The sequence below is a fragment of the Somniosus microcephalus genome, chromosome 15 (genome assembly GCF_052327205.1).
Source record: "Somniosus microcephalus isolate GS21.2 chromosome 15, FLI_Smic_1.0, whole genome shotgun sequence".
Lineage (NCBI taxonomy): Eukaryota > Metazoa > Chordata > Chondrichthyes > Squaliformes > Somniosidae > Somniosus > Somniosus microcephalus.
Genome location: NC_141001.1, coordinates 1,972,957 through 2,045,045, shown reverse-complemented (window position 1 = coordinate 2,045,045; position 72,089 = coordinate 1,972,957). Strand labels below are relative to the sequence as shown.

Genomic DNA, 72,089 nt, shown 5'->3' with positions numbered 1-72,089 from the left:
CCATTCCCCAGTGTTTAAATCAATTTCCATTCCCCAGTGTGTAAATAAATCTCCATTCCCCAGTGTGTAAATGAAACTCCATTCCCCAGTGTGTAAATCAATCCCCATTCCCCAGTGTGTAAATCAATCTCCATTCACCAGTGTGTAAATCAATCCCCATTCCCCAGTGTGTAAATCAATCCATATTCCCCAGTGTGTAAATCAATCTCCATTCCCCAGTGTGTAAATCAATCCCCATTCCCCAGTGTGTAAATCAATCTCCATTCCCCAGTGTGTAAATCAATCTCCATTCCCCAGTGTGTAAATCAATCTCCATTCCCCAGTGTGTAAATCAATCTCCATTCCCCAGTGTGCAAAAAAATCCCCATTCCCCAGTATGCAAATCAATTTCCATTCCCCAGTGTGTAAATCAATCCCCATTCCCCAGTGTGTAAATCAATCCCTATTCCCCAGTGTGTAAATCAATCTCCATTCCCCAGTGTGTAAATCATTCCATATTGCCCAGTGTGTAAATCAATCTCCATTCCCCAGTGTTTAAATCAATCCCCATTCCCCAGTGTGTAAATCAATCCCCATTCCCAAGTGTGTAAATCAATCCCCATTCCCCAGTGTGTAAATCAATCTCCCTTCCCCAGTGTGTAAATTAATCCCCATTCCCAAGTTTGTAAATCAATCTCCATTCCCCAGTTTGTAAATCAATCTCCATTCCCCACTGTGTAAATCAATCCCCATTCCCCAGTGTGTAAATCAATATCCACCCCCCGGTGTGTAAATCAATCCCCATTCCCCAGTGTGTAAATCAATCTCCATTCCCCAGTGTGTAAATCAATCTCGATTCCCCAGTGTGTAAATCAATCTCCATTCCCCAGTGTGTAAATCAATCTCGATTCCCCAGTGTGTAAATCAATCTCCATTCCCCAGTGTGTAAATCAATCCCCATTCCCCAGTGTGTCAATGAATCCCCATTCCCCAGTGTGTAAATCAATCTCCATTCCCCAGTGTTTAAATCAATCTCGATACCACAGTGTGTAAATCAATCTCCATTCCCCAGCGTGTAAATCAATCTCCATTCCCCAGTGTGTAAATCAATCTCCATTCCCCAGTGTGTAAATCAATCCCCATTCCCCAGTGTGTAAATCAATCCCCATTCCCCAGTGCGTAAATCAATCCCCATTCCCCAGTGTGTAAATCATTCCCCATTCCACAGTGTGCAAATGAATCCCCATTCCTGAGTGTGTAAATCAATCTCCATTCCCCGTGTGTAAATCAATCCCCATTCCCCAGTGTATAAATCAATCCCCATTCCTGAGTGTGTAAATCAATCTCCATTCCCCAGTGTGTAAATCCATCCCCATTCCCCGGTGTGTAAATCAATCCCCATTCCCCAGTGTGTAAATCAATCTCCATTCCCCAGTGTGTAAATCAATCTCCGCTCCCCAGTGTGGAAATCAATCCCCATTCCCCAGTGTGTAAATCAATCCCCATTCCTGAGTGTGTAAATCAATCTCCATTCCCCAGTGTGTAAATCCATCCCCATTCCCCGGTGTGTAAATCAATCCCCATTCCCCAGTGTGTAAATCAATCTCCATTCCCCAGTGTGTAAATCAATCTCCATTCCCCAGTGTGTAAATCAATCCCCATTCCCCAGTGTGCAAATGAATCTCCATTCCCCAGTGTGTAAATCAATCCCCATTCCCGAGTGTTTAAATCAATCCCCATTCCCCAGTGTGTAAATCAATCTCCATTCTCGAGTGTGTAAATGAATCTCCATTCCCCAGTGTGTATTTCAATCCCCATTCCCTAGTGTGTAAATCAATCCACACTCCCAAGTGTGTAAATCAATCCCCAGTCCCCAGTGTGCAGATCAATCCCCATTCCACAGTGTGTAAATCAGTCCCCATTCCCCAGTGTGTAAATCAATCCCCATTCCCCATTGTTTAAATCAATCTCCATTCCCCAGTGTGTAAATAAATCTCCATTCCCCAGTGTGTAAATGAATCTCCATTCCCCAGTGTGTAAATCAATCCCCATTCCCCAGTGTGTAAATCAATCTCCATTCCCCAGTGTCCCCAGTGTGTAAATCAATCTCCATTCCCCAGTGTGTAAATCAATCCCCATTCCCCAGTGTTTAAATCAATCCCCATTCCCCAGTGTGTAAAGCAATCTCCATTCCCCAGTGTGTAAATAAATCTCCATTCTCCAGTGTATAAATCAAACTCCATTCCCCAGTGTGTAAATCAATCCCCATTCCCCAGTGTGTAAATCAATCTCCATTCCCCAGTGTGTAAATCAATCCCCATTCCCCAGTGAGTAAATCAATCCCCATTCCCCAGTGTGTAAATCAATCTCCATTCCCCAGTGTGTAAATCAATCTCCATTCCCCAGTGTGTAAATCAATCCATATTCCCCAGAGTTTAAATCAATCTCCATTCCCCAGTGTGTAAATCAATCCCCATTCCCCAGTGTGTAAATCAATCTCCATTCCCCAGTGTGTAAATCAATCCCCATTCCCCAGTGTGTAAATCAATCTCCATTCCCCAGTGTGTAAATCAATCTCCATTCCCCAGTGTGTAAAAAAATCCCCATTCCCCAGTGTGCAAATCAATTTCCATTCCCCAGTGTGTAAATCAATCCCCATTCCCCAGTGTGTAAATCAATCCCTATTCCCCAGTGTGTAAATCAATCTCCATTCCCCAGTGTGTAAATCATTCCATATTCCCCAGTGTGTAAATCAATCTCCATTCCCCAGTGTTTAAATCAATCCCCATTCCCCAGTGTGTAAATCAATCCCCATTCCCCAGTGTGTAAATCAATCCCCATTCCCCAGTGTGTAAATCAATCTCCCTTCCCCAGTGTGTAAATTAATCCCCATTCCCAAGTGTGTAAATCAATCCCCATTCCCCAGTGTGTAAATCAATCCACATTCCCCAGTGTATAAATCAATCTCCATTCCCCAGTTTGTAAATCAATTTCCATTCCCCAGTTTGTAAATCAATCTCCATTCCCCACTGTGTAAATCAATCCCCATTCCCCAGTGTGTAAATCAATATCCACCCCCCCGGTGTGTCAATGAATCCCCATTCCCCAGTGTGTAAATCAATCTCCATTCCCCAGTGTTTAAATCAATCTCGATTCCACAGTGTGTAAATCAATCTCCATTCCCCAGCGTGTAAATCAATCTCCATTCCCCAGTGTGTAAATCAATCTCCATTCCCTAGTGTGTAAATCAATCCCCATTCCCCAGTGTGTAAATCAATCACCATTCCCCAGTGCGTAAATCAATCCCCATTCCCCAATGTGTAAATCATTCCCCATTCCACAGTGAGTAAATCAATCTCCGCTCCCCAGTGTGGAAATCAATCCCCATTCCCCAGTGTGTAAATCAATCCCCATTCCTGAGTGTGTAAATCAATCTCCATTCCCCAGTGTGTAAATCCATCCCCATTCCCCGGTGTGTAAATCAATCCCCATTCCCCAGTGTGTAAATCAATCTCCATTCCCCAGTGTGTAAATCAATCTCCATTCCCCAGTGTGTAAATCAATCCCCATTGCCCAGTGTGCAAATGAATCTCCATTCCCCAGTGTGTAAATCAATCCCCATTCCCGAGTGTTTAAATCAATCCCCATTCCCCAGTGTGTAAATCAATCTCTATTCTCCAGTGTGTAAATGAATTTCCATTCCCCAGTGTGTATTTCAATCCCCGTTCCCTAGTGTGTAAATCAATCCACACTCCCAAGTGTGTAAATCAATCCCCAGTCCCCAGTGTGCAGCTCAATCCACATTCCACAGTGTGTAAATCAGTCCCCATTCCCCAGTGTGTAAATCAATCCCCATTCCCCATTGTGTAAATCAATCTCCATTCCCCAGTGTGTAAATCAATCCCCTTTCCCCAGTGTGTAAATCAATCCCCATTCCCCAGTGTGTAAATCAATCTCCATTCCCCAGTGTCCCCAGTGTGTAAATCAATCTCCATTCCCCAGTGTGTAAATCAATCTCCATTCCCCAGTGTTTAAATCAATCCCCATTCCCCAGTGTGTAAATCAATCCCCATTCCCCAGTGTGTAAATCAATCTCCATTCCCCAGTGTGTAAATCAATCCCCATTCCCCAGTGTGTAAATCAATCCCCATTCCCCAGTGTGTAAATCAATCCCCATTCCCCAGTGTGTAAATCAATCTCCGTTCCCCAGTGTGTAAATCAATCTCCATTCCCCAGTGTGTAAATCAATCTCCATTCCCCAGTGTGTAAATCAATCCCCATTCCCCAGTGTGCAAATCAATCCCCATTCCCCAGTGTGTAAATCAATCTCCCTTCCCCAGTGTGTAAATTAATCCCCATTCCCAAGTGTGTAAATCAATCCCCATTCCCCAGTGTGTAAATCAATCCCCATTCCCCAGTGTATAAATCAATCTCCATTCCCCAGTTTGGAAATCAATTTCCATTCCCCAGTTTGTAAATCAATCTCCATTCCCCACTGTGTAAATCAATCCCCATTCCCCAGTGTGTAAATCAATATCCACCCCCCCGGTGTGTAAATCAATCCCCATTCCCCAGTGTGTAAATCAATCTCCATTCCCCAGTGTGTAAATCAATCTCGATTCCCCAGTGTGTAAATCAATCTCCATTCCCCAGTGTGTAAATCAATCCCCATTCCCCAGTATGTCAATGAATCCCCATTCCCCAGTGTGTAAATCAATCTCCATTCCCCAGTGTTTAAATCAATCTCGATTCCACAGTGTGTAAATCAATCTCCATTCCCCAGCGTGTAAATCAATCTCCATTCCCCAGTGTGTAAATCAATCTCCATTCCCTAGTGTGTAAATCAATCCCCATTCCCCAGTGTGTAAATCAATCCCCATTCCCCAGTGCGTAAATCAATCCCCATTCCCCAGTGTGTAAATCATTCCCCATTCCACAGTGAATAAATCAATCTCCGCTCCCCAGTGTGGAAATCAATCCCCATTCCCCAGTGTGTAAATCAATCCCCATTCCTGAGTGTGTAAATCAATCTCCATTCCCCAGTGTGTAAATCCATCCCCATTCCCCGGTGTGTAAATCAATCCCCATTCCCCAGTGTGTAAATCAATCTCCATTCCCCAGTGTGTAAATCAATCTCCATTCCCCAGTGTGTAAATCAATCCCCATTCCCCAGTGTGCAAATGAATCTCCATTCCCCAGTGTGTAAATCAATCCCCATTCCCGAGTGTTTAAATCAATCCCCATTCCCCAGTGTGTAAATCAATCTCCATTCTCCAGTGTGTAAATGAATCTCCATTCCCCAGTGTGTATTTCAATCCCCATTCCCTAGTGTGTAAATCAATCCACACTCCCAAGTGTGTAAATCAATCCCCAGTCCCCAGTGTGCAGCTCAATCCACATTCCACAGTGTGTAAATCAGTCCCCATTCCCCAGTGTGTAAATCAATCCCCATTCCCCATTGTTTAAATCAATCTCCATTCCCCAGTGTGTAAATCAATCCCCTTTCCCCAGTGTGTAAATCAATCCCCATTCCCCAGTGTGTAAATCAATCTCCATTCCCCAGTGTCCCCAGTGTGTAAATCAATCTCCATTCCCCAGTGTGTAAATCAATCTCCATTCCCCAGTGTTTAAATCAATCCCCATTCCCCAGTGTGTAAATCAATCCCCATTCCCCAGTGTGTAAATCAATCTCCATTCCCCAGTGTGTAAATCAATCCCCATTCCCCAGTGTGTAAATCAATCCCCATTCCCCAGTGTGTAAATCAATCCCCATTCCCCAGTGTGTAAATCAATCTCCGTTCCCCAGTGTGTAAATCAATCTCCATTCCCCAGTGTGTAAATCAATCTCCATTCCCCAGTGTGTAAATCAATCCCCATTCCCCAGTGTGCAAATCAATCCCCATTCCCCAGTGTGTAAATCAATCTCCCTTCCCCAGTGTGTAAATTAATCCCCATTCCCAAGTGTGTAAATCAATCCCCATTCCCCAGTGTGTAAATCAATCCCCATTCCCCAGTGTATAAATCAATCTCCATTCCCCAGTTTGTAAATCAATTTCCATTCCCCAGTTTGTAAATCAATCTCCATTCCCCACTGTGTAAATCAATCCCCATTCCCCAGTGTGTAAATCAATATCCACCCCCCCGGTGTGTAAATCAATCCCCATTCCCCAGTGTGTAAATCAATCTCCATTCCCCAGTGTGTAAATCAATCCCGATTCCCCAGTGTGTAAATCAATCTCCATTCCCCAGTGTGTAAATCAATCCCCATTCCCCAGTGTGTCAATGAATCCCCATTCCCCAGTGTGTAAATCAATCTCCATTCCCCAGTGTTTAAATCAATCTCGATTCCACAGTGTGTAAATCAATCTCCATTCCCCAGCGTGTAAATCAATCTCCATTCCCCAGTGTGTAAATCAATCTCCATTCGCTAGTGTGTAAATCAATCCCCATTCCCCAGTGTGTAAATCAATCCCCATTCCCCAGTGCGTAAATCAATCCCCATTCCCCAGTGTGTAAATCATTCCCCATTCCACAGTGAGTAAATCAATCTCCGCTCCCCAGTGTGGAAATCAATCCCCATTCCCCAGTGTGTAAATCAATCCCCATTCCTGAGTGTGTAAATCAATCTCCATTCCCCAGTGTGTAAATCCATCCCCATTCCCCGGTGTGTAAATCAATCCCCATTCCCCAGTGTGTAAATCAATCTCCATTCCCCAGTGTGTAAATCAATCTCCATTCCCCAGTGTGTAAATCAATCCCCATTCCCCAGTGTGCAAATGAATCTCCATTCCCCAGTGTGTAAATCAATCCCCATTCCCGAGTGTTTAAATCAATCCCCATTCCCCAGTGTGTAAATCAATCTCCATTCTCCAGTGTGTAAATGAATCTCCATTCCCCAGTGTGTATTTCAATCCCCATTCCCTAGTGTGTAAATCAATCCACACTCCCAAGTGTGTAAATCAATCCCCAGTCCCCAGTGTGCAGCTCAATCCACATTCCACAGTGTGTAAATCAGTCCCCATTCCCCAGTGTGTAAATCAATCCCCATTCCCCATTGTTTAAATCAATCTCCATTCCCCAGTGTGTAAATCAATCCCCTTTCCCCAGTGTGTAAATCAATCCCCATTCCCCAGTGTGTAAATCAATCTCCATTCCCCAGTGTCCCCAGTGTGTAAATCAATCTCCATTCCCCAGTGTGTAAATCAATCTCCATTCCCCAGTGTTTAAATCAATCCCCATTCCCCAGTGTGTAAATCAATCCCCATTCCCCAGTGTGTAAATCAATCTCCATTCCCCAGTGTGTAAATCAATCCCCATTCCCCAGTGTGTAAATCAATCCCCATTCCCCAGTGTGTAAATCAATCCCCATTCCCCAGTGTGTAAATCAATCTCCGTTCCCCAGTGTGTAAATCAATCTCCGTTCCCCAGTGTGTAAATCAATCTCCATTCCCCAGTGTGTAAATCAATCTCCATTCCCCAGTGTGTAAATCAATCTCCATTCCCCAGTGTGTAAATCAATCCCCATTCCCCAGTGTGTAAACAAATCCCCATTCCCCAGTGTGTAAATCAATCTCCATTCCCAAGTGTGTAAATCAATCTCCATTCCCCAGTGTTTAAATCAATCCCCATTCCCCAGTGTGTAAATCAATCCCCATTCCCCAGTGTGTAAATCAATCTCCATTCCCCAGTGTGTAAATCAATCCCCATTCCCCAGTGTGTAAATCCATCTCCATTCCCCAGTGTGTAAATCAATCTCCATTCCCCAGTGTGTAAATCAATCTCCATTCCCCAGTGTGTGAATCAATCTCCATTCCCCAGTGTATAAAATCAATCTCCATTCCCCAGTGTGTAAATCAATCCCCATTCCCCAGTTTGTAAACAAATCCCCATTCCCCAGTGTGTAAATCAATCCCCATTCCCCAGTGTGTAAATCCATCTCCATTCCGCAGTGTGTAAATCAATCTCCATTCCCCAGTGTGTAAATCAATCCCCATTCCCCAGTGTGTAAATAAATCTCCATTCCCCAGTGTGTAAATCAATCTCCATTCCCCAATGTGTAAATCAATCCCCATTCCCCAGTGTGTAAATCAATCTCCATTCCCCAGTGTGTAAATCAATCTCCATTCCCCAGTGTGTAAATCAATCCATATTCCCCAGAGTTTAAATCAATCTCCATTCCCCAGTGTGTAAATCAATCCCCATTCCCCAGTGTGTAAATCAATCTCCATTCCCCAGTGTGTAAATCAATCTCCATTCCCCAGTGTGTAAATCAATCTCCATTCCCCAGTGTGTAAATCAATCTCCATTCCCCAGTGTGTAAAAAAATCCCCATTCCCCAGTGTGCAAATCAATTTCCATTCCCCAGTGTGTAAATCAATCCCCATTCCCCAGTGTGTAAATCAATCCCTATTCCCCAGTGTGTAAATCAATCTCCATTCCCCAGTGTGTAAATCATTCCATATTGCCCAGTGTGTAAATCAATCTCCATTCCCCAGTGTTTAAATCAATCCCCATTCCCCAGTGTGTAAATCAATCCCCATTTCCCAGTGTGTAAATCAATCCCCATTCCCCAGTGTGTAAATCAATCTCCCTTCCCCAGTGTGTAAATTAATCCCCATTCCCAAGTGTGTAAATCAATCCCCATTCCCCAGTTTGTAAATCAATCTCCATTCCCCACTGTGTAAATCAATCCCCATTCCCCAGTGTGTAAATCAATATCCACCCCCCGGTGTGTAAATCAATCCCCATTCCCCAGTGTGTAAATCAATCTCCATTCCCCAGTGTGTAAATCAATCTCGATTCCCCAGTGTGTAAATCAATCTCCATTCCCCAGTGTGTAAATCAATCTCGATTCCCCAGTGTGTAAATCAATCTCCATTCCCCAGTGTGTAAATCAATCCCCATTCCCCAGTGTGTCAATGAATCCCCATTCCCCAGTGTGTAAATCAATCTCCATTCCCCAGTGTTTAAATCAATCTCGATTCCACAGTGTATAAATCAATCTCCATTCCCCAGCGTGTAAATCAATCTCCATTCCCCAGTGTGTAAATCAATCTCCATTCCCCAGTGTGTAAATCAATTCCCATTCCCCAGTGTGTAAATCAATCCCCATTCCCCAGTGCATAAATCAATCCCCATTCCCCAGTGTGTAAATCATTCCCCATTCCACAGTGTGCAAATGAATCCCCATTCCTGAGTGTGTAAATCAATCTCCATTCCCCAGTGTGTAAATCAATCCCCATTCCCCAGTGTATAAATCAATCCCCATTCCTGAGTGTGTAAATCAATCTCCATTCCCCAGTGTGGAAATCAATCCCCATTCCCCAGTGTTTAAATCAATCCCCATTCCTGAGTGTGTAAATCAATCTCCATTCCCCAGTGTGTAAATCCATCCCCATTCCCCGGTGTGTAAATCAATCCCCATTCCCCAGTGTGTAAATCAATCTCCATTCCCCAGTGTGTAAATCAATCTCCGCTCCCCAGTGTGGAAATCAATCCCCATTCCTGAGTGTGTAAATCAATCTCCATTCCCCAGTGTGTAAATCCATCCCCATTCCCCGGTGTGTAAATCAATCCCCATTCCCCAGTGTGTAAATCAATCTCCATTCCCCAGTGTGTAAATCAATCTCCATTCCCCAGTGTGTAAATCAATCCCCATTCCCCAGTGTGCAAATGAATCTCCATTCCCCAGTGTGTAAATCAATCCCCATTCCCGAGTGTTTAAATCAATCCCCATTCCCCAGTGTGTAAATCAATCTCCATTCTCCAGTGTGTAAATGAATCTCCATTCCCCAGTGTGTATTTCAATCCCCATTCCCTAGTGTGTAAATCAATCCACACTCCCAAGTGTGTAAATCAATCCCCAGTCCCCAGTGTGCAGATCAATCCCCATTCCACAGTGTGTAAATCAATCCCCATTCCCCATTGTTTAAATCAATCTCCATTCCCCAGTGTGTAAATCAATCCCCATTCCCCAGTGTGTAAATCAATCCCCATTCCCCTGTGTTTAAATCAATCTCCATTCCCCAGTGTGTAAATAAATCTCCATTCCCCAGTGTGTAAATGAATCTCCATTCCCCAGTGTGTAAATCAATCCCCATTCCCCAGTGTGTAAATCAATCTCCATTCCCCAGTGTTTAAATCAATCCCCATTCCCCAGTGTGTAAATCAATCCCCATTCCCAAGTGTGTAAATCAATCCCCATTCCCCAGTGTGTAAATCAATCTCCCTTCCCCAGTGTGTAAATTAATCCCCATTCCCAAGTTTGTAAATCAATCTCCATTCCCCAGTTTGTAAATCAATCTCCATTCCCCACTGTGTAAATCAATCCCCATTCCCCAGTGTGTAAATCAATATCCACCCCCCGGTGTGTAAATCAATCCCCATTCCCCAGTGTGTAAATCAATCTCCATTCCCCAGTGTGTAAATCAATCTCGATTCCCCAGTGTGTAAATCAATCTCCATTCCCCAGTGTGTAAATCAATCTCGATTCCCCAGTGTGTAAATCAATCTCCATTCCCCAGTGTGTAAATCAATCCCCATTCCCCAGTGTGTCAATGAATCCCCATTCCCCAGTGTGTAAATCAATCTCCATTCCCCAGTGTTTAAATCAATCTCGATACCACAGTGTGTAAATCAATCTCCATTCCCCAGCGTGTAAATCAATCTCCATTCCCCAGTGTGTAAATCAATCTCCATTCCCCAGTGTGTAAATCAATCCCCATTCCCCAGTGTGTAAATCAATCCCCATTCCCCAGTGCGTAAATCAATCCCCATTCCCCAGTGTGTAAATCATTCCCCATTCCACAGTGTGCAAATGAATCCCCATTCCTGAGTGTGTAAATCAATCTCCATTCCCCGTGTGTAAATCAATCCCCATTCCCCAGTGTATAAATCAATCCCCATTCCTGAGTGTGTAAATCAATCTCCATTCCCCAGTGTGTAAATCCATCCCCATTCCCCGGTGTGTAAATCAATCCCCATTCCCCAGTGTGTAAATCAATCTCCATTCCCCAGTGTGTAAATCAATCTCCGCTCCCCAGTGTGGAAATCAATCCCCATTCCCCAGTGTGTAAATCAATCCCCATTCCTGAGTGTGTAAATCAATCTCCATTCCCCAGTGTGTAAATCCATCCCCATTCCCCGGTGTGTAAATCAATCCCCATTCCCCAGTGTGTAAATCAATCTCCATTCCCCAGTGTGTAAATCAATCTCCATTCCCCAGTGTGTAAATCAATCCCCATTCCCCAGTGTGCAAATGAATCTCCATTCCCCAGTGTGTAAATCAATCCCCATTCCCGAGTGTTTAAATCAATCCCCATTCCCCAGTGTGTAAATCAATCTCCATTCTCGAGTGTGTAAATGAATCTCCATTCCCCAGTGTGTATTTCAATCCCCATTCCCTAGTGTGTAAATCAATCCACACTCCCAAGTGTGTAAATCAATCCCCAGTCCCCAGTGTGCAGATCAATCCCCATTCCACAGTGTGTAAATCAGTCCCCATTCCCCAGTGTGTAAATCAATCCCCATTCCCCATTGTTTAAATCAATCTCCATTCCCCAGTGTGTAAATAAATCTCCATTCCCCAGTGTGTAAATGAATCTCCATTCCCCAGTGTGTAAATCAATCCCCATTCCCCAGTGTGTAAATCAATCTCCATTCCCCAGTGTCCCCAGTGTGTAAATCAATCTCCATTCCCCAGTGTGTAAATCAATCCCCATTCCCCAGTGTTTAAATCAATCCCCATTCCCCAGTGTGTAAAGCAATCTCCATTCCCCAGTGTGTAAATAAATCTCCATTCTCCAGTGTATAAATCAAACTCCATTCCCCAGTGTGTAAATCAATCCCCATTCCCCAGTGTGTAAATCAATCTCCATTCCCCAGTGTGTAAATCAATCCCCATTCCCCAGTGAGTAAATCAATCCCCATTCCCCAGTGTGTAAATCAATCTCCATTCCCCAGTGTGTAAATCAATCTCCATTCCCCAGTGTGTAAATCAATCCATATTCCCCAGAGTTTAAATCAATCTCCATTCCCCAGTGTGTAAATCAATCCCCATTCCCCAGTGTGTAAATCAATCTCCATTCCCCAGTGTGTAAATCAATCTCCATTCCCCAGTGTGTAAATCAATCTCCATTCCCCAGTGTGTAAATCAATCTCCATTCCCCAGTGTGTAAAAAAATCCCCATTCCCCAGTGTGCAAATCAATTTCCATTCCCCAGTGTGTAAATCAATCCCCATTCCCCAGTGTGTAAATCAATCCCTATTCCCCAGTGTGTAAATCAATCTCCATTCCCCAGTGTGTAAATCATTCCATATTCCCCAGTGTGTAAATCAATCTCCATTCCCCAGTGTTTAAATCAATCCCCATTCCCCAGTGTGTAAATCAATCCCCATTCCCCAGTGTGTAAATCAATCCCCATTCCCCAGTGTGTAAATCAATCTCCCTTCCCCAGTGTGTAAATTAATCCCCATTCCCAAGTGTGTAAATCAATCCCCATTCCCCAGTGTGTAAATCAATCCACATTCCCCAGTGTATAAATCAATCTCCATTCCCCAGTTTGTAAATCAATTTCCATTCCCCAGTTTGTAAATCAATCTCCATTCCCCACTGTGTAAATCAATCCCCATTCCCCAGTGTGTAAATCAATATCCACCCCCCCGGTGTGTCAATGAATCCCCATTCCCCAGTGTGTAAATCAATCTCCATTCCCCAGTGTTTAAATCAATCTCGATTCCACAGTGTGTAAATCAATCTCCATTCCCCAGCGTGTAAATCAATCTCCATTCCCCAGTGTGTAAATCAATCTCCATTCCCTAGTGTGTAAATCAATCCCCATTCCCCAGTGTGTAAATCAATCACCATTCCCCAGTGCGTAAATCAATCCCCATTCCCCAATGTGTAAATCATTCCCCATTCCACAGTGAGTAAATCAATCTCCGCTCCCCAGTGTGGAAATCAATCCCCATTCCCCAGTGTGTAAATCAATCCCCATTCCTGAGTGTGTAAATCAATCTCCATTCCCCAGTGTGTAAATCCATCCCCATTCCCCGGTGTGTAAATCAATCCCCATTCCCCAGTGTGTAAATCAATCTCCATTCCCCAGTGTGTAAATCAATCTCCATTCCCCAGTGTGTAAATCAATCCCCATTGCCCAGTGTGCAAATGAATCTCCATTCCCCAGTGTGTAAATCAATCCCCATTCCCGAGTGTTTAAATCAATCCCCATTCCCCAGTGTGTAAATCAATCTCTATTCTCCAGTGTGTAAATGAATTTCCATTCCCCAGTGTGTATTTCAATCCCCGTTCCCTAGTGTGTAAATCAATCCACACTCCCAAGTGTGTAAATCAATCCCCAGTCCCCAGTGTGCAGCTCAATCCACATTCCACAGTGTGTAAATCAGTCCCCATTCCCCAGTGTGTAAATCAATCCCCATTCCCCATTGTGTAAATCAATCTCCATTCCCCAGTGTGTAAATCAATCCCCTTTCCCCAGTGTGTAAATCAATCCCCATTCCCCAGTGTGTAAATCAATCTCCATTCCCCAGTGTCCCCAGTGTGTAAATCAATCTCCATTCCCCAGTGTGTAAATCAATCTCCATTCCCCAGTGTTTAAATCAATCCCCATTCCCCAGTGTGTAAATCAATCCCCATTCCCCAGTGTGTAAATCAATCTCCATTCCCCAGTGTGTAAATCAATCCCCATTCCCCAGTGTGTAAATCAATCCCCATTCCCCAGTGTGTAAATCAATCCCCATTCCCCAGTGTGTAAATCAATCTCCGTTCCCCAGTGTGTAAATCAATCTCCATTCCCCAGTGTGTAAATCAATCTCCATTCCCCAGTGTGTAAATCAATCCCCATTCCCCAGTGTGCAAATCAATCCCCATTCCCCAGTGTGTAAATCAATCTCCCTTCCCCAGTGTGTAAATTAATCCCCATTCCCAAGTGTGTAAATCAATCCCCATTCCCCAGTGTGTAAATCAATCCCCATTCCCCAGTGTATAAATCAATCTCCATTCCCCAGTTTGGAAATCAATTTCCATTCCCCAGTTTGTAAATCAATCTCCATTCCCCACTGTGTAAATCAATCCCCATTCCCCAGTGTGTAAATCAATATCCACCCCCCCGGTGTGTAAATCAATCCCCATTCCCCAGTGTGTAAATCAATCTCCATTCCCCAGTGTGTAAATCAATCTCGATTCCCCAGTGTGTAAATCAATCTCCATTCCCCAGTGTGTAAATCAATCCCCATTCCCCAGTATGTCAATGAATCCCCATTCCCCAGTGTGTAAATCAATCTCCATTCCCCAGTGTTTAAATCAATCTCGATTCCACAGTGTGTAAATCAATCTCCATTCCCCAGCGTGTAAATCAATCTCCATTCCCCAGTGTGTAAATCAATCTCCATTCCCTAGTGTGTAAATCAATCCCCATTCCCCAGTGTGTAAATCAATCCCCATTCCCCAGTGCGTAAATCAATCCCCATTCCCCAGTGTGTAAATCATTCCCCATTCCACAGTGAATAAATCAATCTCCGCTCCCCAGTGTGGAAATCAATCCCCATTCCCCAGTGTGTAAATCAATCCCCATTCCTGAGTGTGTAAATCAATCTCCATTCCCCAGTGTGTAAATCCATCCCCATTCCCCGGTGTGTAAATCAATCCCCATTCCCCAGTGTGTAAATCAATCTCCATTCCCCAGTGTGTAAATCAATCTCCATTCCCCAGTGTGTAAATCAATCCCCATTCCCCAGTGTGCAAATGAATCTCCATTCCCCAGTGTGTAAATCAATCCCCATTCCCGAGTGTTTAAATCAATCCCCATTCCCCAGTGTGTAAATCAATCTCCATTCTCCAGTGTGTAAATGAATCTCCATTCCCCAGTGTGTATTTCAATCCCCATTCCCTAGTGTGTAAATCAATCCACACTCCCAAGTGTGTAAATCAATCCCCAGTCCCCAGTGTGCAGCTCAATCCACATTCCACAGTGTGTAAATCAGTCCCCATTCCCCAGTGTGTAAATCAATCCCCATTCCCCATTGTTTAAATCAATCTCCATTCCCCAGTGTGTAAATCAATCCCCTTTCCCCAGTGTGTAAATCAATCCCCATTCCCCAGTGTGTAAATCAATCTCCATTCCCCAGTGTCCCCAGTGTGTAAATCAATCTCCATTCCCCAGTGTGTAAATCAATCTCCATTCCCCAGTGTTTAAATCAATCCCCATTCCCCAGTGTGTAAATCAATCCCCATTCCCCAGTGTGTAAATCAATCTCCATTCCCCAGTGTGTAAATCAATCCCCATTCCCCAGTGTGTAAATCAATCCCCATTCCCCAGTGTGTAAATCAATCCCCATTCCCCAGTGTGTAAATCAATCTCCGTTCCCCAGTGTGTAAATCAATCTCCATTCCCCAGTGTGTAAATCAATCTCCATTCCCCAGTGTGTAAATCAATCCCCATTCCCCAGTGTGCAAATCAATCCCCATTCCCCAGTGTGTAAATCAATCTCCCTTCCCCAGTGTGTAAATTAATCCCCATTCCCAAGTGTGTAAATCAATCCCCATTCCCCAGTGTGTAAATCAATCCCCATTCCCCAGTGTATAAATCAATCTCCATTCCCCAGTTTGTAAATCAATTTCCATTCCCCAGTTTGTAAATCAATCTCCATTCCCCACTGTGTAAATCAATCCCCATTCCCCAGTGTGTAAATCAATATCCACCCCCCCGGTGTGTAAATCAATCCCCATTCCCCAGTGTGTAAATCAATCTCCATTCCCCAGTGTGTAAATCAATCCCGATTCCCCAGTGTGTAAATCAATCTCCATTCCCCAGTGTGTAAATCAATCCCCATTCCCCAGTGTGTCAATGAATCCCCATTCCCCAGTGTGTAAATCAATCTCCATTCCCCAGTGTTTAAATCAATCTCGATTCCACAGTGTGTAAATCAATCTCCATTCCCCAGCGTGTAAATCAATCTACATTCCCCAGTGTGTAAATCAATCTCCATTCGCTAGTGTGTAAATCAATCCCCATTCCCCAGTGTGTAAATCAATCCCCATTCCCCAGTGCGTAAATCAATCCCCATTCCCCAGTGTGTAAATCATTCCCCATTCCACAGTGAGTAAATCAATCTCCGCTCCCCAGTGTGGAAATCAATCCCCATTCCCCAGTGTGTAAATCAATCCCCATTCCTGAGTGTGTAAATCAATCTCCATTCCCCAGTGTGTAAATCCATCCCCATTCCCCGGTGTGTAAATCAATCCCCATTCCCCAGTGTGTAAATCAATCTCCATTCCCCAGTGTGTAAATCAATCTCCATTCCCCAGTGTGTAAATCAATCCCCATTCCCCAGTGTGCAAATGAATCTCCATTCCCCAGTGTGTAAATCAATCCCCATTCCCGAGTGTTTAAATCAATCCCCATTCCCCAGTGTGTAAATCAATCTCCATTCTCCAGTGTGTAAATGAATCTCCATTCCCCAGTGTGTATTTCAATCCCCATTCCCTAGTGTGTAAATCAATCCACACTCCCAAGTGTGTAAATCAATCCCCAGTCCCCAGTGTGCAGCTCAATCCACATTCCACAGTGTGTAAATCAGTCCCCATTCCCCAGTGTGTAAATCAATCCCCATTCCCCATTGTTTAAATCAATCTCCATTCCCCAGTGTGTAAATCAATCCCCTTTCCCCAGTGTGTAAATCAATCCCCATTCCCCAGTGTGTAAATCAATCTCCATTCCCCAGTGTCCCCAGTGTGTAAATCAATCTCCATTCCCCAGTGTGTAAATCAATCTCCATTCCCCAGTGTTTAAATCAATCCCCATTCCCCAGTGTGTAAATCAATCCCCATTCCCCAGTGTGTAAATCAATCTCCATTCCCCAGTGTGTAAATCAATCCCCATTCCCCAGTGTGTAAATCAATCCCCATTCCCCAGTGTGTAAATCAATCCCCATTCCCCAGTGTGTAAATCAATCTCCGTTCCCCAGTGTGTAAATCAATCTCCGTTCCCCAGTGTGTAAATCAATCTCCATTCCCCAGTGTGTAAATCAATCTCCATTCCCCAGTGTGTAAATCAATCTCCATTCCCCAGTGTGTAAATCAATCCCCATTCCCCAGTGTGTAAACAAATCCCCATTCCCCAGTGTGTAAATCAATCTCCATTCCCAAGTGTGTAAATCAATCTCCATTCCCCAGTGTTTAAATCAATCCCCATTCCCCAGTGTGTAAATCAATCCCCATTCCCCAGTGTGTAAATCAATCTCCATTCCCCAGTGTGTAAATCAATCCCCATTCCCCAGTGTGTAAATCCATCTCCATTCCCCAGTGTGTAAATCAATCTCCATTCCCCAGTGTGTAAATCAATCTCCATTCCCCAGTGTGTGAATCAATCTCCATTCCCCAGTGTATAAAATCAATCTCCATTCCCCAGTGTGTAAATCAATCCCCATTCCCCAGTTTGTAAACAAATCCCCATTCCCCAGTGTGTAAATCAATCCCCATTCCCCAGTGTGTAAATCCATCTCCATTCCGCAGTGTGTAAATCAATCTCCATTCCCCAGTGTGTAAATCAATCCCCATTCCCCAGTGTGTAAATAAATCTCCATTCCCCAGTGTGTAAATCAATCTCCATTCCCCAATGTGTAAATCAATCCCCATTCCCCAGTGTGTAAATCAATCTCCATTCCCCAGTGTGTAAATCAATCTCCATTCCCCAGTGTGTAAATCAATCCATATTCCCCAGAGTTTAAATCAATCTCCATTCCCCAGTGTGTAAATCAATCCCCATTCCCCAGTGTGTAAATCAATCTCCATTCCCCAGTGTGTAAATCAATCTCCATTCCCCAGTGTGTAAATCAATCTCCATTCCCCAGTGTGTAAATCAATCTCCATTCCCCAGTGTGTAAAAAAATCCCCATTCCCCAGTGTGCAAATCAATTTCCATTCCCCAGTGTGTAAATCAATCCCCATTCCCCAGTGTGTAAATCAATCCCTATTCCCCAGTGTGTAAATCAATCTCCATTCCCCAGTGTGTAAATCATTCCATATTGCCCAGTGTGTAAATCAATCTCCATTCCCCAGTGTTTAAATCAATCCCCATTCCCCAGTGTGTAAATCAATCCCCATTTCCCAGTGTGTAAATCAATCCCCATTCCCCAGTGTGTAAATCAATCTCCCTTCCCCAGTGTGTAAATTAATCCCCATTCCCAAGTGTGTAAATCAATCCCCATTCCCCAGTTTGTAAATCAATCTCCATTCCCCACTGTGTAAATCAATCCCCATTCCCCAGTGTGTAAATCAATATCCACCCCCCGGTGTGTAAATCAATCCCCATTCCCCAGTGTGTAAATCAATCTCCATTCCCCAGTGTGTAAATCAATCTCGATTCCCCAGTGTGTAAATCAATCTCCATTCCCCAGTGTGTAAATCAATCTCGATTCCCCAGTGTGTAAATCAATCTCCATTCCCCAGTGTGTAAATCAATCCCCATTCCCCAGTGTGTCAATGAATCCCCATTCCCCAGTGTGTAAATCAATCTCCATTCCCCAGTGTTTAAATCAATCTCGATTCCACAGTGTATAAATCAATCTCCATTCCCCAGCGTGTAAATCAATCTCCATTCCCCAGTGTGTAAATCAATCTCCATTCCCCAGTGTGTAAATCAATTCCCATTCCCCAGTGTGTAAATCAATCCCCATTCCCCAGTGCATAAATCAATCCCCATTCCCCAGTGTGTAAATCATTCCCCATTCCACAGTGTGCAAATGAATCCCCATTCCTGAGTGTGTAAATCAATCTCCATTCCCCAGTGTGTAAATCAATCCCCATTCCCCAGTGTATAAATCAATCCCCATTCCTGAGTGTGTAAATCAATCTCCATTCCCCAGTGTGGAAATCAATCCCCATTCCCCAGTGTTTAAATCAATCCCCATTCCTGAGTGTGTAAATCAATCTCCATTCCCCAGTGTGTAAATCCATCCCCATTCCCCGGTGTGTAAATCAATCCCCATTCCCCAGTGTGTAAATCAATCTCCATTCCCCAGTGTGTAAATCAATCTCCGCTCCCCAGTGTGGAAATCAATCCCCATTCCCCAGTGTGTAAATCAATCCCCATTCCTGAGTGTGTAAATCAATCTCCATTCCCCAGTGTGTAAATCCATCCCCATTCCCCGGTGTGTAAATCAATCCCCATTCCCCAGTGTGTAAATCAATCTCCATTCCCCAGTGTGTAAATCAATCTCCATTCCCCAGTGTGTAAATCAATCCCCATTCCCCAGTGTGCAAATGAATCTCCATTCCCCAGTGTGTAAATCAATCCCCATTCCCGAGTGTTTAAATCAATCCCCATTCCCCAGTGTGTAAATCAATCTCCATTCTCCAGTGTGTAAATGAATCTCCATTCCCCAGTGTGTATTTCAATCCCCATTCCCTAGTGTGTAAATCAATCCACACTCCCAAGTGTGTAAATCAATCCCCAGTCCCCAGTGTGCAGATCAATCCCCATTCCACAGTGTGTAAATCAATCCCCATTCCCCATTGTTTAAATCAATCTCCATTCCCCAGTGTGTAAATCAATCCCCATTCCCCAGTGTGTAAATCAATCCCCATTCCCCTGTGTTTAAATCAATCTCCATTCCCCAGTGTGTAAATAAATCTCCATTCCCCAGTGTGTAAATGAATCTCCATTCCCCAGTGTGTAAATCAATCCCCATTCCCCAGTGTGAAAATCAATCTCCATTCCCCAGTGTCCCCAGTGTGTAAATCAATCTCCATTCCCCAGTGTGTAAATCAATCCCCATTCCCCAGTGTTTAAATCAATCCCCGTTCCCCAGTGTGTAAATCAATCTCCATTCCCCAGTGTGTAAATCAATCTCCATTCCCCAGTGTGTAAATCAATCCCCATTCCCCAGTGTGCAAATGATTCTCCATTCCCCAGTGTGTAAATCAATCCCCATTCCCGAGTGTTTAAATCAATCCCCATTCCCCAGTGTGTAAATCAATCTCCATTCTCCAGTGTGTAAATGAATCTCCATTCCCCAGTGTGTATTTCAATCCCCATTCCCTAGTGTGTAAATCAATCCACACTCCCAAGTGTGTAAATCAATCCCCAGTCCCCAGTGTGCAGATCAATCCCCATTCCACAGTGTGTAAATCAGTCCCCATTCCCCAGTGTGTAAATCAATCCCCATTCCCCATTGTTTAAATCAATCTCCATTCCCCAGTGTGTAAATCAATCCCCATTCCCCAGTGTGTAAATCAATCCCCATTCCCCTGTGTTTAAATCAATCTCCATTCCCCAGTGTGTAAATAAATCTCCATTCCCCAGTGTGTAAATGAATCTCCATTCCCCAGTGTGTAAATCAATCCCCATTCCCCAGTGTGTAAATCAATCTCCATTCCCCAGTGTCCCCAGTGTGTAAATCAATCTCCATTCCCCAGTGTGTAAATCAATCCCCATTCCCCAGTGTTTAAATCAATCCCCATTCCCCAGTGTGTAAATCAATCTCCATTCCCCAGTGTGTAAATAAATCTCCATTCTCCAGTGTATAAATCAAACTCCATTCCCCAGTGTGTAAATCAATCCCCATTCCCCAGTGTTTAAATCAATCTCCATTCCCCAGTGTGTAAATCAATCCCCATTCCCCAGTGTGTAAATCAATCCCCATTCCCCAGTGTGTAAATCAATCTCCATTCCCCAGTGTGTAAATCAATCTCCATTCCCCAGTGTGTAAATCAATCTCCATTCCCCAGTGTGTAAAAAAATCCCCATTCCCCAGTGTGCAAATCAATTTCCATTCCCCAGTGTGTAAATCAATCCCCATTCCCCAGTGTATAAATCATTCCATATTCCCCAGTGTGTAAATCAATCTCCATTCCCCAGTGTTTAAATCAATCCCCATTCCCCAGTGTGTAAATCAATCCCCATTCCCCAGTGTGTAAATCAATCCCCATTCCCCAGTGTGTAAATCAATCTCCCTTCCCCAGTGTGTAAATTAATCCCCATTCCCAAGTGTGTAAATCAATCCCCATTCCCCAGTGTGTAAATCAATCCCCATTCCCCAGTGTATAAATCAATCTCCATTCCCCAGTTTGTAAATCAATTTCCATTCCCCAGTTTGTAAATCAATCTCCATTCCCCACTGTGTAAATCAATCCCCATTCCCCAGTGTGTAAATCAATATCCACCCCCCGGTGTGTAAATCAATCCCCATTCCCCAGTGTGTAAATCAATCTCCATTCCCCAGTGTGTAAATCAATCTCGATTCCCCAGTGTGTAAATCAATCTCCATTCCCCAGTGTGTAAATCAATCCCCATTCCCCACTGTGTCAATGAATCCCCATTCCCCAGTGTGTAAATCAATCTCCATTCCCCAGTGTTTAAATCAATCTCGATTCCACAGTGTGTAAATCAATCTCCATTCCCCAGCGTGTAAATCAATCTCCATTCCCCAGTGTGTAAATCAATCTCCATTCCCTAGTGTGTAAATCAATCCCCATTCCCCGTGTGTAAATCAATCCCCATTCCCCAGTGCGTAAATCAATCCCCATTCCCCAGTGTGTAAATCATTCCCCATTCCACAGTGAGTAAATCAATCTCCGCTCCCCAGTGTGGAAATCAATCCCCATTCCCCAGTGTGTAAAACAATCCCCATTCCTGAGTGTGTAAATCAATCTCCATTCCCCAGTGTGTAAATCCATCCCCATTCCCCGGTTTGTAAATCAATCCCCATTCCCCAGTGTGTAAATCAATCTCCATTCCCCAGTGTGTAAATCAATCTCCATTCCCCAGTGTGTAAATCAATCCCCATTCCCCAGTGTGCAAATGAATCTCCATTCCCCAGTGTGTAAATCAATCCCCATTCCCGAGTGTTTAAATCAATCCCCATTCCCCAGTGTGTAAATCAATCTCCATTCTCCAGTGTGTAAATGAATCTCCATTCCCCAGTGTGTATTTCAATCCCCATTCCCTAGTGTGTAAATCAATCCACACTCCCAAGTGTGTCAATCAATCCCCAGTCCCCATTGTTTAAATCAATCTCCATTCCCCAGTGTGTAAATCAATCCCCATTCCCCAGTGTGTAAATCAATCCCCATTCCCCATTGTTTAAATCAATCTCCATTCCCCAGTGTGTAAATCAATCCCCATTCCCCAGTGTGTAAATCAATCCCCATTCCCCAGTGTGTAAATCAATCTCCATTCCCCAGTGTCCCCAGTGTGTAAATCAATCTCCATTCCCCAGTGTGTAAATCAATCTCCATTCCCCAGTGTTTAAATCAATCCCCATTCCCCAGTGTGTAAATCAATCCCCATTCCCCAGTGTGTAAATCAATCTCCATTCCCCAGTGTGTAAATCAATCCCCATTCCCCAGTGTGTAAATCAATCCCCATTCCCCAGTGTGTAAATCAATCCCCATTCCCCAGTGTGTAAATCAATCTCCGTTCCCCAGTGTGTAAATCAATCTCCGTTCCCCAGTGTGTAAATCAATCTCCATTCCCCAGTGTGTAAATCAATCTCCATTCCCCAATGTGTAAATCAATCTCCATTCCCCAGTGTGTAAATCAATCCCCATTCCCCAGTGTGTAAACAAATCCCCATTCCCCAGTGTGTAAATCAATCTCCATTCCCAAGTGTGTAAATCAATCTCCATTCCCCAGTGTTTAAATCAATCCCCATTCCCCAGTGTGTAAATCAATCCCCATTCCCCAGTGTGTAAATCAATCTCCATTCCCCAGTGTGTAAATCAATCCCCATTCCCCAGTGTGTAAATCCATCTCCATTCCCCAGTGTGTAAATCAATCTCCATTCCCCAGTGTGTAAATCAATCTCCATTCCCCAGTGTGTGAATCAATCTCCATTCCCCAGTGTATAAAATCAATCTCCATTCCCCAGTGTGTAAATCAATCCCCATTCCCCAGTTTGTAAACAAATCCCCATTCCCCAGTGTGTAAATCAATCCCCATTCCCCAGTGTGTAAATCCATCTCCATTCCCCAGTGTGTAAATCAATCTCCATTCCCCAGTGTGTAAATCAATCCCCATTCCCCAGTGTGTAAATCAATCCCCATTCCCCAGTGTGTAAATCAATCTCCATTCCCCAATGTGTAAATCAATCCCCATTCCCCAGTGTGTAAATCAATTTCCATTCCCCAGTGTGTAAATCAATCTCCATTCCCCAGTGTGTAAATCAATCCCCATTCCCCAGTGTGTAAATCAATCTCCATTCCCCAGTGTGTAAATCGATCCCCATTCCCCAGTGTGTAAATCAATCTCCATTCCCCAGTGTGTAAATCAATCTCCATTCTCCAGTGTGTAAATCAATTCCCATTCCCCAGTGTGTCAAACAATCCCCATTCCCCAGTGTGTAAATCAATCCCCATTCCCCAGTGTGTAAATCAATCCACATTACCCAGTGTGTAAATCGATCTCCATTCCCCAGTGAGTAAATCAATTCGCATTCCCCAGTGTGTAAATCAATCTCCATTCCCCAGTGTGTAAATCAATCTCCATTCCCCAGTGTGTAAATCATTCTCCATTCCCCAGTGTGTAAATCATTCACCATTCCCCAGTGTGTAAATCAATCTCCATTGCCCAGTGTGCAAATCAACCCCTATTCCCCATTGTGTAAATCAATCTCCATTCCCCAGTGTGTAAATCAATCCCCATTCCCCAGTGTGTAAATCAATCCCCATTCCCCGGTGTATAAATCAATCTCCGTTCCCCAGTGTGTAAATTTATCTCCATTCCCCAGTTTGTAAATCAATCTCCATTCCCCAGTGTGTCAATCAATCTCCATTCCCCGGTGTGTATATCAGTCTCCATTCCATAGTGTGTAAATCAATCCCCATTCCCCAGTGTGTAAATCAATCTCCGTTCCCCAGTGTGTAAATCAATCTCCGTTCCCCAGTCTTTAAATAAATCTCCATTCCCCAGTGTGTAAATCAATCGCCATTCCCCAATGTGTAAATCAATCCCCATTCCCCAGTGTATAAATCAATCCCCATTCCCCAGTGCATAAATCAACCCCCATTCCCCAGTGTGTAAATCAATCCCCATTCCCCATTATGTAAATCAATATTAATTCCCATGTGCGTAATTCAATCCCCATTTCCCAATGTGTAAATCAATCTCCGTTCCCCAGTGTGTAAATCAATCTCCGTTCCCCAGTCTGTAGATGAATCTCCATTCCCCAGTGTGTAAATCAATCCCCATTCCCCAGTGTGTAAATCAATCCCCATTCCCCAGTGTTTAAATCAATCTCCATTCCCCAGTGTGTAAATCAATCTCCATTCCCCAGTGTGTAAATCAATCCATATTCCTCAGAGTTTAAATCAATCTCCATTCCCCAGTGTGTAAATCAATCCCCATTCCCCAGTGTGTAAATCAATCTCCATTCCCCAGTGTGTAAATCAATCTCCATTCCCCAGTGTGTAAATCAATCCCCATTCCCCAGTGTGTAAATCAATCTCCATTCCCCAGTGTGTAAATCAATCGCCATTCCCCAGTGTTTAAATCAATCCCCATTCCGCAGTGTGTAAATCAATCTCCATTCCCCAGTGTGTAAATAAATCTCCAGTCCCCAGTGTGTAAATCAAACTCCATTCCCCAGTGTGTAAATCAATCCATATTCCCCAGTGTGTAAATCAATCTCCATTCCCCAGTGTGTAAATCAAGCCCCATTCCCCAGTGTGTAAATCAATCTCCATTCCCCAGTGTGTAAATCAATCCCCATTCCCCAGTGTGTAAATCAATCCCCATTCCCCAGTGTGTAAATCAATCCCCATTCCCCAGCGTGTAAATCAATCCATATTCCCCAGTGTGTAAATCAATCTCCATTCCCCAGTGTGTAAATCAATCTCCATTCCCCAGTGTGTAAAAAAACCCCATTCCCCAGTGTGCAAATCAATTTCCATTCCCCAGTGTGTAAATCAATCCCCATTCCCCAGTGTGTAAATCAATCCCTATTCCCCAGTGTGTAAATCAATCTCCATTCCCCAGTGTCTAAATCAATCCCCATTCCCCAGTGTGTAAATCAATCCCCATTCCCCAGTGTGTAAATCAATCTCCCTTCCCCAGTGTATAAATTAATCCCCATTCCCAAGTGTGTAAATCAATCCCCATTCCCCAGTGTGTAAATCAATCCCCATTCCCCAGTGTATAAATCAATCTCCATTCCCCAGTTTGTAAATCAATTTCCATTCCCCAGTTTGTAAATCAATCTCCATTCCCCAGTGTGTAAATCAATCTCCATTCCCCAGTGTGTAAATCAATCCCCATTCCCCAGTGTATAAACAAATCCCCATTCCCCAGTGTGTAAATCAATCTCCATTCCCAAGTGTGTAAATCAATTTCCATTCCCCAGTGTTTAAATCAATCCCCATTCCCCAGTGTGTAAATCAATCCCCATTCCCCAGTGTGTAAATCAATCTCCATTCCCCAGTGTGTAAATCAATCCCCATTCCCCAGTGTGTAAATCAATCTCCATTCCCAAGTGTGTAAGTCAATCTCCATTCCCCAGTGTGTAAATCAATCCCCATTCCCCAGTGTGTAAACAAATCCCCATTCCCCAGTGTTTAAATCAATCTCCATTCCCAAGTGTGTAAATCAATCTCCACTCCCCAGTGTTTAAATCAATCCCCATTCCCCAGTGTGTAAAACAATCCCCATTCCCCAGTGTGTAAATCAATCTCCATTCCCCAGTGTGTATATCAATCTCCATTCCCCAGTGTGTAAATCAATCCCCATTCCCCAGTGTGTAAATCAATCCCCATTCCCCAGTGTGTAAATCAATCCCCATTCCCCAGTGTGTAAATCGATCTCCATTCCCCAGTGTGTAAATCCATCTCCATTCCCCAGTGTGTAAATCAATCTCCATTCCCCAGTGTGTAAATCAATCTCCATTCCCCAGTGTGTGAATCAATCTCCATTCCCCAGTGTATAAAATCAATCTCCATTCCCCAGGGTGTAAATCAATCCCCATTCCCCAGTTTGTAAACAAATCCCCATTCCCCAGTGTGTAAATCAATCCCCATTCCCCAGTGTGTAAATCCATCTCCATTCCCCAGTGTGTAAATCAATCTCCATTCCCCAGTGTGTAAATCAATCCCCATTCCCCAGTGTGTAAATCAATCCCCATTCCCCAGTGTGTAAATCAATCTCCATTCCCCAATGTGTAAATCAATCCCCATTCCCCAGTGTGTAAATCAATTTCCATTCCCCAGTGTGTAAATCCATCTCCATTCCCCAGTGTGTAAATCAATCTCCATTCCCCAGTGTGTAAATCCATCTCCATTCCCCAGTGTGTAAATCAATCTCCATTCCCCAGTGTGTAAATCAATCCCCATTCCCCAGTGTGTAAATCAATCTCCATTCCCCAGTGTGTAAATCGATCCCCATTCCCCAGTGTGTAAATCAATCTCCATTAACCAGTGTGTAAATCAATCTCCATTCTCCAGTGTGTAAATCAATTCCCATTCCCCAGTGTGTCAAACAATCCCCATTCCCCAGTGTGTAAATCAATCCCCATTCCCCAGTATTTTAATCAATCTCCATTCCCCAGTGTGTAACTCAATCCCCATTCCCCAGTGTGTAAATCAATCCACATTACCCAGTGTGTAAATCGATCTCCATTCCCCAGTGAGTAAATCAATTCGCATTCCCCAGTGTGTAAATCAATCTCCATTCCCCAGTGTGTAAATCAATCTCCATTCCCCAGTGTGTAAATCAATCTCCATTGCCCAGTGTGTAAATCAAACTCCATTCCCCAGTGTGTAAATCAATCCCCATTCCCCAGTGTGTAAATCAATCCCCATTCCCCGGTGTATAAATCAATCTCCGTTCCCCAGTGTGTAAATCAATCTCCATTCCCCATTGTGTAAATCAATCTCCATTCCCCAGTGTGTAAATCAATCTCCGTTCCCCAGTGTGTAAATTTATCTCCATTCCCCGGTTTGTAAATCAATCTCCATTCCCCAGTGTGTCAATCAATCTCCATTCCCCGGTGTGTATATCAGTCTCCATTCCATAGTGTGTAAATCAATCCCCATTCCCCAGTGTGTAAATCAATCTCCGTTCCCCAGTGTGTAAATCAATCTCCGTTCCCCAGTCTTTAAATGAATCTCCATTCCCCAGTGTGTAAATCAATCGCCATTCCCCAGTGTGTAAATCAATCCCCATTCCCCAGTGTGTAAATCAATCCCCATTCCCCAGTGCATAAATCAACCCCCATTCCCCAGTGTGTAAATCAATCCCCATTCCCCAGTGTGTAAATCAATCCCCATTCCCCAGTGTGTAAATCAATCTCCATTCCCCAGTGTGTAAATCAATCCCCATTCCCCAGTGTGCAGATCAATCTCCATTCCCCAGTGTGTAAATCAATCCCCATTCCCCAGTGTGTAAATCAAACTCCATTCCCCAGTGTGTAAATCAATCTCCATTCCCCAGTGTGTAAATCAATCCCCATTCCCCAGTGTGTAGATCAATCTCCATTCCCAGTGTGTAAATCAATCTCCATTCCCCAGTGTGTAAATCAATCCCCATTCCCCAGTGTGTAAATCAATCTCCATTCCCCAGTGTGTAAATCAATCCCCATTCCCCAGTGTGTAAATCAATCCCCATTCCCCAATGTGTAAATCAATCCCCATTCCCCAGTGTGTATATCAATCCCCATTCCCCAGTGTGTAAATCAATCCCCATTCCCCATTATGTAAATCAATATTAATTCCCATGTGCGTAAATCAATCCCCATTTCCCAATGTGTAAATCAATCTCCGTTCCCCAGTGTGTAAATCAATCTCCGTTCCCCAGTCTGTAGATGAATCTCCATTCCCCAGTGTGTAAATCAATCCCCATTCCCCAGTGTGTAAATCAATCCCCATTCCCCAGTGTGTAAATCAATCCCCATTCCCCAGTGTTTAAATCAATCTCCATTCCCCAGTGTGTAAATCAATCTCCATTCCCCAGTGTGTAAATCAATCCATATTCCTCAGAGTTTAAATCAATCTCCATTCCCCAGTGTGTAAATCAATCCCCATTCCCCAGTGTGTAAATCAATCTCCATTCCCCAGTGTGTAAATCAATCTCCATTCCCCAGTGTGTAAATCAATCTCCATTCCCCAGTGTGTAAAAAAATCCCCATTCCCCAGTGTGCAAATCAATTTCCATTCCCCAGTGTGTAAATCAATCCCCATTCCCCAGTGTGTAAATCAATCCCTATTCCCCAGTGTGTAAATCAATCTCCATTCCCCAGTGTCTAAATCAATCCCCATTCCCCAGTGTGTAAATCAATCCCCATTCCCCAGTGTGTAAATCAATCTCCCTTCCCCAGTGTGTAAATTAATCCCCATTCCCAAGTGTGTAAATCAATCCCCATTCCCCAGTGTGTAAATCAATCCCCATTCCCCAGTGTATAAATCAATCTCCATTCCCCAGTTTGTAAATCAATTTCCATTCCCCAGTTTGTAAATCAATCTCCATTCCCCAGTGTGTAAATCAATCTCCATTCCCCAGTGTGTAAATCAATCCCCATTCCCCAGTGTGTAAACAAATCCCCATTCCCCAGTGTGTAAATCAATCTCCATTCCCAAGTGTGTAAATCAATTTCCATTCCCCAGTGTTTAAATCAATCCCCATTCCCCAGTGTGTAAATCAATCCCCATTCCCCAGTGTGTAAATCAATCTCCATTCCCCAGTGTGTAAATCAATCCCCATTCCCCAGTGTGTAAATCAATCTCCATTCCCAAGTGTGTAAGTCAATCTCCATTCCCCAGTGTGTAAATCAATCCCCATTCCCCAGTGTGTAAACAAATCCCCATTCCCCAGTGTTTAAATCAATCTCCATTCCCAAGTGTGTAAATCAATCTCCACTCCCCAGTGTTTAAATCAATCCCCATTCCCCAGTGTGTAAAACAATCCCCATTCCCCAGTGTGTAAATCAATCTCCATTCCACAGTGTGTATATCAATCTCCATTCCCCAGTGTGTAAATCAATCCCCATTCCCCAGTGTGTAAATCAATCCCCATTCCCCAGTGTGTAAATCAATCCCCATTCCCCAGTGTGTTAATCGATCTCCATTCCCCAGTGTGTAAATCAATCTCCATTCCCCAGTGTGTAAATCAATCTCCATTCCCCAGTGTGTAAATCAATCCCCATTCCCCAGTGTGTAAACAAATCCCCATTCCCCAGTGTGTAAATCAATCTCCATTCCCAAGTGTGTAAATCAATCTCCATTCCCAGTGTTTAAATCAATCCCCATTCCCCAGTGTGTAAATCAATCCCCATTCCCCAGTGTGTAAATCAATCTCCATTCCCCAGTGTGTGAATCAATCCCCATTCCCCAGTGTGTAAATCAATCTCCATTCCCCAGTGTGTAAATCAATCTCCATTCCCCAGTGTGTAAATCAATCTCCATTCCCCAGTGTGTAAATCAATCTCCATTCCCCAGTGTGTAAATCAATCTCCATTCCCCAGTGTGTAAATCAATCCCCATTCCCGTGTGTAAACAAATCCCCATTCCCCAGTGTGTAAATCAATCTCCATTCCCAAGTGTGTAAATCAAGCTCCATTCCCCAGTGTTTAAATCAATCCCCATTCCCCAGTGTGTAAATCAATCCCCATTCCCCAGTGTGTAAATCAATCTGCATTCACCAATGTGTAAATCAATCCCCATTCCCCAGTGTGTAAATCAATTACCATTCCCCAGTGTGTAAATCAATCTCCATTCCCCAGTGTGTAAATCAATCCCCATTCCCCAGTGTGTAAATCAATCTCCATTCCCCAGTGTGTAAATCAATCCCCATTCCCCAGTGTGTAAATCAATCTCCATTCCCCAGTGTGTAAATCAATCTCCATTCCCCAGTGTGTAAATCAATCCCCATTCCCCAGTGTGCAAATCAATCCCCATTCCCCAGTGTGTAAATCAATCCCCATTCCCCAGTATGTAAATCAATCTCCATTCCCCAGAGTGTAAATCAATCTCTATTCCCCAGTGTTTAAATCAATCTCCATTCCCCAGTGTGTAAATCAATCCCCATTCCCCAGTGTATAAATCAATCTCCATTCCCCAGTGTTTAAATCAATCTCCATTCCCCAGTGTGTAAATCAATCCCCATTCCCCAGTGTGTAAATCAATCCCCATTCCCCAATGTGTAAATCAATCCCCATTCCCCAGTGTGTATATCAATCCCCATTCCCCAGTGTGTAAATCAATCCCCATTCCCCATTATGTAAATCAATATTAATTCCCATGTGCGTAAATCAATCCCCATTTCCCAATGTGTAAATCAATCTCCGTTCCCCAGTGTGTAAATCAATCTCCGTTCCCCAGTCTGTAGATGAATCTCCATTCCCCAGTGTGTAAATCAATCCCCATTCCCCAGTGTGTAAATCAATCCCCATTCCCCAGTGTGTAAATCAATCCCCATTCCCCAGTGTTTAAATCAATCTCCATTCCCCAGTGTGTAAATCAATCTCCATTCCCCAGTGTGTAAATCAATCCATATTCCTCAGAGTTTAAATCAATCTCCATTCCCCAGTGTGTAAATCAATCCCCATTCCCCAGTGTGTAAATCAATCTCCATTCCCCAGTGTGTAAATCAATCTCCATTCCCCAGTGTGTAAATCAATCTCCATTCCCCAGTGTGTAAAAAAATCCCCATTCCCCAGAGTGCAAATCAATTTCCATTCCCCAGTGTGTAAATCAATCCCCATTCCCCAGTGTGTAAATCAATCCCTATTCCCCAGTGTGTAAATCAATCTCCATTCCCCAGTGTCTAAATCAATCCCCATTCCCCAGTGTGTAAATCAATCCCCATTCCCCAGTGTGTAAATCAATCTCCCTTCCCCAGTGTGTAAATTAATCCCCATTCCCAAGTGTGTAAATCAATCCCCATTCCCCAGTGTGTAAATCAATCCCCATTCCCCAGTGTATAAATCAATCTCCATTCCCCAGTTTGTAAATCAATTTCCATTCCCCAGTTTGTAAATCAATCTCCATTCCCCAGTGTGTAAATCAATCTCCATTCCCCAGTGTGTAAATCAATCCCCATTCCCCAGTGTGTAAACAAATCCCCATTCCCCAGTGTGTAAATCAATCTCCATTCCCAAGTGTGTAAATCAATTTCCATTCCCCAGTGTTTAAATCAATCCCCATTCCCCAGTGTGTAAATCAATCCCCATTCCCCAGTGTGTAAATCAATCTCCATTCCCCAGTGTGTAAATCAATCCCCATTCCCCAGTGTGTAAATCAATCTCCATTCCCAAGTGTGTAAGTCAATCTCCATTCCCCAGTGTGTAAATCAATCCCCATTCCCCAGTGTGTAAACAAATCCCCATTCCCCAGTGTTTAAATCAATCTCCATTCCCAAGTGTGTAAATCAATCTCCACTCCCCAGTGTTTAAATCAATCCCCATTCCCCAGTGTGTAAAACAATCCCCATTCCCCAGTGTGTAAATCAATCTCCATTCCCCAGTGTGTATATCAATCTCCATTCCCCAGTGTGTAAATCAATCCCCATTCCCCAGTGTGTAAATCAATCCCCATTCCCCAGTGTGTAAATCAATCCCCATTCCCCAGTGTGTAAATCGATCTCCATTCCCCAGTGTGTAAATCAATCTCCATTCCCCAGTGTGTAAATCAATCTCCATTCCCCAGTGTGTAAATCAATCCCCATTCCCCAGTGTGTAAACAAATCCCCATTCCCCAGTGTGTAAATCAATCTCCATTCCCAAGTGTGTAAATCAATCTCCATTCCCCAGTGTTTAAATCAATCCCCATTCCCCAGTGTGTAAATCAATCCCCATTCCCCAGTGTGTAAATCAATCTCCATTCCCCAGTGTGTGAATCAATCCCCATTCCCCAGTGTGTAAATCAATCTCCATTCCCCAGTGTGTAAATCAATCTCCATTCCCCAGTGTGTAAATCAATCTCCATTCCCCAGTGTGTAAATCAATCTCCATTCCCCAGTGTGTAAATCAATCTCCATTCCCCAGTGTGTAAATCAATCCCCATTCCCGTGTGTAAACAAATCCCCATTCCCCAGTGTTTAAATCAATCTCCATTCCCAAGTGTGTAAATCAAGCTCCATTCCCCAGTGTTTAAATCAATCCCCATTCCCCAGTGTGTAAATCAATCCCCATTCCCCAGTGTGTAAATCAATCTGCATTCACCAATGTGTAAATCAATCCCCATTCCCCAGTGTGTAAATCAATTACCATTCCCCAGTGTGTAAATCAATCTCCATTCCCCAGTGTGTAAATCAATCCCCATTCCCCAGTGTGTAAATCAATCTCCATTCCCCAGTGTGTAAATCAATCCCCATTCCCCAGTGTGTAAATCAATCTCCATTCCCCAGTGTGTAAATCAATCTCCATTCCCCAGTGTGTAAATCAATCCCCATTCCCCAGTGTGCAAATCAATCCCCATTCCCCAGTGTGTATATCAATCTCCATTCCCCAGTGTGTAAATCAATCCCCATTCCCCAGTATGTAAATCAATCTCCATTCCCCAGAGTGTAAATCAATCTCTATTCCCCAGTGTGTAAATCAATCTCCATTCCCCAGTGTGTAAATCAATCCCCATTCCCCAGTGTATAAATCAATCTCCATTCCCCAGTGTTTAAATCAATCTCCATTCCCCAGTGTGTAAATCAATCCCCACTCCCCAGTGTGTAAATCAATCTCCATTCCCCAGTGTGTAAATCAATCTGCAGTCCCCAGTGTATAAATCAATCCCCATTCCCTTGTGTGTAAATCAATCCCCATTCACCAGTGTGTAAATCAATCCCCATTTCCCAGTGTGTAAATCAATCTCCATTCCCCAGTGTGTAAATCAATCCCCATTCCCCAGTGTGTAAATCAATCTCCATTCTCTGTCGACTTGGTGCACTGTCTCCCCGGTGATGGACCCTGTCTGAAGCCTCACTGAGCTCTGCGATTGTGTTATGGTATCAGAGTGAGCTGTTTCCTGATCCCTCTGTGGTCTAATCCCCTCTCTATGTCGCTGTTGCCAGGTTACAGATGCTGGAGGCCATTTGCAAGCACTGGGAGGGTCCGATGAGCCTGGCTCTCTACCTGTCTGATGCCGAGGCACAGCAGTTCATTCGCTATGCCCTGTCTTCCGAGGTGCTGAGGAATCGCCGTAACATCGGTTACCATGTCGTCTACAAGGAGGGCCAGTTCTACCCCATCAACCTGCTCCGAAACATCGCTCTCCGACAAGCCACCACTCCCTACGTCTTCCTGACGGACGTGGATTTTCTGCCCATGTACAGTCTCTACGAATACCTCAAGTGAGCGACCTTGGTTCAAGTTCTTGTGCTTGGCCAGTTTAAGCATGTCAGGGGGTTACATTCAATAGTCCCCGAAAACGGACCCGGGGATCGCATTGCGTGATGAACCTGTGCCCGTTGCTTCTGATGCAGACAGCAACTTGGTGCTGCCTGCTAACTGAAATGATTGCAGCATGCAGCATGTGCTAACCGCGCTGTCGAGTGGCTGGACACCTCAGCAGGGGGCCCAACTTCATATGAAGCTAACATCACTTAAAGCCAGCCTGCACCTTTTCAAGGCGGGGTGCATTATGGCTGGAGCAGGTGCTGGAAGCGGCTGGGAAAAGAGTCTGACCCGCAAGAAAGCTGACTAATGGTGCAACAGGGGAGAGAGCGTGCTCTAAGGTTGTTAGTCGCTGCACTGGAGGCCTTGATGGAGGAGGTGTAAAGGAGGAGCGAGGTCTGCTATCTACAGGGAACCAGGAGGCCCTCCAGACAAACTCTGCGAAGGCAGTGGGAGCAGGCAGCCGTGGTGGTCAATGCCAGAAGTCAAGCCCCGAGGACCTGGATGCAGTCCCACAAGAAGTGGTATATCCCAGCAACTGCACCACTAGCCTCACACACTGCTCAATGCACCACACCCCCACCACTCACCTACCAACAATCTCTATCAAACATGACTCATACCTCACATTCCTAGCTCCACCTCACCCTCACACACTTACCACTACTGCAAGCCTCACACCCACATCTCTGCTTGCACACACATCCAGCTGTTCAATCATCACAGGCTCATCGCCCAAACACATTGCACAACACGCACCGACACACTTCCTTCTCTCTTGCAGGACAAGCTGGCACATAACCGATAGCAGCAGGAGTTAACTGGCGAGGGAGAGTCAGCTGCATGACCTTACCCCGATGGAGGAGACCGTGGCCACCATCAGTGGAACAGCCATCATTGAGCCCGTGGCCAGCAGCGGCTGAAACAATTGAAGATGATGGTAGCCTCATACCTAATCCTCCTTCTCACATCCCCCTCATCCCACAATCTCTTCTGATTTACAAGCTGCAGATGGTGTAAGCATGCACATCTTGCATTCCAGCCTCCCCTCACCACAACCGTCCCCTTGTGCCCTTCTCCGTTCAGATACCCAAGAACTGCAACCTGGCCAGGCAGTGGTGGAGGAGCAAGAACTGGAAGAGGAAGAAGGGAGTGATGAAGACACAGCACCGTCACTCGATTTCACACTCGCAGCCACCAGCTCAGATACTGACACTCCGCCTACTTTAGAGAATAGCTTGAATGCAGGATCTGCAAATTGTGAGACACTGGGCATGAGTGGCCTGCAGTCAGGACAGGGGGCAAGGGTAGTGCAGGTGTCAGCTCCCTGGAGGGTGAGGTTGCACATGAGTTTTGCTGCAGAGGACTCAGGTGAGCACTTTGATGGGGCAGGCTACCGAAGAAGGCTGATGGGTCTGCACAATGAAATGTTTGGTGCATTGGGAAGCCTGCCACAATGTCAAGGAGCATGGATGAGTCCGGCACCAACTTTGCACAGGGCTTTGCGCATGGAAAGGACGGCAACTCCATCAGCGCACTTGTGGACCCAGCCATCATGCTGTGTCTGATGGCCGATGTCTGAGCTTCCATTGCAGCACAAGCAGAAGCCACTCAACATTTGGGTGCTGCAGTGGAATCTGACTGTAGGTAAGACTGCTGCCATCATGGCTGGGTTTTCCAGTGTGGAAAGGGCCTTGCAGGAAGTCACACCAGTCCAGCTGTCTGTGCTCCAACAGTTTACCAGGAATGTTGAAACGTCGTCCCGGGGGAGTGGCAGTGGCTCCGTGGAGCACGAACCTGCTGTCCTCTCTCAGGATGACAGCATTTGCCCTCTCACCCTTGCCACTACCCCAGTGCCCTTGTTGCCGGTCAGCCAGCCAGCCCAGACTGCTGCTGCCCATGCCAAGATGGTCCAGTCTGAAGCAAGGCCTACTAGTCCCAGAGTTGCTCGAGGTCATCCTGCAAGGCCATTTGCAGTCTCCCCCACTGAAAGTCAGCAGCCTCCCACCAGCCATGCTGCAGCCACTGGGGTAGCACTGTGTAGGAGTACTAGGACAGACAAAGGCTCACAGAAGACAGGTGTCATAAATCACAACTTCTACAAGAAGTAACTCAGGAAATACTATTGGACGGCCAGCTGAGGGCTCCGCCCGAGGAGTATAAATACTCGGGCGTGGGCCCAACTTAGCCAGAGACAATCTAGAAACAGGAAGCTAGTGACTACTAACTGGACCTCCATGTTTTGTTACAAGTCGATTAAAGTCTAGCTTTATGTTCAAGCAAGTGCGTAGTGAGTCTTTATTACGTCAATTTAATTGACTTGTTATCGTCTCCACGCTTTGGGTGATTCGGAACAACCAGCTGCAACTCGAACCGCAGAAAGGAACTTGGGCAAGAAACTGATCCATCATGGAAAAACGCCTTAGACCCGCTCGTCTCGACCTGGACCCGAATGCACCTGTGGCAGCGAAGGTATGGAAGCATTGGTTTCGTACCTTTAGCAACTTTCTTGAAGAATGTGGGGCGGATGCCCCTAATTAGTTACGAATGCTTATTAACTACGTATCCCCTCATGTGTATGATTATATTGAGGACTGTATAGACTATGACGCTGCTATCCAAATTTTACAGCAGCTATATGTCAAATCCCCGAATGAAATCTTTGCTCGACACCTACTGGCCACAACTCGGCAGCAGCCTGGGGAATCACTCGATGAATTCCTCCAGAAACTTCGCAGGCTCAGCAAAGATTGTAACCTTAAAGCGGTTACAGCTGAACAGTATCAAGAGGAACTAATCCACGATTCCTTTATCAATGTGATTGCGTCCCCTTTTATACGTCAGCGCCTGCTGGAAAATAAAACCCTCAATTTACGGGCTGCTTATGACCAGGCGTGTTCCCTGGACTTGGCCAAGAAGAATGCAGACACTTATCTCCCACCACGTGCACGGGCGGCGGCTATCACCTTTAATGAGTCTTTCGATAGGTCTCAGGCGGATGCCCCCGCTGATGATGACTCTACTCTAACAGACGACGACCCTACCCTCGAGGCCTTCGCTGATGACGACCCCACCCTAGCAGCATCCTGGCAATCAGGAAGAAAGTGTTTCTTTTGTGGAGGTACGTTCCATTACAGAAAATTTTGCCCGGCTCGTAATGCGACCTGCAATCATTGCAGCAAGAAAGGACACTTTTCCAAGGTATGCCAGTCACGGGCCTCTGCTAACAAGAAAGGCCGCTCCTCTAAAGTATACCAGTCGAGAGCTCCTGTTAGCTTCTCAGCTGCTATCTATGGAGCTGCTCCTCCCCCAAGAACCACTGCTAAGGCTACAGTTGCCGAAGGAAAAATTACCCCTCCTCCCATCACAGCTGTTTTTCCCCAAAGTTTGTCCCATGCAGCCACGAAGGTTTCAGTAAATGGGCACACTCTAAGCACGCTAATCGACTCCTGCAGCTCTGACAGCTTCATTAGTAAGCGGGCTGTCAGCAGGTTAAAACTGCGCATTTATCCCTTGGACAGGGAGATTGCAATGGCTCTGACGACTCTGACCACCAATTCTTCTGGCTTCTGTCTTGTCAACCTAATCCTCGATGGCCGCACGTATCCCTCCACCCATCTCGGAGTACTCGAAAACTTATGTAGCGATGTGCTTCTGGGACAGGACTTCCAGAAGCAGCACAAAAGACTCACTTTTGAGTTTGGAGGGTCGAAGCCGGGGCTTACCATTTCTAAGGTGCCGTTTTGTGTGCTCTCGGCAGCCTTACTCGGTGAGCCCTCCCTGTTTGTCAATCTCTCCCCCCGCTGTAAACCCATAGCCACCAAATCATGGTGCTTTAGCCAAGACGACCGAGCATTTATCGAGGCAGAAATCTCTCGCCTTTTAGCTGACAGTATTATCGAGCCATGTTCATCTCCCTGGCGGGCTCAAGTTGTCGTTGTGAAAAACCCTTTAAAACAACATAAGAAACGTCTGTGTATTGATTATTCGCAGACTATTAATCAATATACCGATCTGGATGCCTACCCGCTACCACGCATAGATGACATGGTCAACAACCTTGCCAAATACAAGGTATTTTCAACCTTCAATTTAAAGAGCGCGTACCATCAGGGTCCGCTGAAAGACTAACAAAAAGTATACGGCCTTTGAGGCCAATGGTCGCCTTTATTAGTTTTGTCGCCTTCCATTTGGGGTCACCAATGGGGTGGCCATCTTCCAACGGGCAATGGATGGCCTAGTCCGGCAAGAGAACTTGATGGATACCTTTCCGTATTTAGACAATATCACTATTGCCGGCCATGATCAAAAGGAGCATGACGCCAATCTTCAGAGATTTTTTGACGTTCTCCGTTGTCGCCACTTAACGTTAAACGAATCCAAATCGGTGCCATCAGTGAACATTCTTGGCTATTGGGTGGGCAACGGTGTTATTAAACCGGACCCAGAGCGACTTTGTCCACTTCAGGAGCTCCCTCCCCCTACAAATCTCGGCTCTCTTCGTCGGGCACTTGGCATGTTTGCTTATTACACAAAGTGGATACCTCACTTCTCCGATAAAATACAGCCCCTGCTTCATGCGAAGTCTTTTCCATTGGATGCAACGGCTATTTCTGCCTTCAACCTCCTCAAACGACAGCTGGAGAAAGCCACGCTTCGCTCCATTGACGAAAACCTTCCTTTTGTGGTCGAATGCGATGCATCGGAGGTGGCGATCTCAGCTACCTTGAATCAAGGTGGTCGACCCGTGGCATTCCTATCCAGAACCTTACAGGGTAGCGAGCTCCATTACCCCCCCGCCCCCCGTCGAGAAGGAGGCTACAGCCATCATTGAGGCTGTATGCCAATGGAGTCATTTTCTTGCTCGATGTCATTTCACGCTCATAACTGACCAGCGCTCCGTGGCCTTTATGTTGGATAACCGGAAGCGCACGAAAGTCAAAAATAATAAAATTCAACTCTGGAGGATGGAGCTGGCCGCCTTTGGATATACTATCCGTTACCGACCCGGCAAACAGAATGTGGCCCCAGATACCTTCACACGGGCATTTTGCTCTTCAATGTCAACGTCAACTCTGGCAGATCTGCATATGGACTTATGCCATCCTGGCGTTACCTGTATGTTGCACCTTGTGCGCTCCAAAAATCTACCATTCTCAATGGAGGACGTAAAGAAAACATGCTCCTCCTGTAGGATTTGTGCAGAATTGAAACCACAATTCTTCCGCCCATCAGATGGCTTACTCATACATGCAATGCAGCCTATGCAGAGGCTCAGCATAGACTTTAAAGGGCCATTGCCTTCATCGACGCGGAACACCTACCTACTTACGATGGTGGACAAGTATTCACGCTTTCCCTTTGCCTTCCCCTGTCCTAATATGCTTGCCTCTACAGTAATTAAATGCCTCGATCAGGTCTTTTCCCTTTGCGGGACAGCCAATTTTATCCACACGGATCGGGGTCCCTCCTTTATGTCGAGTGAACTTAAAGGTTATCTCTCCCAACGGGGAATCGCCTCGAGTAAGACGACACCATATCACCCAATCGGCAATGGACAGGTTGAACGATACAATGCCATCATCTGGAACGCTGTCCGTCTGGCACTGAGGTCACGCAACCTACCAGACCAGCAGTGGGAAACTGTGCTCCCCGACGTGTTACACTCTATCAGGTCTCTTCTCTCCATGTCCACTAATGTCACACCTCATGAGCGATTCTTCAAGTTCCGACATCGCTCTACACATGGGACATCTCTACTGTCATGGTTGGTGGCTCCAGGCCCTGTGCTACTCCGGAGGTTCGTCCGGTCTGCCAAGAACGACCCTCTTGTTGACGAGGTGGAGTTAACGGAGGTAAACCCCACGTATGTGCACGTGCGGTACCCTGATGGCCGGGAGTCCACCGTCTCGCTCAGAGATCTGGCTCCCTGCCCAACCGGTCACACGGGCCCGAATGATCAAGGATCCCATGACGATGATGTCAACACCCCACACCCCTATGAAGATGACGCCCTACCTGGGACATTGAGGGATCTGTCGGCAGTACTACTGGATCAACTCAGGGAGCCAAACGCTCCCCGTAGGATGGCCACCCGAAACCAAGACGCAGGACAATCTCCGGCTACGACCCAGGATGAGGCCAGCTCTGTGCCTGTGGGGACCCGCACCCGGAGTCATGATATTCCCAGTCCTCCACAGGACGATCAAGACGACGCGGACTCTACCGACTTACCGGTACGGGCCAAGCGACCCAGGGACCAGGACACGGTCCGGGGAGATGTGTCTTCCGGTCACAAACAAAAAGCTAAACGACTACGGCTATTTTTGGTCCGCCTAGTCCATTAAAGGAAGACTGGACTTCCAAACCTTTTAGGGAGGAAGAATGTCATAAATCGCAACTTCTACAAGAAGTAACTCAGGAAATACTACTGGACGGCCAGCTGAGGGCGCCATCCGAGGAGTATAAATACTCAGGCATGGGCCCAACTTGGCCAGGGACAATCTGGAAACAGGAAGCTAGTGACTACTAACTAGACCTCCATGTTTTGTTACAAGTCGATTAAAGCCTTGCTTTATGTCCGACCAAGTGTGTAGTGAGTCTTTATTACGTCAACAGGCACTAAGGGAATGCACAAGGGTGATTAATTTACATTTGTATGCAATATGAATTTGGTGTGGAGTGTTTATTTTGTGTTGGTCTTGTTTTTGCATTGTGACCAAACAGACGCTGTGATGCTCAGTGACAGAGGGAAGGGAAGGCGTGGGACTGTTGGTGAACGTGCAATCCAGATTGCATTTACTGGTATCACAGCTGGATGGGTCGGTCACAGACAGCCGGGCCAGAAAGGCACCATCTGGGTTGCCCTCTCACTTCCTCTTCCTGCTCCTGCTCCTCAGCTACTCGCCATATGGCTTGTGGCAAGGGCTGTGTCCTCATGATGGTGAGGTTGTGCAGCATGCAGCAGACCATGACAAATCTCGACACCCGCTCTGCAGAGTACTGCAGGGCTCCTCCAGAGTGGTCCAGGCAGCAGAAACATTGCTTCAGCTTGATGATATTTTGTGTGACAGCATGGTTTTCATTGTATGAATACTGCCCACGTGTGCATGGGTTGTGCACAGCAGTCATGAGCCATGTTGCTAACGAACAGCCCTTCTCGCCCAGTAGCTGCTCTCTGGCCAGAGAAAAGGAAATGTATTCAGCTCTCTTGGAATACAGAACCTGTTACCTCCCTTATGCAACAGTGCTTGGCAAACTGGGGGATGTTACAAATACCTCCGGCTCCAGCCTGGATGGAGCCTGACGCATAAAAGTTGATGGGCACTGTGACCTTGACAGCCACTGACAATGCGGGCCTCGCCCTGCTCTCAGGTTGCAGCTATGGCTGCAGCAGGTGGCAGGTTTCAGTGAGGACATCCTTGGTGATCTGCAGGTGTCTCACACACTGTTCCTCGCTGAGGTTCCCTTTAAATAGCGCTGGTCCTTCCTGCTGCTGAATGTGTGTTCTGCTGTGCGAGCTTAAGAGAGGGCATTAGCTGGAGGATTGAGCTCCAAAATGACAGCCCTGTCATCAAATCAGAGTTGCACGTTGATTGACGTCATGATCTGCCTACTCTGCATACTTCCGGTGCATGCTCCCTGTGTCACCGCTAACACCCTATCCAAGAAGGCGTCCAGCGTGGCCCACACCAGACATGTGTGCACGTGCGCCATGGACGCCAATTTGAAACCAAAATGGCACTCATCGTGCCCAAAAAGCACCGAATTTTGCGGCCTTAGTGTCAGGGCAAAGCAACTCCAGCTCTCTGTGTCTCAGTTACAGTACTGAGATCCTGCTCTCTCTGCTGCAGAATAGCCCAGTGGTTTGAAAGGTTTGCTTTCTCTGAGCTGACTCGTTAGTTATCTGGTTAGAGGGAGCAGGTGAAATGAACAATTCCAGGCATTTGATTTTATGGCCTCACTCTTTGCTCCTGGCTCGCTCCCTGCAGGAAGTCCATCCTCGAGCAGGACATGGCCAACAGTCAGAAGGCCCTGATTGTTCCAGCCTTCGAAACACTGCGATATCGATTCTCCTTCCCAAAGTCCAAGACACAACTGCTCTCTATGCTGGATATGGGGACACTTTACACATTCAGGTGAGTGTCAGGGGTCCGAGAACGTGGGGTCTCAGGAAACTACTGCACACAGAAGGCTGTTCGGCCCATCACTGTGCTAGTGCTTAGACTAGAGCTTTCTCTTCTAATCCCATTTCCCTGCTCTTTCCCCACATCCGTTTGTATTTTTCTTTACGCAATTTAATTTTAAATAATTTTATACTGTACAGAAATGACACTACAGTCTACGCATTGGAAGAGACAGTCACAAATAGAATGGGACAGAAAGTGTGATATATTGGGAGTGGGAGAGAAACAGACAGACAAAATAGAGGGGGAGAGTGACAGAGACAGACAGACAGAATGGAGGGGGAGAGAGGGACAGAGACAGACAGACAGAATGGGGGAGAGAGAGGGACAGAGACAGACAGACAGAATGGGGGGGGAGACGGACAGAGACAGACAGACAGAATGGGGGAGAGGGACAGAGACAGACAGACAGAATGGGGGGGGAGACGGACAGAGACAGACAGACAGAATGGAGGGAGAGAGAGGGACAGAGACAGACAGACAGAATGGAGGGAGAGAGACGGACAGAGACAGACAGACAGAATGGAGGGGGAGAGAGGGACAGAGACAGACAGACAGAATGGGGGGAGAGAGAGGGACAGAGACAGACAGACAGAATGGGGGGGGAGACGGACAGAGACAGACAGACAGAATGGAGGGGGCGAGAGAGGGACAGAGACAGACAGACAGAATGGCAGAGAGAGAGGGACAGAGACAGACAGACAGAATGGGGGGGGAGACGGACAGAGACAGACAGACAGAATGGAGGGGGAGAGGGGAACAGGGACAGACAGACAGAATGGGGGAGAGAGAGGGACAGAGACAGACAGACAGAATGGGGGAGAGAGAGGGACAGAGACAGACAGACAGAATGGGGAGGGAGAGGGACAGAGACAGACAGACAGAATGGCAGAGAGAGAGGGACAGAGACAGACAGACACAATGGAGGGGGCAAGAGAGGGACAGAGACAGACAGAATGGCAGAGAGAGGGACAGAGACAGACAGACAGAATGGGGGGAGAGAGAGGGACAGAGACAGACAGACAGAATGGAGGGGGCGAGAGAGGGACAGAGACAGACAGACAGAATGGCAGAGAGAGAGGGACAGAGACAGACAGACAGAATGGAGGGGGCGAGAGAGGGACAGAGACAGACAGAATGGCAGAGAGAGAGGGACAGAGACAGAATTGGGGGGAGACGGACAGAGACAGACAGACAGAATGGAGGGGGCGAGAGAGGGACAGAGACAGACAGACAGAATGGCAGAGAGGGACAGAAACAGACAGACAGAATGGGGGAGAGGGAGGGACAGAGACAGACAGAATGGGGGGGAGGGAGGGACAGAGGCAGACAGACACAATGTGGGATACAGAGGGACAGACAGACAGAATGGGGGAGAGAGAGAGGGACAGAGACAGACAGACAGAATGGCGGAGAGAGAGGAACAGAGACAGACAGACAGAATGGGGGAGAGGGAGGGACAGAGACAAACAGACAGAATGGGGGAGAGGGAGGGACAGAGACAGACAGACAGATTGGCGGAGAGAGAGGGACAGAGACAGCTAGACAGAATGGTGGAGAGAGAGGGACAGACAGACAGAATGGGAGGGGGTGAGAGAGAGGGACAGAGACAGCCAGACAGAATGGTGGAGAGAGAGTGACAGGGACAGACAGACAGAATGGGAGGGGGTGAGAGAGAGGGGCAGAGACAGACAGACAGAATGGGGGAGAGAGAATGTCAGAGATGGACAGACAGATTTGGGGGGGGAGAGAGGGGCAGAGACAGACAGACAGAATGGAGGGGTGTTATGTCCATGTATAATAAGACATAGACTGCGGAGAACGGTACAAACGGTGTTTACTCAACGTGGCTCAGACTGCAACTGAACTGTACAGATTACTACTCAATGTTATATACAGGTGTGGTCACTGCCGGTACTACAGTATACATGAGCTGTAAAAAGTAGTTCTCCCCCTTAAAGGTACATACATTACAATTCCTCCCCTTTTAGATTAATAGTACCATAACACTCATATAACAATTAAATATCAAACTTATTATGTCCGTGTATAATTGAGACACGGACTGCAGGAGTTGATTATAACAACTCTTTACTGAATGGCGACAACCTGGAACTGAAACTACAGAAGCCTGCTAGGGCCATTTATACAGGGGTGGTCACTGCCGGTACTGCAGTCTAAGACCAGTTATTCCCTTAAAGGTACATACACAACAATTCCTCCCCTTTTAGATAAACAGTACATAACATTACAATTACAATTGGGATACTTGCCTTCATTAGCCGAGGCATTGAATATAAGAGCAAGGAGGTTATGATGGAGCTGTATAAAACACTGGTTAGGCCACAGCTGGAATACTGTGTGCAGTTCTGGTCGCCACACTACAGGAAGGATGTGATCGCGTTAGAGAGGGTGCAGAGGAGGTTCACCAGGATGTTACCAGGGCTGGAGCGCTTCAGCTATGAAGAGAGACTGGGCAGATTGGGTGTGTTTTCCTTGGAGCAGAGGAGGCTGAGGGGGGACATGATTGAGGTGTACAAAATTATGAGGGGCATAGATAGGATGGATGCTGAGGAGCTTTTTCCCTTAGTAGAAGGGTCAATAACTAGGGGGGCATAGATTCAAGGTAAGGGGCGGGAGGTTTAGAGGGGATTTGAGAAAGAACCTTTTCACCCAGAGGGTGGTTGGAGTCTGGAACTCACTGCCTGAAAGGGTTGTGGAGGCAGAAACCCTCACAACATTTAAGAAGCATTTGGATGTGCACTTGAAATGCCATAGCATACAAGGCTACGGGCCAAATGCTGGAATATGGGATTAGATTAGGCAGGGCTTGATGGCCGGCGTGGACACGATGGGCCGAAGGGCCTCTATCCGTGCTGTATTACTCTATGACTCTCTATGACTCTAATTACGGTTGCTAGATACATTGGTTGAAGTTAAGCAATTATAAGTTCAGTCTTTGAGGAGGCTTCCTGATTCTGTCTGGATAACGCCTCTTTGGGATATCAGGTTCTTCTGGCAAGGTTGAGTCGGGATCAATGTCGTTGTTTGGTTCGTCTGCTTCCAATATCACCGATTCTGCGGTAGATGCAATTGGTACTTCGGTTTCATCGCCAGGTGTATCAGATCGTGGTGTGGAGTTGACGTTTTCCAGTGACTCTAGAATCTGGTCAGCATGGCATCTTACAATACTCTCTCCAACGTCCACTGTATACATTAGAGGTCCTTGCCGTGTACAGATCGTTCCTGGCTGCCATTTCTCTGTGCGGTAGTCCCGGGCCAAAACTGGTTGATCTATCTTAAAACTCCTGGTCGGCCTTTCATTCATATTCTGAAACTGCCTGTTCTCCACATCTCTTCTGATATTTGGCTTAACCAAATCCAAGCGGCATCGTAGTCTTCAATTGAAGAACATCATGGCTGGAGTTTGGTTGGTAACCGTATGTGTCGCATTCCGGTAGGCAAACAAGAAGTTATCCACCTTGTGTTGTAGGGGTATATCTTCATTACACATTGCCTTGATAGCCTTCTTGAATGTTTGAACGAACCTCTCGGCCAATCCATTAGTGGCTGGATGATATGGGGCGGATGTGTAATGCTTAACACCATTGTTCTTTAAGAACCTCCGGAACTCTTCAGACACAAACTGTGGTCCATTGTCAGAGCAAATCTGTTCAGGCAGCCCATTCCTGGCGAATATGGTTCGTAAGACTGTAATAGTTTTTTCTGTGGTGCTTGAGGACATTTTTATTACCTCTGGCCACTTTGAATGTGCATCCACTGCAATTAAAAACATCGAGTCCATAAATGGACCAGCAAAATCAATGTGCACCCTTTGCCATGGAGATGAGGGCCACTCCCATGGATGTAGAGGGGCTTGTGGTGGGGCGTTTTGGACCTTCTGGCATCCTGCACAGCTCTTGGTCATCTCTTCGATTTCTCTATCGATTCCCGGCCACCACACAAACGCTCTGGCTAAGTTCTTCATTTTTACCCCTCCCAGATGACCCTCATGAAGCTCATTGAGCACTCTATCCTTCAATTTGGGTGGAATTACTACTCTGGATCCACACATCAAGGTTCCTCTGCACACTGACAGCTGTTCTCTTCTCGGCGAGAATGCTGGCAGCAGTGGTTCGCCATGTGCTGGCCATCCCTTCACCGTTAAATCATAGACCCAGGAGAGTGTCGGGTCATTTCGTGTTTCCTTTTCTATGTTTGCATTCGTCACAGGGAGACATTCGACTATGGTCGAGTGGAATATCTCCACTGGATCCACTGCAAGTTCTTCTTCCACCGTCGGCAATGGTAGGCGCGACAATCCATCAGCATTCCCATGCTGTTTAGTTCCTTTGTACTCAATGTCATATTGGTGTGCCCCTAGGAAAAGGGACCACCTCTGCAGCCGTTGTGCTGTCATTATCGGTACGCCCTTCTGAGGGTTGAAAATGGAGACAAGAGCTTGATGATCAGTTAGTAGAGTAAATTTCTGACCGTGCAGGTAGTGATTGAACTTCTTCACCCCCGGCTGAGGGCCGCTCTGTCAATCTGGGCGTAGTTACGCTCGGCTGAAGTTAATGAGCGTGACGCAAAAGCTATCGGCCTCTCTGAACCATCAAGGAATTTATGTGACAGTACCGCCCCAATGCCGTAGGGAGACGCATCACACGCCAGTCTTATCGGTAGTGATGGGTTGTAGTGAGCCAATACTTCTCTTGAAGTGATTAGGTCCCTACTCTTCTGAAAGGCCCGCTTACATTCATCGCTCCATTTCCATGCTACTCCCGTTTGTAGTAGGGCGTTCAGTGGGTGCAGAATTGTGGACAAATTCGGCAAAAACTTATGGTAGTAATTCACCAATCCGAGGAATGACCTCAGCTGCGACACATTTTCAGGCGCTGGAGCCTTAACTACCGCTTCAATTTTGTCAGGGAACTTATGTAACCCCTCTTCATCAATCACGTGGCCACAATACGATATCTGTTTCTTAAAAAACTCGCACTTGGGGCGATTGGCTCGTAGCCCATGTTCACATAGTCTAGTGAGCACCTGCTCTAGGTTGGCAAGGTGTTCACTGTCATCTTCACCTGTCACTAGGATGTCGTCCAAGTAACACTGAGTCCCCGGAATCCCTTGCAGGACTTGTTCCATCGCTCTTTGCCATATCGCCGGAGCTGATGCTACTCCGAATACCAGTCGATTATACTGGTAAAGACCTTTGTGAGTGTTTATCGTGAGATACTTCCTAGAGGATTCTTCAACCTCCATCTGCAAATATGCTTGTGCTAGGTCAATTTTTGTAAGACGCTTCCCTCCAGATAGTGAGGCGAAGATATCTTCTATCCTTGGAAGAGGATATTGTACTTTGTGAAGGACTGGGTTCACCGTCACCTTGAAGTCCCCACAGATGCGAACCTTCCTTGGCTCCTCAGACTTATTGTTTAACGTTTTCTTCATGACAGGAATGATGGGTGTCGCCCACTCGCTCCAGTCTACCTTACATAACACGCCTGCATTCTCCAGATTCTCCAGCTCTGCCTCGACGGCTGGGCGAATTGCATATGGTACCGGTCTTGCTTTGAAAAACTTGGGAATTGTATTCTCTTCTATTTTTATCGAGGCGGTTACGCCTTTAAGAGTGCCCAGTTCTTGTTGAAATACCTCTTTGGCGTTAGCTAAGATTGTTGACAATTGTCCAGGAGTGACGTCGTCATCCTTTTTACCAGCCACCGTCAGTGCCTGAATGGATTACCAGTCTAAACTTATCTTTCTGATCCATTCACGTCCCAATAACGGTGGTCCACCATCTTGCAGTATGCAGAGATACAATTTCCGTATTTCCTTGCCGTTGTATTCGACAGGCACCTTTATTTTTCCTCTGGGGTATACTTTTTGCCCCGTATATGTCTTCAAGACAAAGGATGTCTCTTTCAAGGGTATGTGTCGCTCGTAGTCTCGTCGATTCATGATGGTTAGAGCTGATCCTGTATCCAATTCCATTTTGACTTGGGACCCTGCTATCGTGAGGGTGACCCAAATGGTTCGGTGATCCTCTTTTGTGATTACGTTGTGTAGTTTGAGACAGCTTAGTCTCTTGTTCCCGGATTCCCTATCGCTCATCTGGTCTTCGGAACTACTGTCCGTCATCTTTTGTACTTTCCTGTACGGTTCCTTAGTAGCCTTTTTGTTGTCATTGGTCTTCTTCCCAGACCTGCAAACTCGTGCAATGTGTCCCATCTTTCCGCATTGCCTGCATATTTTGTCCTTGGACCAGCAGTCCTTCTGGTCATGGGTTGTTCTGCCGCAGCGATAACATTTTGCAAATCCCCGTGTCATTTCGTGGGTGCCGTATTCCTGTGGCTTTTGCTGTATTTCCGCAGCTCCCCTTGCTGCTGCTTCGTATGATACTGCCATGCTGAAAGCCTTATCTAGCGTCAGCTCTTTCTCTGAGAGTAACCTCTTCTGGGTTCCTTCACTCAGGAGTCCACAGACAAATTTGTCCCGTAGGGTATCTGCCAGTCCTGCTCCAAACTGGCAGTGCTTTGATAGCTTGCGTAGTTCCGTAAGGTAATCAGCATTGCTCTCATCTTTATGCTGATTTCTCCTGTGGAATTTAAATCTTTCTGCTATCAGCAGCGGTGCAGGATTTAGGTGTTCCTGTAGGATAGCAACAATTTCGTTAAAACTCTTCGCCTTCGGTTTGGCTGGAGTAATCCGGTCCCGCAATAGGCCGTACGTTCTTGCGCCCATTAAGTTTAGCAGTACCGATGCCTTTTTCTCATCGGCTACTTCATTTGCCTCGCAATATACCTCGACTCTTTCCACATACGTGGTCCAGTCTTCTATTGCATTATCGAAGGCAGTGATATAGCCAGTCTTCGGCATCTTGGAAATCTAAGATGGCGCCTCCCCCGCATTGCCTTCTTCCCCAATTTAACAAAATGGCGCCTCCCATGCTTTGCCTTCTTCCCCGCTGGATTAAGATGGCGCCTCCCGCGCTTTCTGTCTTCTCCGCTGTTGCTGGCGTTTTATGCCTTGATGGCGATGCCCTATGGTCTTCGCGCACTTCCCCCCGCGCTGCTGCTAATGCTGCTCTCCGCAGTTTCCGTGGCAAACTGCAGCTCCTCGCGGCTTTCTGCACGTTTAAGTTTTTTCATTATTTCCCCGTCGTCGGAACAACCCTGCGGAACTCTTGCCTCCCTCTTCTCGGGTCTGTACACTGCCCGGCTTCGTAGCACCGGCCGTGCCCTGTGTGCTCCACCCTCTCTCTCTCTCCTCTTCCCGACAATGTTGCTCGGCCCCGTTGCAAGCCACCCGCTCGAGCTCTGGACCGCCGCAGCCCAGGAAGGGTCAGTGTACTACCTGCCACCAGCCCGATTAGCTGAAGCACCATCAACAGGATAACCAAGCCCCGCTCTCGACAGCCTCTCCTGCAAATCTTCAACTCCGCTGACTCAGAGGCGGATGCCCACGGTCGACGTCCGTTTCTACTGTTTCTTTCTTCCTTCTGGCCTCGACCTCTGATAACTTCGCTTCAGGGATGGATCCCCATGAGGTGGTGCAGACTGTAGGTAAGTTCGTATCTGCTCGTCGCCAGTATTATGTCCGTGTATAATTGAGACACGGACTGCAGGAGTTGATTATAACAAGTCTTTACTGAATGGAGACAACCTGGAACTGAAACTACAGAAGCCTGCTAGGGCCTTTTATACAGGGGTGGTCACTGCCGGTACTGCAGTCTAAGACCAGTTATTCCCTTAAAGGTACATACACAACAAAACTAATTACAATTAACACTTTTAACATGCAACATTAGCTGAAAATAGTCTATTTACAAATTCAGTCTTTGGGGAGGCTTCTTGATCCTTTCTGGATAGCGCCTTTCCCGAGTGTCTTGCTCTTGGTGCAGAGGCGATTCTGCCCCCTGTCATCGGTTGGTTCATCAGCTTCCGATGCTACTGTTTCTGGGGTAGATGTGACCTGTACGTCGGGTTCATCACCAGGTACGTATGGGCGAGGCATGGGGTTGACTTGTTCCTGTGACTCTAGGATCTGGTCAGCATGGCGTCTCACGATGCTCTCCCCAATGTCCACTGTGTACATTAGTGGGCCCTACCGTGTGCATATCGTCCCTGGCTGCCATTTTTCTGTTCGGTAGTCGCGGGCCAAGACTGGTTGCCCTACATTGAAGCTCCTTGTTGGCTTCTCATGGATGTGCTGGAATTGCTTACTCTCAACATCTCTTCGTACGTTTGGTCTGAGCAAATCCAGGCGAGATCTTAACCTTCGGTTAAAGAACATCATGGCTGGGGCCTGGTTGGTGACTGCATGTGTCGCATCCCGGTAGGCGAACAGGAAATTGTCCACCTGGTGCTGCAGCGGAATGTTGTCATTGTACATAGCCTTTATTGCCTTCTTAAAGGTTTGTATGAAACTCTCAGCCAATCCATTTGTGGCTGGATGATACGGGGCGGATGTGTAATGCCTTACCCCATTCTTTTTCAAGAACCTCCGGAACTCTTCGGACACAAACTGTGGTCCGTTGTCGGAGCAAATCTGTTCTGGCAAGCCATTCCTGGCAAAAATGGTCCGTAGGACTGCAATAGTTTTCTCCGTGGTGGTGGAGGACATTTTGATGACCTCAGGCCATTTCGAGTGTGCATCCACGTCTATTAAAAACATTGAGTCCATGAATGGACCAGCAAAATCAATATGCACCCATTGCCATGGAGATGAGGGCTACTCCCATGGGTGTAGAGGGGCCTGTGGTGGGGCATTTTGGACTTTCTGGCATCCTGAGCAGCTCTTGGTCAGGTCCTCAATTTGTTTATCGATTCCCGGCCACCACACATAAGCCCTGGCAAGGCTTTTCATTTTTACCCCTCCCAGATGACCCTCATGAAGCTCATTGAGCACTCTATCCCTTAACTTGGGTGGAATTACCACTCGGGATCCACACATCAAGGTCCCCCGGCACACTGACAGCTGTTCTCTCCTTGTCGAAAATGCTGGCAACAGTGAGTCGCCATGTGCTGGCCATCCCTTCACCGTCAAATCATATACCCGAGACAGTGTCGGGTCATTTCGGGTTGCCTTTTCGATACAAGCGTTAGTTACCGGTAGGTATTCAACTATAGTCGAATGGAATATTTCGACATGATCCACTGCTGGTGCTTCCTCCGCAGTAGGCAGTGGCAGGCGTGATAGCCCATCAGCATTTCCATGCTGTTTCATGCCCTCATATTCAATCTCATAGTGGTGCGCCCCTAGAAATAGTGACCATCTTTGTAGCCGTTGTGCAGTCATCACCGGAACGCCCTTCTTTGGATTAAAAATGGAGACAAGAGGCTGGTGATCAGTCAGCAAGGTGAATTTCTGTCCGTGCAGATAGTGATTGAACTTTTTCACTCCCCACACTAGGCTGAGGGCCTCCCTGTCAATCTGGGCGTAGTTACGCTTGGCTGAGGTTAGTGATCATGACGCAAAGGCTATTGGCCTCTCTGAACCATCCGAGAATTTGTGCGACAGCACCGCTCCAATGCCGTAGGGTGACGCATCACATGCCAACCGAATTGGTAATGCTGGGTTATAATGGGCCAATACCACTTTCGATGTGATTAGTGTTTTGCTCTTCTGGAAAGCTCATCTACATTCGCCACTCCACTTCCATGGCACCCCAGTTTGCAGTAGGGTGTTCAGTGGGTGTAGTATTGCAGACAAATTTGGCAAGAACTTATGGTAGTAGTTTACCAGCCCGAGGAACGACCGCAGTTGTGACACATTTTCCGGTGCTGGAGCCTTGACTACAGCCTCAATCTTCTCTGGGGACTTATGTAACCCCTCTTTATCGATAACGTGACCACAATACGAGATCTGTTTCCTAAAAAACTCGCATTTGGGGCGGTAAGCTCGGAGCCCATATTCCTGCAATCTAGTGAGCACCTGCTCCAGGTTGGCAAGGTGATCACTGTCATTTTCGCCCGTGACCAGGATGTCATCCAAATAACACTGGGTCCTTGGGATTCCCTTGCAGGACTTGTTCCATTGCCCTCTGCCAAATAGCCGGAGCTGATGCTACCCCGAATACCAGCCAATTGTATTGGTAGAGACCTTTATGGGTGTTGATTGTGAGGTATTTTTTTGATGCTTCTTCTACCTCCATTTGCAGATACGCCTGGGTCAGATCAATCTTAGTGAAGCGTTTCCCTCCAGATAGTGAGGCGAAAATATCTTCAATCCGCGGAAGTGGATATTGTACGGTGTGAAGGACCGGGTTCACTGTTACCTTAAAGTCCCCACAGATGCGAACCTTCCTTGGTTCCCCAGGCGTGCTGCTCAACGACTTTTTCATCACAGGGACGATAGGTGTAGCCCACTCGCTCCAGTCTACCTTGGACAGTACACCTGAACGCTCCAGACTCTCCAGCTCTGCTTCGACAGCTGGGCGGATCGCATAAGGTAGCAGTCTGGCCTTAAAAATTTTTCAACTTGCGTTTTCTTCAATTTTAATCATCGCTGTCATGCCTTTTAGTGTTCCGAGTCCTTGCTGGAACACTTCATTCGCGTCAGTTAGGATCTTTGACAGTCGCCCAGGTGTGACGTTGTCATCCTTTTTGTCAGCCACAGTCATTGCCTGTATGGAATGCCAATCCAGTTGTATTTTCCGGATCCATTCACGTCCCAGTAATGGTGGTCCTCCATCTTGCAATACATACAGGTCTAGTTTTGGTGTTTCCTTACCGTTATATATAACGGTCACCCTTATTTTTCCTTTGGGGTAGACTTTTTGCCCCGTGTACATTAGGGCTGATCCTGTGTCCAATTCCATCTTTACCTGGACTCCTGCTATCTTGAGAGTGACCCAAATGGTTCAGTGATCCTCTGTTGTGATCACATTATGTAGCTTCAGACAACTCAGTTCCCTGCTTTTGGAGTCATAGAGTCATAGAGTCATCGAGTTATACAGCACAGAAAGAGGCCCTTCGGCCCATCGTGTCTGCGCTGCCCATCAATCCCTGTCCAGTCTAATCCCATTTTCCAGCATTTGGTCCATAGCCTTGTATGCAATGGCATTTCAAGTGCTCATCCAAATGCTTCTTGAATGTTGTGAGGGTTCCTGCCTCTACCACGCTTTCAGGCATTGAGTTCCACATTCCAACCACCCTCTGGGTGAAAAAGTTCCTCCTCAAATCCCCTCTAAATCTCCTGCCCCTTACCCTGAATCTATGCCCCCTTGTTATTAACCCCCCTACTAAGGGGAAAAGTTCCTCTTTATCTACCCTATCTATGCCCCTCATCATTTTGTACACCTCAATCAGGTCCCCCCTCAGTCGTCTTTGCTCCAAGGAAAACAACCCCAGCCTGTTTAGTCTTTCTTCATAGCTGAGGCGCTCCATCCCAGGTAACATCCTGGTGAATCTTCTCTGCACCCTCTCCAAAGCAATCACATCCTTCCTATAGTGAGGTGACCAGAACTGCACACAGTACTCCAGCTGTGGCCTCACCAGCGTTTTGTACAGCTCCATCATAACCTCCCTGCTCTTATATTCTATGCCTCGGCTAATGAAGGCAAGTATCCCATATGCCTTTTTAACCACCTTATCTACCAGTTCCGCTGCCTTCAGGGATCTATGTACTTGTACACCAAGGTCCCTCTGACCCTCTGTACTTCCTAGGATCCTACCACTCATTGTGTATTCCCTTGCCTTATTTGTCCGTCCAAAATGCATCACCTCGCACTTTTCAGGGTTAAATTCCATTTGCCACTTTTCCGCCCATCTGACCAACCCGTTTATATCGTCCTGTAGCCTGAGGCTTTCCTCCTCGCAATTTACCACCCCACCAATTTTCGTGTCATCTGCGAACTTACTGATCATACCTTTTACATTCTCATTCAAATCATTTATGTTGATCACAAACAACAAGGGACCCAGCACCGATCCCTGAGGTACCCCACTGGACACAGGCTTCCAGTCGCAAAAGCAACCTTCGACCATCACCCTCTGCCTCCTGCCACTCAGCCAGTTTAGGATCCAACGCGCCAAGGCACCCTGGATCCCATGGGCTCTTACCTTCTTGACCAGTCTCCTATGCGGGACTTTGTCAAAAGCTTTACTGAAGTCCATGTAAACCACATCCACAGCATTTCCCTCATCCACCCCCCTAGTCACCCCCTCGAAAAATTCAATCAGATTTGTCAGACATGATTTACCCTTGACAAAGCCATGCTGACTATCCCCGATTAATCCTTGCCTCTCCAAGTGGAGACTAATTTTGTCCCTCAGAATTTTTTCCAATAATTTCCCTACCACAGATGTTAGGCTCACTGGCCTGTAATTCCCTGGTTTATCCCTGCTACCCTTCTTGTATAATCGTACTACGTTAGCTGTTCTCCAGTCCTCTGGTACATCCCCTGTGGCCAGAGAGGTTCTGAAAATTTGTGTCAGAGCCCCTGCAATCTCCTCCTTTGCCTCCCACAGCAGCCTGGGATACATCTCGTCTGGGCCTGGGGATTTATGCACTTTTTGGCCTGCTAAAACCGCCAGCACCTCCTCCCTCTCGATGCTAATATGTTCAAGTATGTCACAGTCCCCTTGCCCGATTTCTATGTCTACATCGTCTTTCTCCATAGTGAACACAGATGCAAAAAATTCATTTAAAACCCCGCCTACATCATCTGGTTCCACACACAGATTGCCACTTTGGTCCCTAATGGGCCCTACCCTTTCCCTGGTTATCCTCTTGCCCTTAATATACTTATAAAACATCTTAGGATTTTCCTTTATTTTGCTCGCCAGTGTTATTTCATGGCCCCTCCTCGCCCTCCTAATTTCTTTTTTAAGTATGCCCCTGCACTTTTTATACTCCTCTAGGGCTTCTTCCGTCTTTAGTCTTTTGTAACTGCCAAAAGCCCCCCTTTTTTCCCTAATGCATTTTTGTATATCCCTTGTCATCCAAGGTTCCCTTTGCTTGTTGGTCCCACCCTTGACCTTTACAGGAACATGTTGGCGTTGTACTCTCCCTATTTCCCTTCTGAAAGTCTCCCACTGTTTTGATGTGGATTTTCCTATAAGTAGCTGCTCCCAGTCCACTTTGGCCAGATCCTGCCTTATCGTATTAAAATCGGCCTTCCCCCAATTTAGAACCCTTATTTCCGGGCCGTCTTTGTCTTTTTCCATGACCACCTTAAATCTCACCGAATTATGGTCACTGTCGCCAAAATGCTCTCCTACTGACACTTCCACCACTTGCCCAGCTACATTCCCCAGAATTAGGTCCAGTACCGCCCCCTCTCTTGTCGGACTTTCTACATGTTGGCTCAAAAAGCTCTCCTGGATGCACTTTAAGAATTCTGCACCCTCTAAGCCTTTCACACTCTGACTATCCCAATTTATATTGGGGAAGTTGAAATCCCCCACTATTATTACCCTATTATTTTCGCACTTCTCTGAGATTTGCCTACATATCTGTTCCTCTATCTCCCCCTGACTGTTTGGGGGCCTATAGTACACTCCCAGCAACGTGCTTGCCCCCTTTTTGTTTTTAAGTTCTACCCATATGGCCTCATTAGAGGAACCCGCTAATATATCATCCCTCCTTACAGCAGTAATTGACTCCTTAATTAATATTGCAACACCCCCTCCCCTTTTACACCCCCCTCTGTCTCGCCTGAAGATTCTATACCCCGGAATATTGAGCTGCCAGTCCTGACCCTCCCTCAACCATGTCTCCGTGATAGCAACAATATCGTACTCCCATGTGTTCAACAACAACTTCAGTTCATCCACCTTATTTGCAAGACTCCTTGCATTAAAATAAATGCCTTCCAGCCCTGCCATATTCCCTTTTGCCTTCACATATTTGCTCTGCCTTCCCAGCTGACTTGTTTTTTCCTCCGTATTTGGCTGTAAATCACCCCCTACTATAGCTCCACTCCGTACCCCATCCCCCTGCCAAGTTAGTTTAAACCCCCCCCAGCAGTGCTAGCAAACCTCCCCGCAAGGATATTGGTTCCCCTCTGGTTCAGGTGTAAACCGTCCGACTTGTACAAGTCCCACCTTTCCCAGAAGCAGACCCAGTGATCCAGGAAACTAAAGCCCTCCCTCCTGCACCATCCCTTTAGCCACGCATTCATCTGTTCTATCTTCCTATTCCTATACTCACTAGCACGTGGCACCGGGAGTAATCCAGAGATTACAACCCTTGAGGTCCTGCTCTTTAATCTTCCACCTAGCTCCCTTAATTCTTGCTGCAGGACCTCATCCCTCTTTTTACCTATGTCGTTGGTACCAATGTGGACCACGACCTCTGGCTGTTCACCCTCCCCCTCCAGAATGCCCTGCAGCCGCTCAGTGACATCCTTGACCCTGGCACCAGGGAGGCAACAAACCATCCTGGATTCACGTCTACGGCCACAGAAACGCCTATCTGTTCCCCTTACTATAGAATCCCCTACCACTATTGCTCTCCCACTCTTTTTCCTCCCTTCCTGGGCAGCAGGAGCACCCCCAGTGCCAGGAAGTTGGCTGCTGCTGCCTTCCCCTGGTGAGTCATCCCCCTCAACAGTATCCAAATCGGTATACCTGTTTGAGAGGGGAATGGTCACAGGGGTCCCCTGCACTACCTGCCTGCTTCTATTGCTCCGCCTGGTGGTCACCCATTTCCTATCTTCCTGTGCAGCCCTTACCTGCGGTGTGACCAACTCACTAAACGTGTTATCCACGACCCTCTCAGCATCGTGAATGCTCAACAACCCATCCACCCGCAGCTCCAGCGCCTCAATGCGGTCTGCTAGTAGCTGCAGATGGATGCATCTCCGGCACACGTGGTCATCAGGGGCACCGGCAGTGTCCCTGAATTCCCACATAGAGCAAGAGGAGCATATCACGGGGCTGGGCTCTCCTGGCATGACCTTCCCTTTAATTAATTTTAATTAATTTACTATCACCAATTAAAGATATCTCTAAGGCGCTTGTATAGTCTACCAACAGTCCCTGCTACACCAGAAAAGACCCTAGTAACTATAAACTACAGAGTTAAAGTTTAAAAAAGAGAAATACTCACCAACCAATCACTTACCTGCTCCCTGGTGACGTCACACTCTGATTACTTTTTACCTCTCTCCCCGCTGCTGAGTTGGTAAGCCTCGCTGCTCCCTGCTCCGAACTGGTCTGGCCTTGGTACTCACGCCGGCTTTTATCCCGGGCTCACCTCCTCTCTGCTGCCGCCCCCGAACTGGTGTCGGGCCTCGGTCTTCGCGCCGGTTTTTATACCGGGCTCACCTCCTCTCTGCTGCCACCCCCGAACTGGTCTCGGGCCTCGGTCTTCGCGCCGGTTTTTATACCGGGCTCACCTCCTCTCTGCTGCCGCCCCCGAACTGGTCTCGGGCCTCGGTCTTCGCGCCGGTTTTTATACCGGGCTCACCTCCTCTCTGCTGCCGCCCCCGAACTGGTCTCGGGCCTCGGTCTTCACGCCGGTTTTTATACCGGGCTCACCTCCTCTCTGCTGCCGCCCCCGAACTGGAAAGAGTCGTTATCACTCTTTCGTTCATCTGAACTATTCTCCGTTATCTTATGTACCTTCTTGTACTTTCCTTTGGTCGGTTTCTTATTGCTGGTTTTCTTTCCCGACCTGCAGACTCGTGCTATGTGTCCTACTTTTCCACACTGTCTGCACACTTTGTCTTTGAACCAGCAATCATTCTGGTCGTGTGTTGTTCTGCCGCAGCGATAGCACTTCTCTGTTCCATATGACATTTCGTTTGTGACATATTCTTGCGGTCTCTGTTGTATCTCTGCAGCGCCCCGTGCTGCTGCTTCATATGATACCGCAATGCTGAAAGCCTTTTCCAACGTAAGGTCCTTTTCAGATAAAAGCCGTTTCTGGGTTCCTTCACTTTGAAGCCCACACACAAACTTGTCCCTTAAAGTATCTGCTAGTCCCGTTCCAAACTGGCAGTGTTTCAATAGCTTGCGCAGTTCTGTTAAATACTCAGCATTACTTTCATCTTTATGCTGGTTCCTTTTGTGAAACTTAAATCTTTCTGCTATCAGCAGTGGTGTGGGGTTTAAGTGGTCCTGTAGGATTGACACTGTTTTCAAAATCCTTTTCTACTGGCTTCTCTGGGGTTACTAGGTTTCGTAGTAAGCCATACGTTTTTGCACCCATTGAATTCAACAATACCAGCGCTTTCTTGTCATCTGGCACTTCATTCGCCTTGCAGTATACTTCTATGCGTTCGACATAATTGTCGAATGCTGTGATACTGCCACTCTTCGGCATTTTTGGGTGTGGTTAGACTGGCTTAAAATGGCGTCCCCCGCGCTTTCCTTTCTTCCCTGCTGCGGCTTAAAATGGCGTCTCCCACTCTGCTGCCAACGCCGCTCTCGGCGGTCCTCGTGGCAAATGACGATGCCCTGTGGGTTTCGCGCGCTGCTGCCAACGCCGCTCTCTGCGGTCCTCGTGGCAATGGCAGCGCCTCGTGTTTTCCTGCACGCCTCTCTCCCCCGTTGACGCTGCTCGGCCCTTGAACACCGGCTGCGCTCTGCTCTCTCTCATCTCTCTCCCCCGTTGATGCCGCTCGGTCCTGAACACCGGCTGCACCCTGTGCACTCTGCCCTCTCTCTCTCCCCCGTCGATGCTGCTCGGCCTTTTTCTGTGCCGCTCGGTCGGGCTCTAGCCCGCCGCTGTCCGGGAAGGATCTGCGCAGTTTCTGTTGCCAGCCCGTTTCGCTGGACTACCATGACTAGAAAGCCAAGCCTGGCTCTCGACAGCCTCCGCTGCGATGCTCAAATCTCCGCTGGATGACTGGGCGGTTGCCCGTGGTCGACGCCCGTGCTTCTGGACTCGACATTCTTCCACTGTTCTCCAGGAGCGAATCCCTGGGAGGTGATGCAGAGTTGCAGGTAGGTTCGAATCTGCCTCGTCGCCACTGTTATGTCCGTGTATAATCAGACACAGACTGCGGAGAATGGTACAAACAGTGTTTACTCAACGTGGCTCAGACTGCAACTGAACTGTACAGATTACTACTCAACGTTATATACAGGTGTGGTCACTGCCGGTACTACAGTATACATGAGCTGTAAAAAGTAGTTCTCCCCCTTAAAAAGTAGTTCTCCCCCTTAAAGGTACATACATTACAAGGGGGAGAGGGAGTGACAGAGACAGACAGACAGAATGGGGGGGTAAGATTGTGACAGACAGACAGACAGAATGGCAGAGAGAGAGGGAAAGAGACAGACAGACAGAATGGGGGAGAGAGAGGGACAGAGACAGACAGACAGAATGGGGGAGAGAGAGGGACAGAGACAGACAGACAGAATGGGAGAGAGAGAGGAACAGAGACAGACAGACAGAATGGGGGCGAGAGAGGGACAGAGACAGACAGACAGAATGGGGAGAGAGAGGGACAGAGACAGACAGACAGAATGGCGGAGGGAGAGGGACAGAGACAGACAGACAGAATGGGGGAGAGAGAGGGACAGAGACAGACAGACAGAATGGGGGAGAGGGAGGGACAGAGACAGACAGACAGAATGGCGGAGAGAGAGGAACAGAGACAGACAGACAGAATGCAGGGGGGAGAGAGACAGACAGACAGAATGGGGGCGAGAGAGAGCAAAAGAGACAGACAGATAGACAGAATGGGGGCGAGAGAGATGGACAGATACAGACAGACAGAATGGGGGAGAGAGAGGGACAGAGACAGACAGACAGAATGGCGGAGAAGGTGGGGTCGAGGGTGTTGGGGAGAAGGTGGGGTCGAGGGATGTGAGTCAAAGGTGGGGTTGAGGGATTGGGGAGAAGGTGGGGTCGAGGGATGTGGGGAGAAGGTGGGGTAGAGAGATGTGGGGAGAAGGTGGGGTCGAGGGACGTGGGGAGAAGGTGGGGTAGAGAGATGTGGGGAGAAGGTGGGGTCGAGGGACGTGGGGAGAAGGTGGGGTCGAGGGACGTGGGGAGAAGGTGGGGTCGAGGGACGTGGGGAGAAGGTGGGGTCGAGGGACGTGGGGAGAAGGTGGGGTCGAGGGATGTGGGGAGAAGGTGGGGTTGAGGGATGTGGGGAGAAGGTGGGGTCGAGGGATGTGGGGAGAAGGTGGGGTCGAGGGATGTGGGGAGAAGGTGAGGTCGAGGGATGTGGGGAGAAGGTGAGGTCGAGGGATGTGGGGAGAAGGTGGGGTCGAGGGACGTGGGGAGAAGGTGGGGTCGAGGGATGTGGGGAGAAGGTGGGGTCGAGGGATGTGGGGAGAAGGTGGGGTCGAGGGATGTGGGGAGGTGAGGTTGAGGGATGTGGGGAGAAGGTGGGGTTGAGGGATGTGGGGAGAAGGTGGGGCCGAGGGATGTGGGGAGAAGGTGGGGTCGAGGGATGTGGGGAGAAGGTGAGGTCGAGGGATGTGGGGGAGAAGGTGGGGTCGAGGGATGTGGGGAGAAGGTGAGGTCGAGGGATGTGGGGGAGAAGGTGGGGTCGAGGGATGTGGGGAGAAGGTGGGGTCGAGGGATGTGGGGAGAAGGTGGGGTCGAGGGATGTGGGGGAGAAGGTGGGGTCGAGGGACGTGGGGAGAAGGTGGGGTCGAGGGACGTGGGGAGAAGGTGGGGTCGAGTGATGTGGGGAGAAGGTGGGGTCGAGGGATGTGGGGGAGAAGGTGGGGTCGAGGGATGTGGGGAGAAGGTGGGGTCGAGGGATGTGGGGAGAAGGTGGGGTCGAGGGATGTGGGGGCGAAGGTGGGGTCGAGGGACGTGGGGAGAAGGTGGGGTCGAGGGACGTGGGGAGAAGGTGGGGTCGAGGGATGTGAGAAGTTGGGGTTGAGGGATGTGGGGAGAAGGTGGGGTCGAGGGATGTGGGGGAGAAGGTGGGGTCGAGGGATGTGGGGAGGTGAGGTCGAGGGATGTGGGGAGAAGGTGGGGTCGAGGGACGTGGGGAGAAGGTGGGGTCGAGGGACGTGGGGAGAAGGTGGGGTCGAGGGATGTGAGAAGTTGGGGTTGAGGGATGTGGGGAGAAGGTGGGGTCGAGGGATGTGGGGGAGAAGGTGGGGTCGAGGGATGTGGGGAGGTGAGGTCGAGGGACGTGGGGAGAAGGTGGGGTCGAGGGATGTGGGGAGAAGGTGGGGTCGAGGGATGTGGGGGAGAAGGTGGGGTCGAGGGATGTGGGGAGAAGGTGGGGTCGAGGGATGTGGGGAGAAGGTGGGGTCGAGGGATGTGGGGAGAAGGTGGGGTCGAGGGATGTGGGGGAGAAGGTGGGGTCGAGGGATGTGGGGAGAAGCTGGTGTCGAGGGACGTGGGGAGAAGGTGGGGTCGAGGGATGTGGGGAGAAGGTGAGGTTGAGGGATGTGGGGAGAAGGTGGGGTCGAGGGATGTGGGGAGAAGGTGCGGTCGAGGGATGTGCGGAGAAGGTGGGGTTGAGCGACGTGGGGAGAAGGTGGGGTCGAGGGATGTGGGGAGAAGGTGGCTTTGAGGGAAGTGGGGAGGTGGGGTCGAGGGATGTGGAGGAGAAGGTGGGGTCGAGGGATGTGGGGAGAAGGTGGGGTCGAGGGATGTGGGGGAGAAGGTGGGGTCGAGGGACGTGGGGAGAAGGTGGGGTCGAGGGATGTGGGGAGAAGGTGGGGTCGAGGGATGTGGGGAGGTGAGGTCGAGGGACGTGGGGAGAAGGTGGGGTCGAGGGATGTGGGGAGAAGGTGGGGTCGAGGGATGTGCGGAGAAGGTGGGGTTGAGCGATGTGGGGAGAAGGTGGGGTCGAGGGATGTGGGGGAGAAGGTGGGGTCGAGGGATGTGGGGAGAAGGTGGGGTTGGTAGAGTTGATGAAGAGGGGATCATTGTGGACCTTACCTTGTTGCTGTAAAGTGCCCTGTGCTTCGATGACTGTGTGGTTTGCCCTCCCTAGGTATCACGTCTGGACCAAGGGACTCGCTCAAACCAAATATGCCAAATGGCGCATGGCTACAACTCCTTACAGAGTGGAGTGGGAAGCAGATTTTGAGCCTTATGTTGTAGTAAAGCGGGACTGCCCAGAGTACGATGAGAGATTCCTGGGATTCGGCTGGAATAAAGTGTCTCATATCATTGAGCACGATGCTCAGGTAAAGGGTGCTGATCGGGTAGGGGCCTGCACTAGTTACAGATGAGTGTGAAAAATATAACACTCACCGCGGGAGGGGGGAGGGGCACACGGAGAGGGGAGGGGGACACGGAGCGGGGCACACGGAGAGGGGAGGGGCACACGGAGAGGGGAGGGGCACACGGAGAGGGGAGCTGGGTCCCGGAGAGGGGAGGGGCACACGGAGAGGGGAGGGGCACACGGAGAGGGGAGGGGCACACGGAGAGGGGAGGGGGACACGGAGAGGGGAGGGGCACACGGAGAGGGGAGGTGGGTCCTGGAGAGGGGAGAGGCACACGGAGAGGGGACGGGGACACGGAGAGGGGAGCTGGGTCCCGGAGAGGGGAGGGGGACACGGAGAGGGGAGGGGGACACGGAGAGGGGAGGGGGACACGGAGAGGGGAGCTGGGTCCCGGAGAGGGGAGGGGCACACGGAGAGGGGACGGGGACACGGAGAGGGGACGGGGACACGGAGAGGGGAGCTGGGTCCCGGAGAGGAGAGGGGCACACGGAGAGGGGAGGTGGGTCCCGGAGAGGGGAGGGGGACACGGAGAGGGGAGGTGGGTCCCGGAGAGGGGAGGGGCACACGGAGAGGGGACAGGGACACGGAGAGGGGAGCTGTGTCCCGGAGAGGGGAGGGGCACACGGAGAGGGGAGGTGGGTCCCGGAGAGGGGAGGGGGACACGGAGAGGGGAGGTGGGTCCCGGAGAGGGGAGGGGCACACGGAGAGGGGAGGGGGACACGGAGAGGGGAGGGGGACACGGAGAGGGGTGGTGGGTCCCGGAGAGGGGAGGGGCACACGGAGAGCGGACGGGGACACGGAGAGGGGAGGGGGACACGGAGAGGGGAGGGGCACACGGAGAGGGGAGGGGCACGCGGAGAGGGGAGTTGGGTCCCGGAGAGGGGAGGGGCACACGGAGAGGGGAGGGGCACACGGAGAGGGGAGGGGGACACGGAGAGGGGAGGGGGACACGGAGAGGGGAGAGGGACACGGAGAGGGGAGGTGTGTCCCGGAGAGGGGAGGGGCACACGGAGAGGGGAGGGGGACACGGAGAGGGGAGGGAGACACGGAGAGGGGAGGGGGACACGGAGAGGGGAGGGGTCACGGAGAGGGGAGGGGCACACGGAGAGGGGAGGGGGACACGGAGAGGGGAGGGGGACACGGAGAGGGGAGGGGGACACGGAGAGGGGAGGGGCACACGGAGAGGGGAGGGGCACACGGAGAGGGGAGGGGGACACGGAGAGGGGAGGGGGACACGGAGAGGGGAGGGGGTCACGGAGAGGGGAGGGGGACACGGAGAGGGGAGGGGTACATGGAGCGGGGAGGGGGGACACGGAGAGGGGAGGGGGGACACGGAGAGGGGACACGGGGAGGGGAGGGGGACGAGGGGAGGGGAGGGGGACACGGAGAGGTGAGGGGGGACACGGAGAGGGGAGGGGGAATGGGGAGGGGAGGGGGACACGGAGAGGGGAGGGGGAATGGGGAGGGGAAATGGGACACCGGCCTGAGCCTGTCAGTTCCATTTGCTATGTTTCACCACTATGTCTGATGCCTCCGTCTTCTGCTCCCTCCCCAGGGCTACGAGCTGCTTGTCCTGCCGAATGCCTACATGATCCACATGCCCCACGCTCCGAGCTTTGACATATCCAAGTTCCGCTCCAGCGCGCTGTACCGACACTACCTCAACACACTGAAGGAGGAATTTCACCAGGACCTGTCTCGACAGTACGGCTCCACTGCCCTCAAGTACCTGACCGCGAACAAAAACCTGTAGGGGAAGGTCCTACACCTGACACCGTGCCGGCGAAGTCCCCGAGACCCGACAATGCACCGGCTGTGTCCCCGAGACCCAACACTGTGCCGGCCAAGTCCCCGAGACCCGACACAGCGCCGGCGGAGTCACCAAGACCCGACACCGCGCCGGCGAAGGTCCCGAGACCCAACATCACGCCGGTGGAGTCCCCGAGACCCAACATCATGCCGGTGGAGTCCCCGAGACCCAACACAGCGCCGACCAAGTCCCCGACACCCGACACTGCACTGGTGGAGTCCCCGAGACCCGACACTGCGCTTGTGGAGTCCCCGACATCCCACACCGCGCTGGCGGAGTCCCCGAGATCCGACACCGTGCCGGCGGAGTCCACGAGACCCGACATTGCGCTGGTGGAGTCCCCGAGACCCAACACTGCGCTGGTGGAGTCCCTGAGACCCGACACCGCACTGGTGGTGTCCCCGAGACCCGACACTGCGCCAGCAGAGTCCCCGACACCCGACACCGCGCTGGCGGAGTCCCCGACACCGCGCTGCAGCAGTCCCGAACCCCGTGCCGGCAGAGTCCCCATTACCTGACACCGTGCCGGCCCAATCTCCGAGACACGACACAGAGCTGGCAGAGTCCCCAAGACCCGACACCGCGCCGGCGGAGTCCCCGAGATCCGACACCGTGCCGGCGCCATCCCTGGGACCCGACACCGAGCCGGCGGAGTCCCTGAGACCTGACATCGCGCCGGCAGAGTCCCCAACACCCGACACCGAGCCGGCAGAGTCCCCGAGACCCGACACCGCATCGGCGTGGTCCCTGAGACTTGACACCGCACGGGCGGAGTCCCCGAGTCCCAACATTGCGCCGGCGCAATCCCCGAGACCTGATACCGAGCTGGTACAATCCCCGAGACCCGACACCGAGCCGGCGGAGTGCCCGAGACCCGACACCGAGCCGGCGGAGTCCCCGAGACCTGACACCGAGCCGGCGGAGTCGCCGAGACCCGACACCGAGCTGGCGGAGTCCCCGAGACCCGACACCGAGCCGGCGGAGTCCCCGAGACCCGACACCGAGCCGGCGGAGTCCCCGAGACCCGACAGCATGCCGGCAGAGTCCCCGAGACCTGACACTGCGCCGGCAGAGTCGCTGAGACAAGACACCACACGGGCGGAGTCCCCCAGTCTTGACACCGTGCCAGTGGTCTCCCCGACACTCGACACGGCACCGGCGGAGTCCACGATGCCGAGCTGGCGGAGTCCTCGTGACCCGACACCGAGCCGGCGGAGTCCCCGAGACCCGCCACCACGCCGGCGGAGTCACCGAGAACCGACACCGCACCGGTGGAGTCCCCGAGACCCGACACCACGCCGGCGGAGTCACCGAGACCCGACACCGCGCCGGCGGAGTCCCCGAGACCCGACACCGCACCGGTGGAGTCCCCGAGACCCGACACCGCGCCGGCAGATTCCCTGAGACCCAACACCGTGCCGGCGGAGTCCCCAAGACCCGACACTGAGCCGGCAGCGTTCTCGAGACCCGACACCATGCCGGCGGAGTCCCCGAGACTTGATACCGCGCTGGCGGAGTCGCCGAGACCTGACACCGCGCCGGCGGAGTCCCCGAGTCCCTGCACCGTGCCGGTGGAGTCCCCGACACGGCGCTGGCGGAGTCCCTGGCACCAGGCCGGCGGAGTTCCCGAGACCCGACACCGCACCGGCGGTGTCCCCGACGCCGAGCTGACGGAGTCTCCGAGACCCGACACCGAGCCGGCGGAGTCCCCGAGACCTGACACCGTGCCGGCGGAGTCCCCAAGACCCGACACCACACTGGTGGAGTCACCGAGACCCGACACCGCGCCGGCAGAGTCCCCGAGACCCGTCACCGCGCCGGCGGAGTCCGAGACCCGACACCGCGCCGGCGGAGTCCCCGAGACCTGACACTGCGCCATCGGAGTCCCCGAGACCCGACACCGCGCCGGCGGAGTCCCTGAGACCCGACACCGCGCCGGCGCCGTCCCCGAGACCCGACACCGAGCCGGCGGCATCCTCGAGACCCGACACCATGCCGGCAGAGTCCCTGAGATCTGATACCGCGCCGGCGGAGTCGCCGACACCTGACACCGCGCCAGCGGAGTCCCCGAGTCCCGGCACCGCGCCGGTGGAGTCCCCGACACGGCGCCAGCGGAGTCCCCGACACCAGGCCGGTGGAGTCCCCGAGACCCAACACGGCACCGGTGGTGTCCCCGACGCCGAGCTGGCGGAGTCCCCGAGACCCGACACCGAGCCGGCGGAGTCCCCGAGACCCGACACCGAGCCGGCGGAGTCCCCGAGACCCGACACCGAGCCGGCGGAGTCCCCGAGACCCGACACCGAGCCGGCGGAGTCCCCGAGACCCGACAGCATGCCGGCAGAGTCCCCGAGACCTGACACTGCGCCGGCAGTGTCGCTGAGACAAGACACCACACGGGCGGAGTCCCCCAGTCTTGACACCGCGCCAGTGGTCTCCCCGACACTCGACACGGCACCGGCGGAGTCCACGATGCCGAGCTGGCGGAGTCCTCGTGACCCGACACCGAGCCGGCGGAGTCCCCGAGACCCGACACTGCGCCGGCGGAGTCCCCGAGACCCGACACCGCGCCGGCGGAGTCACCGAGACCCGACACCGCGCCGGCGGAGTCACCGAGACCCGACACCGCGCCGGCGGAGTCCCCGAGACCCGACACCGCACCGGTGGAGTCCCCGAGACCCGACACCGCGCCGGCAGAGTCCCTGAGACCCAACACCGTGCCGGCGGAGTCCCCAAGACCCGACACTGAGCTGGCAGCGTTCTCGAGACCCGACACCATGCCGGCGGAGTCCCCGAGACTTGATACCGCGCTGGCGGAGTCGCCGAGACCTGACACCGCGCCGGCGGAGTCCCCGAGTCCCTGCACCGTGCCGGTGGAGTCCCCGACACGGCGCTGGCGGAGTCCCTGACACCAGGCCGGCGGAGTTCCCGAGGCCCGACACCGCACCGGCGGTGTCCCCGACGCCGAGCTGGCGGAGTCTCCGAGACCCGACACCGAGCCGGCGGAGTCCCCGAGACCCGACACCGCGCCGGCGGAGTCCCCAAGACCCGACACCACACTGGTGGAGTCACCGAGACCCGACACCGCGCCGGCAGAGTCCCCGAGACCCGTCACCGCGCCGGCGGAGTCCGAGACCCGACACCGCGCCGGCGGAGTCCCCAAGACCTGACACTGCGCCATCGGAGTCCCCGAGACCCGACACCGCGCCGGCGGAGTCCCTGAGACCCGACACCGCACCGGCGCCGTCCCCGAGACCCGACACCGAGCCGGCGGCATCCTCGAGACCCGACACCATGCCGGCAGAGTCCCTGAGACCTGATACCGCGCCGGCGGAGTCGCCGAGACCTGACACCGCGCCAGCGGAGTCCCCGAGTCCCGGCACCGCGCCGGTGGAGTCCCCGACACGGCGCTGGCGGAGTCCCCGACACCAGGCCGGTGGAGTCCCCGAGACCCAACACTGCACCGGCGGTGTCCCCGACGCCGAGCTGGCGGAGTCCCCGAGACCCGACACCGAGCCGGCGGAGTCCCCGAGACCCGACACTGTGCCGGCAGAGTCCCCGAGACCTGTCACCGCGCCGGCAGAGTCCCCGAGACCTGTCACCGCGCCGGTGGAGTCCCCGAGACCCATCACCGCGCCGGCGGAGTCCCCGAGACCCGACACCGCGCCGGCGGAGTCCCCGAGACCCGACACCGCGCTGGCAGAGTCCCCGAGATCCGACACCGCGCCGGCGGAGTCCCTGAGACCTGACACCGCGCCGGCAGAGTCCCTGAGACCCGACACCGCGCTGGCGGAGTCCCCGAGACCTGACACCGCGCCGGCGGAGTGCCAGAGTTCCGACACCAGACACCATGCCGGCACATTGTAACCCTCACTGCCATAGACTGCCACTTCAAACTCTGGACAATCAAGTACCTCCTTTATATTATTACTTTTGTATTTAAAATTGTATTTTAAATATTTTAGAGGCTGTAAATGATTGATTGTTGTATAAAGAAATTTTGATTTTTTTTTCTTTGAAACAGTTTGTGGTTCTCTTTCAGTCTCTGCATTTAAGGGAAGCTACATAAACACATGAGGGAGAAAGGAATAGAAGGTAATAGTGACAGAGTTGGATGAATAGGGGTGGGAGGAGGCTCGTGTGGAGCATAAACACTAGCATAGACCAGTTGGACCGAATGGCCTGTTTCTGTGTTGAAATACGATGGGCTGTCCTTACCTGGTCCGGCCTATATTTGACTCCAAACCCACAGCAATGTGGTTGTCTCTTAACTGCACTGTGAAATGACCTAGCAAGCCACACAAGTTGTAACAAACTCCGAAAAATAAGAAGAATGAAACCGGATAGACCAGCTGGCATCGACCTCGGCACCGGCTACGGACACGGCAATGGCACACCCAGCCCAGTCAACCCTGCCAAGTCCTCCTCACCAACATCTGGGGAGTGCCAAAATCAGGACAGCTGTCCCACAGACTAGTCAAGCAACAGCCTGACATAGTCATTCTCACAGAATCATACCTTTCAGCCAATGTCCTAGACTCCTCCATCACCATCCCTGGGTATGTCCTGCCCCACCGGCAGGACAGACCCACCGGGGTGGTGGCACAGTGGTATACAGTTGGGAGGGAGTGGCCCTGGGAGTCCTCAACATTGACTCCGGACCCCATGAAGTCTCATGGCTTCAGGTCAAGCATGGGCAAGGAAACCTCCTACTGATTACCACCTACCGCCCTCCCTCAGCTGATGAATCAGTACTCCGCCATGTTGAACACCACTTGGAAGAAGCACTGAGAGTAGCAAGGGCACAGAATGTACTCTGGGTGGGGGACTTCAATGTCCATCATCAAGAGTGGCTCAGTAGCACCACTACTGACCGAGCTGGCCGAGTCCTGAAGGACATAACTGCCAGTCTGGGCCTGCGACAGGTGGTGAGAGAACCAACATGAGGGAAAAACCTACTTGACCTCGTCCTCACCAATCTACCTGTCGCAGATGCATCTGTCCATGACAGCATTGGCAGCAGTGACCACACAGTCACTGTGGAGACAAAGTCCCGTCTTCACACTGAGGACACCCTCCATCGTGTTGTGTGGCACTACCACGTGCTAAATTGGATAGATTCAGAACAGATCTAGCAGCTCAAAACTGGGCATCCAAGAGGCGCTGTGGGCCATCAGCAGCAGCAGAATTGTATTCCACCACAATCTGTAACCTCATGGCCCGACATATCCCTCACTCTACCATTACCACCAAGCCAGGGGACCAATGAGGAGTGTAGAAGAGCATGCCAGGAGCAGCATCAGGTGTACCTAAAAATGCGGTGCCAACCTGGGGAAGCTGCAACACAGGACTGCATGCATGCTAAATAGCGGAAGCAGCATGCTATAGACAGAGCTAAGCGATCCTACAATCAACGGATCAGATCAAAGCTCTGCAGTCCTGCCACATCCGGTCATGAATGATGGTGGACCTCTCTCTCTCTCTCTCTTAGGCAGTCCCTCGGAACTGAGGATGACTTGCTTCCACATTAAAAATGAGTTCTCAGGTGACTGATGAATCCAATGCGGGACCCACAGCCTCTGTCACAGGTGGGGCAGACGGTGGTTGAAGGGGTGGGTGGGTGGGGTGCTTGGGTTAACGTGCGCTCCTTGCGCTGCCTGCGCTTGGCTTCTGCTTGCTCCCGGCGAAGAGACTTGAGGTGTTCGGCGCCTTCCCGGATGCTTCTCCTCCACTTTGTGCGGTCTTGGGCCAGGGATTCCCAGGTGTCGGTGGGGATGTTGCACTTTTTCAAGGAGGCTTTGAGGGTGTCCTTGAAGTGTTTCCTCTGCCCACCTGGGGTTCTCTTGTCGTGCCGGAGCTCCAAGTAGAGCGCTTGTTTTGGGAGTCTCGTATCGGGCATGCGGACGATGTGACCCGTCCATCGGAGCTAATCGAGCGTGGTCAAAGCTTCGATGCTGGGGATGTTGGCCTGAGCGAGAACACTGACGTTGGTGCACCTATCCTGCCAATGGATTTGCAGGATCTTGCGGAGGCAGCATTGGTGGTACCTCTCCAGTGCTTTGAGGTGCCTGCTGTACACGGTCCATGTCTCTGAACAATACAGGAGGGCGGGTATCACCACTGCTCTGTAGACCATGAGCTTGGTGCTGGGTTTGAGGTTCTGGTCTTCAAACACTCTCTTCCTCAGGCGACCGAAGGCTGCACTGGCACACTGAAGGCGGTGTTTGACTTCGCCATCAACATCTGCCCTTGTTGACAGTAGGCTCCCGAGGTATGGAAAAGTGGTCTACGCTGTCCAAGGCCTCGTCGTGGATTTTGATAATTTTGATAATAATGATGGTGGACCATTAAACAACTAACGGGAGGAGGAGGCTCCATGAATATCCCCATTCCCAATGATGGCGGAGCCCAGCACGCGAGTGCAAAAGACAAGGCTGAAGCATTTGCAACCATCTTCAGCCAGAAGTGCCGAGTGGATGATCCATAGCGACCTCCTCCTGAAGTCCCCACCATCACAGAAGCCAGTCTTCAGCCAATTTGATTCACTCCATGTGATATCAAGAAACGGCTGAGTGCATTGGACACAGAAAGGGCTATGGGCCCCAACAACATCCCAGCTATCGTGTTGAAAACGTCTGCTCCAGAATTAGCCGCGCCTCTAGCCAAGCTGTTCCAGCACAGCTACAACACTGGCACCTATCCGACAATCACAGAAATCACAGAAACCCCACAGTGCAGATAGAGGCCATTTCGGCCCATCGAGCCTGCACCGACACTTATCCCACCCGATCCCCGTAACCCCACGTATTTAATCCCCCTAACACTAAGGGTCAATTTTTATCATAGCCAATCAACCTAACCCGCACATCTTTGGACAATGTGGAAAACTACTCCGCCCCATGACATTCAACGGCATCACCATCACCGAATCCCCCACCATCAACATCCTGGGGGTCACCATTGACCAGAAACTGAACTGGATCAGCCACATAAATACTGTGGCAACAAGAGCAGGTCAGGGGCTGGGAATTCTGCGACGAGTGTCTCACCTCCTGACTCCCCAAAGCCTTTCCACCATCTACAAGGCACAAGTAAGGAGTGTGATGGAATACTCTCCACTTGCCTGGATGAGAGCAGCTCCAACAACACTCAAGAAGCTCGACACCGTCCAGAACAAAAAACAGGCCAATTTGAGGAAAGAAAATCTGGGGAATTCCTCTCCGACTCACCTGGTCGATCCAAACTAGTCCAGGGGATCGATCCCGCTGGCCCTGAATTCCCTGCAGTACCGACCTTCTGTAAGAGGTGATCTCCACCCCAGCCAGAAACGGGTCCAGCTCTCGCTTGAAGGAGTTCAGTGAATCAGCGCCACCACACCAGATGGCAGCCTGTTCCAGAGGTTCACTATTCTCTGGGAAAAGAACCATCTCCTGACATCTAACCTCGATCTGGCCTTGTGCAACTTAAATTTGTCACCCCTGGTCCTCCCTAACCTGTTTAATGGAACCAAACTGTCAGCTGGAACACAATCAATCCCCTTTATAAACTTAAACCTCAGTCAGATCACCCCTAAGTCTACGCTTTAAAGTGTAGAGTCCCAACTCTTTTAGCCTATCTTGATCACTAAGATGCTTTAGAATGAGAATTAGTCCAGTGGCTCCTCCTCTAAGCCTCAATGTCACCCGCCATGTGAGGAGACCAGGACTGGACACAGTGGGCTAGAAATTCGGCTCCATAGCGCCCAGTTTTTCAGCGCTATGGGTGCCATTGTGTGTCCAAAATGGCATCCGAGCAGCCTGTGCACTCTTCTGGTGTGGGCCGCACCAGACACCATTTTGGTGAAGGCGTTAGCGTCAATGCTGGGACACTGATTTGACGCCACGCTGCCATTTTCGACCACAACACTGGAGTTAACGCCCTCTCTTAACCTCGCACAGCTGAGCATGCGTTCAGCAGCAGGAAGGACCCGCACCAGCGCTATTTAAAGGGAACATCACCTACTTACAGGTTAGTTGCTGATTGATTTCTTTTGGCTGTTGCTGAGTTTGTACAAGTGTTTAGGCTACTTTAAAGAGGTCTAAAAAGCACCAAAGTCGACAAGGAATGGTGTGGCACATGCTCACGGACTTGGTACTGACTTGCAAGGGGTCTGCTCAGACCAGTTGCTCCCAGACATGGGTGCAGTAGTTTGTATCCCCCTTGGCCTGCAGCATGACAGGGAGCATGAGCAGAGGCGACACAGAGCAGGACAAGCTGCTGGAAGAGGCAGGAGGAGGAGTGGGAGAAGGGCTCTCAGCAGGAAGCCATATCCACCCAGGGTTTTCAGGGAGCAATTCTCCTACCTCAGCCTCAACGAGGAATGGTGCACGCAGCATCTTTGTTTTACTAAGGAGGTGCTCACAGAAATCTGCCACCTGCTGCAGACAGACCTGCGGCCTCAGCCCAGGCTGGAGCAGGCAACATCTGTAACACCTCCCAGTTCACCATCCACTCCTGTATAAGGGAGGTGAGTGAGGCTCTGTATGCAAGGAGATCCGAATACATTTCATTCTCTGGCCAGAGAGCAGCAGATGGAGCGAGCACGCGGCTTTGCCAGGATAGCAGGCTTCCCCATGGTGCAGGGTGCCATTGACTGCACACACGTCGCTTTGCGGGCACCGCATCTGAATTTGAAGATTCCCG

The 72,089-nt window shown here is 49.4% G+C and overlaps 1 protein-coding gene across 1 annotated transcript; it reads left to right on the top strand.

Annotated features, from left to right (window-relative positions):
* Positions 1-40,040: 40,040 nt before the first annotated feature.
* Positions 40,041-63,353, top strand: LOC147106499 (xylosyl- and glucuronyltransferase LARGE2s-like). The gene is made up of 3 exons (XM_086007454.1): positions 40,041-41,441; positions 61,366-61,561; positions 63,156-63,353. The coding sequence occupies exons 1-3, from the start codon at positions 41,317-41,319 to the stop codon at positions 63,351-63,353; spliced, it is 519 nt and encodes a 172-aa protein (XP_085863580.1). The 5' UTR covers positions 40,041-41,316.
* The last annotated feature ends 8,736 nt before the right edge of the window (positions 63,354-72,089 follow it).

Excerpts from the sequence above, each read along its gene's own strand:
- LOC147106499 (XM_086007454.1), top strand. The coding sequence starts at position 41,317 with ATGGCCAACAGTCAGAAGGCCCTGATTGTTCCAGCCTTCGAAACACTG. Across the intron at positions 41,442-61,365 it reads GGGACACTTTACACATTCAG|GTATCACGTCTGGACCAAGG; the intron begins GTGAGTGTCAGG and ends TGCCCTCCCTAG. Across the intron at positions 61,562-63,155 it reads TCATTGAGCACGATGCTCAG|GGCTACGAGCTGCTTGTCCT; the intron begins GTAAAGGGTGCT and ends CTCCCTCCCCAG.